This window comes from Zootoca vivipara, chromosome 1 (assembly GCF_963506605.1).
Source record: "Zootoca vivipara chromosome 1, rZooViv1.1, whole genome shotgun sequence".
NCBI lineage: Eukaryota > Metazoa > Chordata > Lepidosauria > Squamata > Lacertidae > Zootoca > Zootoca vivipara.
Window position 1 is genome coordinate 64,012,145 of NC_083276.1, and position 72,089 is coordinate 64,084,233.

At 43.1% G+C, this 72,089-nt stretch overlaps 1 protein-coding gene across 1 annotated transcript; it reads left to right on the plus strand.

Annotated features, from left to right (window-relative positions):
• The first annotated feature begins 5,576 nt into the window (after positions 1-5,576).
• Positions 5,577-20,925, plus strand: RCN1 (reticulocalbin 1). The gene is made up of 6 exons (XM_035118110.2): positions 5,577-6,123; positions 10,976-11,169; positions 12,039-12,217; positions 13,682-13,742; positions 17,271-17,470; positions 18,745-20,925. The coding sequence occupies exons 1-6, from the start codon at positions 5,882-5,884 to the stop codon at positions 18,850-18,852; spliced, it is 984 nt and encodes a 327-aa protein (XP_034974001.2). The 5' UTR covers positions 5,577-5,881; the 3' UTR covers positions 18,853-20,925.
• Positions 20,926-72,089: the final 51,164 nt, after the last annotated feature.

The window sequence follows — 72,089 nt, forward strand, 5'->3', positions numbered from 1 at the left end:
CACGGCACACTGATTGAAAGCCACTGTTTTATGTTTTGTTTTGCTGTTTTGGCACCCTGGGCAAAGGGTGGGATAGAAGCTCTATCAATTATCACCATCACTGTTGTCGTTATTTCTATCCCATAATTTCTCCAAGGATTCAATCTGAGAACCAAATACATGGCTGCCTCTGGGCCCGATCCAAGTTGCAACTGCGGCACACCCAGAAGTAAATACCGGGTTTGCCGCGATTCGCACACATGCAGAAGCACGCTGCCCCCGAATGCGCCTGCGCACAACGGCGCTTCTACCAGTGACCTGGATCAACTTACGGACAGACCTCTGGAACTGATTACGCCCGTAAGTAGAGGTTCCACTGTACAGATTTTCATAAAAATTCACTAATTATTCAATTCATTAACTGTATATCGCATCTTTACTCTAAGGAGCTGAAGGCACTGTCCATTCTTTCTTCCCCCACTTCTCATTTTATTCTCACAAGTGAGTTAAGTTAGATAGCGACTGTACCATTGTCACACACTCTTCATAGTTTATTTATTTTTTATGAGTTTTTATACTCTTCATTCCTCAGATGAGAGCAAAGGGTGGCTTACAACACAACATACATTATAAACAGTATGTAAATATATGTTGTATATATAATAAAACACAACTGCAACATTATGCCTCAGCTACAACCAGCATCAACAACAGTAGCTTTCAGTAGCTTGGACAAATAAATAGACTCTCACCTGTCACCTAAATATAGCCTTTGTGAAGGATTACACTATCTCAGTTGGGAGGAAGTTCCAGTAAAGCTAACCACTATAGCACCCTGGCTCTCAGGTTCCCGTGACATTTCCAGGTCCAAATATACCAAGCTTTGCAAGCCAATTTTCATACATCTTGCTATACCCTCAATGCATCGTTCTGCTGTTAACATGCAGCATTTTGGGGAGTCAGCTTGGATTCTCACAGGGAAGCAGCAGCAACCTGCCTCTGGCTGTGCTCTTGAGAGATGGAGTTAGTGAGGCAGCGATGGTAGAGATGCTGCTGCTGGCTCTGGGCCCAAAGTTGCTTCTGAGCAGTTCCTTTTGGACTGCCACGCTTAACTGTTACGGTAGAATCTGTGGACTAAGGAAAGGCAGGCGACTCCTGGCAGCATGTGAAAGTGCAGCAATAGTGACCTCTCATTGTCAACTGCTGGTTTGGCTAGAAGGGTTGAGATGTTCCTTCCAGTCCAGTCTCAAAATCGAACATAATTGTGAATGCTCAGCTTTTGTTAAAGAGAACACACAACATGTGCTTGCTCATGGCTCACACCTTTCCCAGTGGTGACTGGTGCCCATTGAGACATGTGGCGTGGAAGGCCCAAGTCTTCTTCTTCTTTCTTCTTTGGCGATCACTCGTAGCCGAGTAAGATTGTCTTCCATAAACACAATTTTAACAATGGGTCCGTAAGTGACTGTGGAGGCCAATTCTGGATCCACACGTCCTTCCACAGTGGGGACATTGGTTGCCAGGCGGGAGTTGATCACAGTGTGGATTTGCCAAGCATGCCTTCCTCTTAGCACATTTCTCCCTTGCATCCTGAGATCGAGTGTCTTCAAAGCCCATGACACCTTTGGTAAAGGCTGTTCTCCAACTGGAGTGCTCACAGGCCAGTGTTTCCCAGTTGTCAATGTTTATACTACATTTTTAAAGATTTGCCTTGAAAACCTTGCTTTGAACCTCTTTTGTTGATGACCAGTCCAACGAAATTGATGTTGAAGAATCATTGCTTCAACACTGGTGATCTTTGCTTCTTCCAGTACACTGATATTAGTTTGCCTGTCTTCCCAAGTGATGTGTAAAAATTTTTGGAGACACCGTTGATGGAATCTTTCGAGGAGTTGGAGATGGCATTTATAAGTGGTCCATGTTTCACAAGCATATAGTAAGGTTGGTAGTACAATAGCTTTGTAAACAAGCACTTTGGTTTCCCTGCACTTCAATCGGGAGAAAGCCGCACTTGCAGAGTTCAGGATTTCGGCATCAATGTTGGCGCTTGTGGAAAGGTAACTGCCATCCTCCTCCATGCTGCAGTTCTACAAGGGCAACACTGAGAATGAAGAGGAGGAGGAAGGGGACAGGCTGTGCTGCTCCCTGGACCAGCTGCAAGTGAGAAAGGAGGCAGGCGAGGGCTGACTGAGGGCAGAATGAGACGGCTGGGGCAGTGCTCCATTTGCTCTAATGGACCACCAGCACTGCATAGCCCGCTTCCTTTCTAACCAGTGGCCTTAATTAGGGAAAAGGGAGGAGGAAACAGAGAAGAATGTGGTTCCTGATACCATGGAAGTAGATCAGTTAGAGGTATTGTAATAGAAAGCAGGCTGCTTCTTCCATCATTGATTGCAACCTATGTGATCAGAAGATCTATTCTGCAGTTATGCAAATATGTTACTCGGTAAAGCAAGCCCCACCATTATGCAGAGTAATTCTGTTTTAGATTACTGATGCTTGCATGCATCTGCTTCTACGATCTTACGGAATCTGCTCCACCTGCACATTTTTGTAAGCAGATTTTTGAACTCTTGGTTATAATTTCCTGATCTCCATCCTCTAAGAAAACAGTTCTGGGTACAGAAAGCACAAAACGCTATTCAGCGTCAACCATAAAATGCCTTGTTCTGACTAAACCCATCAGTAAAGAAGAAGTGGGGATATTAAAAGTAAGGATGGGAAATAAATATACAGTGGTGCCTCGCTAGACGAATTTAATTTCTTCCACGAGTCTATTCTTATAACGAAAAATTTGTCTAGCGAATCCCATAGGAATGCATTGAATTTTTTTGAATTTATTTTTTTGCCCATAGGAACGCATTAATTGAATTTCAATGCATTCCTATGGGAAACCGTGATTCGCTAGACGAATTTTTCGTAAAATGAATTTGTCTAGCGAGGCAACCTCCGCTAGAAAAATCCTTCCTTTAAGCGAAAATTTTGTCTTACGGGGCGTTTGTTAAGCGATGCACCACTGTAGTTAGAAGCAGAAGGAGAAAAGTTGCAAAAAGTAAGCAATACTTTCTTATCAGCACTGTTTTCCACCCCATAAACTCTTAATATTCACCAGTTTCCCATTAAAAGTTTATATACTTCTCCATTTTCTAACGACTGCTTCAGCCTATCACCACAAAAATTGCAACCTATGTTGCAGACCAATTTTTTGAAATGTTTTACGCAACACTTGCGTGTGCATGCAACTCAGATGAGTCATTTAGCAGAACTGTAGATTAGGAAAAGGATTTTTCTTCACTGAACATGGGTGAACAATATTTACAATTTAACTGCTATGAATATCTTGCCGCCAACATTGTGCGTAAGCATATTCATTTAAGTATTTGAAAAGGCACCAATTACTATGGTTGCTTCAGCGCTAGATTGCCCTACCGAAACATTGCTCTTCTACAATTAGATGATGGAAGTGGAATTAAAATTCCACCTGGGAATGCTGGAGAGGACAGTGAAGAGGCAATGTGACAGCCATCTTCAAATATGTGAACCACTGTCACATAGATGATGGATCAAACTTGTTTTCTGTCGCTCCAGAGGGTAGGCCTTTTATATCCAATGATTGAGACCAAACATAAGGAAGACATTCCAGATGGTACAAACTACTTGACAGTGGAACAGACTGCTTAAGAAGTTTCAAGCCGGGTGTGATTAATATTTTGCCTTCCAGATGCTGCTGAACTCCAACTCCCATCAGCACTGACAAGCATGGCCAATGCCAGGGATGATGGGAGCTGTAGTTCAGCAACATCTGAAGGGCCAAGAGTTTCCCCATAACCAATTTAAGCTGTGGCTGCAGGAAGTCCGATCTACCAGGATACTGTAATTTTTTTGCATTGAAAGAGGGTTGGCCTGCAGGAACTTTCTGCATCTGGTTCGCATGCAACAGAGAAGCACATTTAAACCATCCTTAACTGCTGCAGATCTTTCTTTTTAGTTTTCAGTGTGAACCAAGTGAATATTCCACAATACAGTATATTAGGAGAAACTTCCTAACTCCTAAATAACAGGAAGAATGGGGAGAGCTGCCCAGCAGTGAAACACTCCCTGAGGAAGTGGCTGGCTCTCCTTGCCTTGCAAGTATTTAAGCACATAGCCATCTGCCACGAATTCTATAGTTGCAAGACACCAACTTGGGGGTGGGGTGGGGGTGAGGGTGGAGTAGATGACTTCTAAGGTAGCTCCCAACTCTGGCGCTGTGGGTTAAACCAGAGCCTAGGGCTTGCTGATCAGAAGGTCGGCGGTTCGAATCCCCGCGACAGGGTGAGCTCCTGTTGCTGGGTCCCTGCTCCTGCCAACCTAGCAGTTCGAAAGCACGTCAAACTGCAAGTAGATAAATAGGTACCGCTACAGCGGGAAGGTAAACGGCGTTTCCGTGTGCTCTGGTTCGCCAGAAGCGGATTTGTCATGCTGGCTACATGACCTGGAACCTGTCTGCGGACAAACGCCGGCTCCCTCGGCCAATAAAGCGAGATGAGCTCCACAACCCCAGAATCGGTCACAACTGGACCTAATGGTCAGGGGTCCCTTTACCTTTATACAGTACTAATACACACTGTACATTTCCTTTCTTCAGAGCCCAGATTTTGCCTGTGCTCTAGAAACCAGTGATTTATTGTTTCAAAGGAGAAAAGAACAAAAGGGGACTATCTACGGAACAATAACTGTGACTTAATTGCTGCCTAGGTGTCTGTGAAAACTCTTTTCTGTCATTGCTTAATTCGAGTCTAGCCAGTCTTTGAGTGCATGTAAACTCAGGCAAATTTTTGAACAAGGAAGTTTTTCTGCAATTTGCATTCTGTTTGCAACTGGCAAACCAGTGCTTATGGGTTGGGGGTGGATACTGAAAGACAGCAATCTTTTCCTCCAATTTTGTTAATTAACAGTAAAACGCCATTAAAGTCTACTCAGAAGAAAGTCCCATTAAGCTCCGTGGGGCTTATTCCATAGCAACTGGGAAGAGGATTGCAGCAACGCAGATTAGGCAGTGGAAGGCCATGGTCTTAACATGGCTTTATACCAGGTCAGGCAAATTGTCTTTCTAACCCAGCACTGTCAGTGGTTCTCTAGAACAGGTATGGGGGGCTCTGGCTCTCCAAATGTTGCTGAACTACCAATCCTGTACGTTTGCTGGTTAACCAGTCCTCTTGAACTCCTATGCAAACATACATAGGTCTAGGATATCCATTTCGCGCAAAGCCACCAGCAAACCCACACCACGTCGGAGTCGGGAACTCCCCCCGGGACCTTTTCCACGTTGCAGCCCGTCCCTTCCTGGCTCCCGCTCTCTTTCGCTGCTGGCTCCCCCCGGAGAAACCCGATCCGCCTTGCAAACGTGGCGGCCCAGCGGCCTCTTCTCGACACCGCCCACAGAGACGCTCCTGTCCAATGGCAAGAAGCGTAGTATCTTGGAAGGGCGCAGGAGATCAATCGTTTGCGACCGCACTTCTGACTGGCTGGGAAGGGGGGGATTCCATCGCCCGGCCCAAATTAGGTCACCCGTGTGCATTCCTAAAAGCAACACATTTCCAGCCGGCCTTTTGCAATTGTGGGGGTGGGGGTGGGATCGGGGGCAGGAGTGAGATCCCACGTTGAATCTTTCTTAAGTGCATGAGGAGAGGGGGAGAGAGAGAAGGCGAGGGGGCACATTTGCTGGTGCTGCTGGGTTGGGAACTCCGCTTAAGCACGTGGCAGGCTTTTGCAGAGAGGAGCCCGTAAAGAGTCGACTTGACCCTGCAGCGCCTGCTAGAAAGTTTAAGTTTCTGCTTCTTCGGTTCTTTGCAGTGCCCCGACGTTGCCGCGCTCCCCCCCCCCTCCTCCGGGACAGATCGCCCTTTACCCGTTGCACACAATGGACTCGAAAGCCCCTCTCCGCTACCTCGCGGCGGGGCTGCTGCTGACGCTTTGCACCCGGGGGTCCTTGGGCGTCCCCACTTTCAGGAAAGAGAGGGGAGTTCATCCGGAGCCCGAGCTCAGCGATCGGCAGCACGAAGACAACCAGAGCTTCCAGTATGACCACGAGGCCTTCCTGGGCAAAGAAGAAGCCAAAACTTTCGACCAGCTCACCCCAGAGGAGAGCAAAGAAAGGCTGGGGTAAGACCAACCTCTTCCTAGCCGCCGCCACCCCACCCCAAGTTACTTGACTTGGTGAAAGTTCCTTCGCTTTATTCCTCTCCCACCCATCTTCAGCTTCCCAGAGTGGAAAAAAATAAAATTAAAAAGGTGCACCTCTTGAGTTTAAAACCAAAAGCAAAACCACGCTCTACGGGGGAAAAAAGTTTTCTCTATGTCAGGTTGTAACTTTTAGCCCCAGGGCGTGTATTGTGAGTTCGACAGAGGGTGCTAGGCTGGGCAGAGACGGGAGAGCTCCCAGGATTTGCTGATAACGTGGCAGAGGGGAACCCGCCCCCGGTAGCTGCTTATAATGAAGGGAGCGCAGAAGGGAGGGGAGAGAGAGAGATGGTTTCATTCTGGGAAAGTGCACTTGTGCGGGAAAGGAAAGGCGCTTTCGGATTCTGATCGTTGCCCACTTTGTGCAGTCGATTAAAAGCCGGTGGCGGCTCTTTTGTGTGAGAGAGCACTTGGCCATAGCCCCTATGGGAAAAATGGTGATCAGGAACGGTGGCGCTTGTTGCAGAAAAACAAACAAACAAGTCAAAGGGCCCTTTGTCATCATAAGAGACCAAAGATGTTATTGCATGTTAAAAGACTAAGAATGTTATTAGGCTTTCGTGGACCAGAACCCACCTCATCCCATGCATGGAGTGTAAAGTTACAGACAGAAAGTGTGTGGGGGGTGGGATTATTACGATAAAGAATCGGATTCAAACAAGGTCTGGTGACAAGGATAAAAGAAACCCTAATCCAAGCAGGTGTGCCCCATTCCCAACTCAGTTGTAATGTACTGATAATGAATGGGCAGAATTTCATTTAAAAAACCCCAAACTATCTGTTAGAAATCAGTAGGGAAGCTTTGCAGTCCCTCTTGAAGTTTAGTAACTGGCTTGAAAGTTGTCATACTAAAGCCAAAAAGTTTTAAAGGAGGACTGATGAGTTGGAGTTTATAGGTGAGTTGGGCACTGTTGGACTTGGGTGAACAGAGTCTGAGAGTGCTTAGATCACTACATCTAAAAGGTTTTTAACCATTTTTAACCGTTTAACCATTTTAAAGGTTCATTTAATTGCTCTACTTTGCCAATCCAGTATCGGTTTGGTTGTGTGTCACACCCATATTGACTAGAACAATCCCCTCTGCAATCCTATTGATTTATTGTATTATTATACTCCTGCTTTTTCCTCCAACGAGCTCAAGCCTGCATCATTTTTATCTGCAAAACAATCCTTTGAGATAAGGTGACGCCCAAGATCATATAACATGGTTCGCAGCAAAGTGGAGATTTGAACCTTGGTCTTCCCAGGCCTAGTCAATCACTCTAACCATTACACCACACTAGCTCAGAGCTGGGATGGAAGGTAGAGGAGTATGGGTTTCCCCTCAATGATGAGTGAGTGCTCCAAGCGCAGAATGCAGTTGGCACACAGGTGCAAAGTGAGGCTCTGCTTCTGTCCACTGCTGAGTTGTTGGGGGGGGTAGGGTGGGGGGGTTCTTCTGTTTCCCCTTCCCAACTCCGGATTTAGGGGTAGAAAGAGGAACAGAGTTCCCTCCTGACCTAATGCTGCATTTGGGGAAATAAAGGGGAATGAGATCTGCAGTAAAGTGGTAAAAATTGGTGTGAACAGCAGAGGCACAATAAAACGCTATTCATTCTTCACTGCTATATCCCTTAAAACAGGGGCAGGGAAGCCCTTAGGGTGTCCCCAGTACAAACAACCAGGGCAAAATCTGGTCAACTGATGTCATTGTGATTGAGAGGTTGGTGGTGCTACCCACCTGTCAGGCTGGGGTTGCAGATCCAGTTCCTCACCTGTGCCTTTCTTAAAAAAAACCAAGTCCTTAATTTGTTCGGCACCAGTTTGCAAAATTGGAACACAGAGTAGGACAATGGAAGGAAGAGTTTGTTATGGTGTATAATTCTCCTGCATTATTCTTGTCATCTTGTATTTAGGCAATTTTATTGGCCTCATGGGGTAAATATTATAGTGCATAGGTTGGTCATTAGAGCTTCAACTTCCAGTCCCTCTGAAAAAGTTTGTGGGAAATTGTTGCAAGCACTTATCATTGTATTGGCTTGGGTAGCTTGTTTCTCACAACATGACTATTCATAAGCACCGCAAGTTGGAAATTAAGATTTCTTCAAAACAGTCCAGCAATCTTTCATTCCACATTCATATCATTTATTTGAAACCAGTGTCTCCAGCTTTTTGCTGAACGCTTGCTACTTCTGTTCTGATCTTTGCGGCCTAGTTCAGATGGTGATCCCATGTTGACTGTACCACTTCAGACTGCAAGTGGGAACTTACATAACTGAATGCTCTTCCATTAAAAAAAGAAATCCCTGCAAATAAACATCTAGATGTCAAGGAGAAAACTAAGCTAGAATGACCCTCCCTGACATCTAATTTTGTGCATGGAAGTTTGTTTGTTTTAGAGTTTTTACTAACATAATTTTAATAGTACAGAACAATCCTGCCCTCATCTCCTAGAGATCGGAAGGTCGGCGGTTCGAATCCCCGCGATGGGGTGAGCTGCCGTTGCTCGGCCCCAGCTCCTGTCAACCTAGCAGTTTGAAAACATGTCAAAGTGCAAGTAGATAAATAGTTACCGCTCCGGCGGGAAGGTAAATGGGGTTTCCGTGTACTGCTCTGGTTTTGCCAGAAGCGGCTTAGTCATACTGGCCACATGACCCGGAAAAACTGTCTGTGGACAAACATCGGCTCCCTCGACCAGTAAAGTGAGATGAGCGCCAGAACCCCAGAATCATTCATGACTGGACTTAAATGTCAGGGTTCCTTTACTTTTACCTTTAAGGTAAAATAAAAAAAACGAACTAGCAAACAATCTGTAAGTAAGCATCAGGAAGTATCAAAATAATAATAATAATAATTTATCCCGCCCATCTGGCTGGGTTCCCCCAGCCACTCTGGGCGCCTTCCAACAGAAAAATGAAATAAAATAATCTGTTAATCAGAAAAATGAAATAAAATAATCTATTAAACATTAAAAGTTTCCCTAAACAGGTCCACAGTGTTCATAGCCAGAAAGTTTTGTACGCTGCTGGGAGATGTATTTCATCTTTGCTTGCATAAACAATAAAACAGTGCTAGTCTGCCTCAAAAGAATCTTTATAGTTTGTTCCTCCAGCCAGATGTGGATTATTTGTTCATTTTCCACCAAAATGACTCTCCAAACTGCCTTCTACTAATTGTCTATTTGTATTTTTATGTTGTGACCCATCCTGTGATCTTTGGATGAAGGGCGGTATACAAATAAAACAAACAAATAGTAACATGGTGCCCTTTAGGTCCTTCCAATATTGAGCAACAACTAGCTGGGCAGCTGCAAGACAATAACCAATTAGAAGTTTGAAATGACAGTCCCTTTTCATGTTTTGAAAAACGTTCCAACAGGACCAATTCCAGAGATTTCAATAGTTGCTGTCCAGTCACTTTAGTAATTTCTACAAAGGCCACACTCTAAAACTGTGGCCCCTTTTCACAAGTCCCCCAAATAAGCTGGAATGATCCTGGTTCCTTACATCTTCTCCAACATAGCCTCAAGTTTGATATCTTCATTTGAAACAGTCTCATAGGCATCATATACATTGCATAATTTTTAATGTTTGTTCCCTTGTGTGATGATCCCAATTTAAATGGGAATTTTAACCATTAAGGATTTCCAGCAATTTATTCAAAATGTTCCAATTTGACTTGCACATTTGTCTCAGGCCCTTCAGAGTCCACATCAATGATAAGAAGTAAATTATCAATGCGGGATATCATGTGAACCCCTGACTACAGTCTGAAGTGGGACAGTCCACATACAAGTTTGCCTTCTATTCTAAGCCTTTTAGGAAAACTTAACTTTTGTATGCTAACTCTGACTTGCCAGCCCTTTTCTATCTCATTGGAACAGAGAAGAGATGAGAGAGATGTACCGGTATGAAGCGGGAAAAATCATAGCAGCACATAGGAAGTTGTCTTATTTAGCGTCTTAAGTTTAGACCCGTGGTCTTATCTAGTTCAATATTGTCTATGCTGACTGTCAGTGGTTCCCCAGGTCTTTGGATGAATTTTAGCCCTACTTGTAGTCCGCCGCTGAGCAACGGTAGGCTGGAGAAGATTTAAACATTGTGCTGACTGCAATTTGTAATACAGTAGTGTCATTTTGCTACAGTAAGCAGAGAAGGGGAGCTTGCATGCATATTGCATTTCTAAGCAGAACATTCTTCTCTAATGATAAATGTTTCTGTGGTTTTCTTTCTCCTACTGACTGTGGGGAAATGTCACATTTTCCAGCAAGTGTGGAAATGCAGTTCCACATGCTTGATCAACAATATTCCATTAGAAGAGTTTTTGACAGAGAATGACAAGAACAATCCAACTGTGACTCAGAATACGTTGTTGGCTACATGAAACTCCTTCTCTTCCCCAACACACTTTCTGAGAGATAGTAGAGAACAAATATTCCAAATGCCCACCTTGAAAGGTCCTGGGAGGGTGTTCTTGTAAGATAAAATCTGTGGAGAAATGTCTTCTGACTCCTACTGATTTGTCTTTAAATTCAAAACTTCTAGTCTGTGGCTGGCTCTGAGTGTTACTCAGTGTTGCTCTGAGTGTTACTCAGAATAAACCCACTGAAACTGATGAACATAACTAGGTCCATTAATTTCAATGCGTCTACTATGTTGCTATGTCATTTATTCAGAAATGAGTCATCATAGGTACCATTTGGAAGCCCTGTCTCTCGCAAACATAGTTGTTCAAGAGAACCCTGCAGAAATCTTTCAGTTTCTAATAATCCAGTTTACTTTTTCCATTACTGCAGGAAAATTGTTAATCGAATTGATGATAACAAAGATGGCTTCGTCACCACAGAGGAACTAAAAAACTGGATTAAGCGAGTGCAGAAACGCTACATCTTTGAAAACGTGGCAAAAGTCTGGAAGGATTATGACCTCAACAAAGACAACAAAATTTCTTGGGAAGAATACAAACAAGCCACATATGGCTATTACCTTGGTGAGTAAATTTGAGAGACAAAATTGAACCAGCATACTTGGGAATCACAGGGTGATAGCCAACATGTTTGCCCACCTGTTCTAGGAAGTCAGGAAGTCACAGTTCAATGGAAGAATCAGAAGCAAATTCATAGTTTGCTCCTGATTCTTCACTTCCAGCTGCAGATGTGAAAGGAGAATCTTGCACTGCTTTCCATGCCTAAAGCAAAGCTTATATATAGCGCTGAAAGTAAGCCCTGCTTGTGGCAGGATTCACCTGCAGTTAGGGACTCCTGAGTGGAACCAGTTCTGGCAGGACTTTTATTTTGGCAGAAGCTGGGGGAAAATGGTTTCTGAGGCACTTAACAAGGCCTGTGGGGCCAGATGTTCCTCACCTGTAATCTGAGTACTAGCTGTGGATGTCAGAGGCCCAAATTCACTTTGCTTAGAAAAAAAGAGAGACCACTTTACTTGTTTTGATATTACGTATTTCTGGAGTCATTATGACATAGCAAGTGTTCTCTCCCTATGTTTTTATTAGCTTTGAAAGGGGTTAGACAAATTCCTGGAGATTAAGGCTATCGGTGGCTACTAGCCACAATCACTATATAGTACCTCCAGATTCAAAGGGAAGATGCCTCTGGATACTAGTTGCTAGGGAGCGACAGCAGGAGCAGTGTATTGCACTCAGTACCTGATTTGGGGCTTCCCAGATGCATCTTCTTGGAAGCACAGTGCTGCATGAGATAGACCTTTGGTCTGATTTCTTACTTCTAGAAGCGTTCAGATCAGATTCAAGTTACATGTCATCTGTAGGCATCATTCAGGCCTTTGTTACATACTCGCCAGTCCTGTTTGTCTCCATTTTGTCTTATTATTCTGGTTTTCTAGAAAACCCAGCTGAGTTTGAAGATGCAACAGAGCAGCACAATTTCAAAAAAATGATGCCCAGGGATGAAAGAAGATTCAAAAGAGCTGACCTGGATGGTGATTCCGAAGTCACTCGTGAGGAGTTCACAGCTTTCCTTCACCCAGAGGAATTTGAGCATATGAAAGACATTGTTGTTCTAGTAAGCAGCAGAAAAGCCAGTCTCATTTCTTTCAGTTTCCATTTATTAAAGAGGTTTGAAAGCTGGCTTCCTCATCTTTTCAGGGCAAGGTTTCCCAGGCAATAGTCGCCAGCTATTTCAACAGGAAGGAAAGCTGTTTAAATAATCCTGCTTTGGTTATTTAAACGTGACCTGCTTGGTGACCTCCCTAATATGTTGATCAATATCACATGAATAGCTAGAAAGCTTGGAAGCAAAGTGGTAGGTTGGACCTGAACCAGTTTTGCCCGGAATGTTGTCATCTTTAAGTGTGCTACTGAGCACTTCTGTCAGACAAGCAACCTGATTTTATCATACTACATTGGCTGAAACAACAGTGTGTGGAATTTTTAAAAAAACTGATATTGTAGCTAATGCAGCATCCTGTGATAAGTCAATGCAGCCAGAACTGTGCATTTCTGTTGCACCTGCCTTTGGTAAACCCTTTCAGCCTCCTGGATTTTACAGGCACACCACTGCTTCAGCAAGGCAATGCAGGTCCATTGTAGTGGCCTATGAGATGAGGTTTACAGAGTCACCTCTGCCCCATCACCACCTTGCTCTTCCTCAGATGTCTCTTATTCAGGGACTTGCTAGGAACACAGAAAGTTTCTGGACCAGGTATGGGGAACCTGTGACCCTCCAGATGTTCTTGGACTCCCCCATAATATGGCTAATGGGCAGGGATAATGGAAGCAACATCTGGAGGACCAGAGGTTCCCCATCCCTGGGCTGCACTGACAGGAAGCAGCTCTCAAGGGTATCAAGACAAGAGTCTTTCCCAGCCCTGCATGGATGTAACATGGAGTTAACCCAAGACCTTAATGCATGTAGAGCATGTTCTCGGTTACTAAGCTACAGCCCTTCCTTAGTTGTAGGGACTGGGTACATCATTCCTGATTTAGATGACAGAATAGAATTCTTTTATTCTAGACCTTTGTTTTTTAATTTTATGTTGTGAACCACCCTGAGATCTATGGGCATAGGATGGTAAACAAAATAAATAAACAATAGATTAAATATTTTTTCATTAAGTTTAGAATAAGCTTATCTTTAATTTTGTAAGATATTAATTCATTTATAGTAGTCCCTATTGCTTATCAAGGTTTATTGTGAAGCTTTATATGTCTATATATCTAGGATATGTTCTATTTTAGTTGTTTGGTGGATTTTTAAATTAATACACTTAGGAGTTGGGGGGTTTACTTTTGGGGGATTTTTTTAAGCTTAGGGATAATATTTTCTCTTTGTCAATATTATATCATTATTGATATTTCCTTTTGTGTGTGTGTGTGTGTGTGTGTGTGTGTGTGTGTGTGTGTGCCCCCGCGCTAAAGACTTTGCCCTTGATGTAAAGTGACAGCTCAGAATGAAATGGTTTTATAATCAGTTTGGGCAACAAATACACACCTTTGCAATGACAGCTTTTTTCCCTTATTTTGACAGGAAACCCTGGAGGACATAGACAAAAATGAGGATGGATTTGTGGATCAAGATGAATACATTGGTAAGCCGCAGCAAGGGGATTTCCAATATTTATAATTTCATTTTTAAAGTTTTATTGTGGCTAGTTTGGACAGTCTTCTCCCCAAGTCAAGGGGAGAAAGACGCATGCGACATTTGTCATGTCTAGTTTGGACCTCAGATTACCAAAGTACATGGTACCCTCCGTGGTTCTCTCAGTGGAAGTGGGCGCCTTTGGAGTGCTGGTTGTGTCAACCCCATATATTACAAAAAGGAATGTTCTGGATGCATAACAATGAAGCAGGCCCCTGTTGATTCCCCTCATGTTCTTGCATTTTCAAAGCACCATTGGCATTTGCTACAGAGTGCTTAATGTTGTTCAGTACTAAGGAGTTAATATGAGAGAAGTAATTATTGGGGGCACCGAGGCTTCCCTCCCACCCCCCAAGTCTCTCTAAAAGCCATCCAGTTTCATGTAGATGATTTTTCCTTCCCCAAGTTTCCTTCTGCCTTTTATTCCCTTTCCCACTATTGCTCGTTTGATTCTGATGTTATTCACACAGACACTTGCTGGCAGAGACAAGATGCAATGTTGCTCTGGGTCCTTTTTCTTCCCCTACTTCTGAACCTAGCATAAAAGATTGTGATTGCATCGTAAGAGGGGATCTTGAAAGAGTTGTGACTTCTCCAGCCTTAGAAGAAACCTACTGAGTGAAAGGCATTAGGGCCAAAGTTCTTCTTTACATTTTATTTTTTAAAATATACGTTTCCATCAGGATGAAAAGGTGATAAAGCAACATGGAACCTTATCAAAATGCCACATAGATAGCATAACAAATACAACTCTAATACAGTGGAACCTCGGTTTATGAACACCTCGGTTTATGAATTTTCGGTTTACGAACGCCACGGACCCATCTGGAACGGATTAATTCACTTTCCATTAATTTCAATGGGAAAGTTCGTTTCAGTTTATGAACGCTTCAGTTTATGAACAGACTTCTGGAACCAATGACACCCATGCTTCGGGTTAAGTACGCTTCAGGTTGAGTACTCCGCAGACCCGTCTGGAACGGATTAATCCACTTTCCATTACTTTCAATGGGAAAGTTCGCTTCAGTTTATGAACGCTTCAGTTTAAGTACTCCGCGGACCGTCTGGAACAGATTAATCCACTTTCCATTACTTTCAATGGGAAAGTTCGCTTCAGTTTATGAATACTTCAGTTTATGAACAGACTTCTGGAACCAATTGTGTTCATAAACCGAGGTACCACTGTAGTAAAAACCAAAATAGAGATGCAGTTTTTTTGTCTTTGTAGAAAAAGAGGGTGGGGTGCTTTTGCTAAGGGTGCTTGTAACTATTTGAGCCACTGAAGGCAAGAACCTGGGTCGGTTGCTTGTGAGCATGAGAAACAAGGTGTGAGCGGACAATCCCTGGTGTGAGACAGAATGCAAAATGTTGCTGAGGCCATTTTGTTGTTTTAGTAATCTATATGTCCTTATTTGCTTTGCCCATGTATTTGACTAAACTGGAAATTCCAATTGTAGTTTAGCTTGTTTTATGATGGAGTCATTAGTCTGCTTAGTCTATTCATTGGACTGGTTTTGATGAATTCTCTTAATTTTTGTATATTGGGAGGAACATTGTGATCATTTGTCTGCACAAGCACTTCTGCTTGCTAAACAGAACAGTCTTTCTCGGGGTTCCAACCTCCCCAACAGCCCATAGGGTGTGGCCCACACAGGAAAAGAAGAGGGATGGAAAGCCTGTTGCAATAGCAGAATTCGTCGTGCTAGCTCACACTAGTGCAATTGCTTAGTTGAAACTGGTCCATTCTATATCATTTTTTCTCTGTAGAGCTGGTTATAAATAAATAAATAAATGGCATATGGAAGAGGTAAAGAGAGTATGTAGCAGGTAGGATCTTATTTTTTCCACCTGAGAAGTATAGTCAGACTCCATATAAGTTACGGATATAATATGGCTTGTTTCCAATACCTGTGTGAATGACAACAGTCATTCAGTGGACAAACAGGAATATGCCTTTTCCTGCACTGTGTGCAATGCAGTCTCCACAAATGGAAGCCCTCACTAATGGTTGCCCACTTCACATTTCTCCTTCCTCATGAGAAATTATGAGATTCCACCTTCCTTGCATACAGAACCACTGTCATTCTTTTACATGTGTGGAGGAGAGGAGAGGAGAAGATACTTCTCCTTTATGCAAAGACTCTTGCCACTTTGGCCAGCAGCAGGACTGGGCCTAGATACTGAGTGTGTGTTTTTGTATTAACTTTCAACAGCACTAAGGCTGTATAAGCTTGCCAATGGCCAGGGGGATAATCCCCATGTAGATCTCAAAGTCTGACAGATACCATCAGCCTCCACGTCGGTTTTCATTACCACCATCGTATGGCTTAATTGAGCATTACAAATACGTTGACAAAAGTTAAAAGCCCACATCACTTTTTACTAGACTGCCCACCGACAGAAATCCTGATGTAAATCATTTGTGGTATGTAAGCAGCATGAAACAAACTCTGCACATGTAGAAGATGTTTGTGCCTGCTTATCTGGAGGCAGTTCTCATTCTTTATAGGTGAGCGGTGATTTTAAAGGCCAAGTTAATTGTGCCCAAAGTAGATGGTATGATGGGAATGCAGCTTTTTTTTAGGTGTTCGACTGGAACATTGTTCTCCATCTTTTCTGGCAGGTCTTGACAAGGTAGTGCAGAAGTGAGCAAGCCCAGGCCTGGTACCTAATGTGGCCCTTTAGGCCCCTGGAACTTTCTTCAGCCCACACCCCTCACTGAGCCCTGCTTTTCACCCTGAATGTTGTTCCCTGGCTGGAATATGTCTTTGAACTTTACTAATGCCTCTTGCTTGTCTAGATGGAGGAGAGGGAGGCCTGGTGAGCTGGAAAAGCTTCCCCACCCTTGAGGTAGAAGAACAGTTATTGAATGGTATGGGTGTAGCAATAACAGTGAAGGTACTAGGCTGATAAGTCATAATTCAATAGGTAACTCATAGCAGTGTTCCACCTGTCTTCATGAGGGTAATTTGCATGGTGGATAGCTGGGAAATGACACCTCTTTCTAATACACCATATATAATGACTTGTATCTCTAAAGATGCACTCAAAATTACCTACTCAGTTGTACTTATTGGCTTTGCATCATCTTACATCATTTCCTGCTCTTCATGTAGCCTACTGCTTTTGTTGTGGAGAGGAAATTGCAGATCAAGAGTAGCAGATCTAACTTATAGGAAAGGGAACAACGTATATACGTTGTGTAAGATATTTAAGCTTGTGGGGGTTGCCTCCTTATGGTGGTGATTGGCATTATTACCATGACAGCAGCTGGCACAGCAAAATGCTGAATGAAGATAAAGACGAGGTGGGCCTACCACCAAGCAAACATAAAATAGGCATAGAGAGCAGGTCATCATTGTGAAAGTATTTAGAGTGAAGCCTCCCCTCCCCAGGATTTATAACCAGGAGAGGTTAAGAATGGAAGAAAGTGTAATAAATAACAATAAATAATAAACATGACACTGTTTCCTCTCAGCTGATATGTTTGCGCATGAAGATGGTGGTCCAGAACCTGACTGGGTAATAACTGAACGGGAGCAGTTTGCAGATTTTCGGGATCTCAACAAGGATGGGAAGATGGATAAAGAGGAGATACGACACTGGATTCTCCCACAAGACTATGATCATGCACAAGCCGAAGCCAGACACTTAGTATATGAGTCGGATGTTGACAAGGTACTTAGTTCTCTCACAGAGTTCATGAATGGTAGATTATTGGTTTACTTGCTGCCTTTTTGTACAATGTCAGCCTACCAAGCATCAAACCTTAAGGACTCTATAAGGAGATCACTAAAAAAAATGATATAAATGTGGTAATGTTAATGCCACCCATTGATTATTCAGGAAACACAAAAAAGGTAAACTACGGTGGAAGTGGGAGAGATCCAAATGTTAGACCCAAATGATAAGAGTTTACATTGTGTTCTAATTCCGAGATCGATGTGTGGTCATATTTGCACAATATTCTGTGTGTTTTTCCTATCAGTGGAAGTGTGCATATAAATTCCACAGAACTTTCAATGCCCACAAGTCATGATACCTATATGCTACCTCCATATATGCCTCTGGATTACCAGTTATTGGTGAGCGGCAGCAGAAAAATGTTGGTGAACTACATGGGCCTTTTATCTGATCCAGCAGGGCTCTTTCTATTATGTTTTAATCCTGCCATTGTAATGAGTGGGGGAACATTTGATGCTAGAGGAGCCCAGATATTCACGTCGAACTCCATAATACAGAAGGGGACTGGGCTTGATTGCTTCAGAGACACTCCCCACTCTGCAACTAGAAATATGAAAGATAGTGGTATAGGCTGGGTCTGGGTGTGTTATTTGATTGGTATTTTTATATCCCCTACCTTCTCCCACATCCATGCCTATCCAGCATATAAGAGAAACAAATTCTAGCAGTAAAATCTTTATAAACTTTATAAATTTACTTTATAAAGTTAAATCCTACAAATGCAAAACTAATATGTTTATAAAATCCAAGGGCAGCCTAAAATTGACATAAGATAGTCCAGGGTAATAGATCAGCCTCCACTACAAATTTCAAAAGAGTGCTCTTGTTTAGTGTTCCAGTCAGTCCGCCATGTCCCCCTCCAGGACACTCTATTCCATCTTCGTTTTTTTGGCCAACTGTCAGCATTCTGAGAACACATAGTATTCATTTATTTAATTTTGGCAGGTATTGGGTGGGGGGGGTCACTATATACTTTATACTTTGGTAAACCTCAGAGCTCTACTGACATTTGGTTAAACACAAAGAGTGCTTATGTTGCCCACTCTTCGAGTAAATACAGCTTATATATTGCCTCATGCCATGAAGGTCTTTTCTTAGTGAATCACAGAGCAGAATAAAGTTCTGTTGTTTTTAGACACAGCACTCAAACCCTTTAATAGAATCTCAGTTTAGATTATACTAAAGACTTTCATTTCCACCCCCTCCAGGACCACAAGTTAACCAAAGAAGAGATTCTGGACAACTGGAATATGTTTGTTGGAAGCCAAGCAACAAATTATGGAGAAGACCTCACAAAAAACCATGATGAGCTATGATGTTTTTTGAAAAGCAAATACACTAGAGACTTGTTTTCCTGTATATAACCAAAGCAATAGTGGCTATTTTAGCAGATTATATTTTTAATAAAGATATTTTTTAGCATTGTAGAATATATAATAGGTTTACCACTTTTTTAATTGCACATTTTTATTATACATTTCAGTATAATTTTGTGGATGCACTTTTCAGTTACAGCTTTTGATACACTTTCAACTCAGCCATAGATACTCAGACTTGGAATTCTCACTGACATTGGTGAGACTTAGCTTGTAAAATGTAGTATATAAGAGGAGTAGCCTCATAGAATACCCTTGTATGTTGTTGACCTATACTGTATCACACTGCAAGTGTGTGTGGTGGGTTGCAATTGGTTCAGTGCTTCCTTATAACACATTCAATAATGTCAGGCTGCAATTCTGTACACATCTAGCTGGGAGTAACTCCTGTTAAACTAAGTGGGACTTCTGAGTAGGCACATGAGGATTGCACAATAGGTAGGGGTCTTCCTGACATGCTGGTTTCCTTTAGTAGAGACTTTTTCAGAAGAAGAACTGTATTGAATCAGGCCATCTGTTCCAGCATCCTGTTCTTGCAGAGGCCAACCTATGGGAAACATTGAAGCAGGACCTAAACTCAACAGCACTTTCCTCCCTTGGGATTTCCATGGGTACAGAGTTTGGGCTTCCCATCTACTTCCATGGCAGTGATGGCTTTCACATTCCCTTGCAGGGGAGAAGCCCTGGGTGGAGGGAACTATATGAATGGTTGGAAGCTCCTGCCTTGGTTTAAATCCATTGTCCTAAATTAGAACCAATAAATCTCTCATTGGCATTTGAAAGACATGGTGCGATGTTTCTGTTCAAGCAGCAGAGCTGCTGCTTTCTACACTTTCCCTATGTTTGGTAGAGTGATCCACTTCATATTTATAAAGTGGGTTTTGCCGAATATTATGGGTGGATAGCAGTCATTTCACAGTGGAAATGAAGACACACCACATTTCCAAACTGGACCTCTTGTGAGCATTCAAGAGCCTTTGAACTTTGTTTTGAATCTCCAGAAAGGCTATACAGTGGTAGCTCGGTTTAAGTACACAATTGGTTCCGGAAGTCCCCGGAAGTCCGTACTTAACCTGAAGCGTACTTAACCTGAAGCGAACTTTCCCATTGAAAGTAATGGAAAGTGAATTAATCCGTTCCAGACAGGTCCGCGGAGTACTTAAACTGAAAGTACTCAAACCGAAGCATACTTAAACCGAGGTATGACTGTACAGCACAATATTCTGAATTTGGTGTGTGTGTGTATATATATATACATAGATATGCATTGCCACTTTAAGGAGGTTTTATGCTATCAGCTAATAAAAGCTTTTAATTTAGGGGCTTAGAGAGGAGCTGTATTTCAGAATGCATATGAGCTGTTGCATATGATACATTTTTGTCTGTATTGACTTGAAGATACGAACAATAAAAAAAATATTACATCTTCTGGATAATTTAAAGGTCTTAAAGTGGGAATGAAGAAGGGTTTCATACAAAATCTTAAAATGCTAGTTTGCTCATGTCCTGATGGAATTTTCCTGCCTGTGATATCAAGTGGGCAGGAAACATACAGCATAAGAATGTTAACATGCAATGTAATTTATATATCAAGGGGCAGAGTTTATCCCTTGCTCATCCCTGATAGCTGTTTACTGCTGCTGTATAAGAGTAATACTTTTTCCCATTTATTTCCCCCAACCCCCATCTGCAAACTCGATGAAGAGTGCCTCTTTCAAAATGGCACAAAGCTGCATTTTGTGACATGCATTGTTAGTGACATGAAGGTGAGAAGTGGAATCGCTGCAAACACCACTGCTCCTTTCCTGGGCAATGGGTACAATAAGGGGATGCACTCTGGAAGTCAGACAGCTGAAGATTACTAGCTATGCAAACCAATAAATGGTTACCAAGCCCAACTAGTTTGTGGAATCTTGCTGGGGATCCTCAATTGGCTGTAGCTCCCTGATGTAGGTCCCATATATATTTGGAGATGCGCAAAGCAACTGTATAGAAAGAGGGTTTTTAGAGAGGGCTCACTGACAGATTCTTGTTTGAGCCTTAAGTAAGGTGATGCTTACTTAATTTTAACAATAAAATAGCCTCGTGGATTTATTTACTAGAACTAGACCATTCTCTGCGCAATAGGTGTTAGGCATGCTGCAGCTTTTCACCGCCCTGGCCTACCAAATCCCCAGGTGTTCAGCCCCCCCCCTCAAATGTGTGTCCCCCTGAAGATTGGTGTAAGGAGCTTCCACCAGAAGATGCCGAAAAGGCAGAGAAAAATATATATCAAATTTTGGATTTTAATCACTTCAGTAACACATTGGAGCCTTGGTTATAGTGTAAGGGATTTTTTTAAAAATGGGGTAAATCACATTCCCTAATTGGACTAACCTTGAAATATTTCGATAATCCATACTTAGGCACAATCTGTTTCAACTGGAAACTAGCACTGGTGACCCACAAAGCAATAAACACGCACACAGCTGTTACTACTGCATGCTTCCTGCAACTTCAGTAACAGTGAATATGTGCAGTCTACTAAATTCTCCTTTCAAGCTCAATGCACCGAGCAAGAGTAACTCTAAAAGAGACTAGGGCTCCTGGGTTTAAATTTAACACTATTTAAGGAAAGCAAACCTTTGCTAGGGGACATAGCTGTTAACATTGTGATTTTTCAAGCATTAGGGTTCTAATGGGGTTTGACTGTTCCAGAGATAACATATTTTTTTCTAGGTAACATATATCAAGTCCGATTACGAGCAAAAGCTACCAAATTTTACTGTAATGTGAAATACTGTAATGTCAGATAGCATTATTTATCTGCTTAATATGACAAAAAGCATTAATTGCTGGGAGCCATGATTCAGTCCAGCAATATGGAAATCCATTTTGTGCCTATCTCATCAGTTGTTGCAGAGTTTTCCTAATGAATTGTGATGTGAGATTCTGCTGGGAAATGTGTTTGTCTCTTCCCCCTCCCCACCTGCAGGTTCAGTATGCTCACTGTTGTGACACAGATCCTCCATTAACTAAATGTTTTCATTAAGGTAGTGCCACAACACATCACGGGCGCATCCCTTTCCTCTTCGATATCTGGAATAGCCGTAATCATTACTCCACATGCAGTTTTAATTATTAGGCTTTACCAAACGGACTAAGTGGCTAATGTTCATTGTTTTAAAAGTCCCTCTTAACTATTCAATCGGATTAAATGTGTCATCCGTTTCCAATCAAGGTGGTATGCATATATCCCACAGGAAAGAGAAAATGCGGCACACTCTGATCTAATGACTTTTACATAAAGGTTGCCTTAATGCTTTACATTTTGCAACACAGAAGCTGATCTTAATTCCCACTGAAGTCAGTGGTAAGTTTCTCATAAAATTGAGGAGAGGGGTAGAAAACACACCTTCTTCCTGGTTAATAGTGATCATTGACTATAAGAAAAACTAGTTTTGCACAAACACACACACACACACACACATTTGACCTCAAGTGCACCACCCCAGTCCAGCAAGGGAGATCTGCCCATGGTAGTAAGCTTATGCATGCAGATGCATCTGGATACATATGATCACAATGCTCACGTAGACCCCATTAACTGGACGCATATTTTGATGTGGATGCCTGGAGGTGGTGATCCCGACCACTTTGGCCACACCTGCCACTGGCATATGGCTCCCAGTGGGTTGGTGAAAAGACAGTAGTGGCCAATGTGGTGGGTCAGAATTCCCCTTCATCCACACCAGTATTGCTGAAGCTTACCTGGTGATGTAGGAGCCAACTCCTAGAGGCCAAAGGAGCTTCATCCCTCCAATAAAATATTTGAGGAGGCTGTCCCCCCCCCAAGTTGATGGTCATTGCCATTCAAATGGTGTATGTGCACTACTGCTAAGAGGAACTTAAAAGGTTCCCTGCATTATACAACAGTGAGGTGATACTCTTTGTCTTATTGGTTTTCTTAAAAATGATTTCTGCTATCCAGAGCTTTCGATAGGCCCTATCCACCCCCTTTGCAAAGAATGTCAACCATGCGATAGAGGTGCCTTTCACCCATGTGGACAATGGTCATAATTATGCAACCATGTTAGAGGTTACCTTTAACACCCTTTGCGATTTGGCCGTATGAGTGGAATGGATTGTTACAGCCCAGAGAGTCACCAAATCTTGCACAGGAAGGATGAATGGTCTGATTACAAAGAGCATGAAGTGACTTTGTAGACAAACTGCAGAAGCTTGCCCTCCTAAGGGTCAAACTAGGTGTTATGTTAACACAGTGTTTTAAATTGTATATTTAGGATTCATCACATCTCTCTTGCAGGGGAAAAAAGCTATGTGGGCCTCTAATCTGGATCAGAAGTGAGGTTCCTTCCCACACTATTTTCCTGTTGAAAACTATCCCTGAAGCTGCCAGATTCCCCCAAAGCAGTATGGTTAAGAAAAGTATATTGTATTGTATTGCTTTTCCTTGTAGATAAATAGAATCTGTTGGTCTTTATCCACTCAATTGGAAGTGGAGAGGAGGGGAAATTAGCATCCCATCAGAAAGATTAGATTGTAGGACAGGTAAACTGAACCAAATTAGAATTACCAGATTCTTTCTGGCTACAGAAGTCAAGTGGATACAGAATATAGTGCAACAACTAAAGATGACCCTCAGACGCTAATTCTGAATGGCTGCATGCAGATTAAATGGATATTTTTAAAAACAGTATTTTTACATTTTGCAAGATAAGTCACATATCAATGTGGCTGAATAAACACAAATGCATCGGACATGTTAGGCAAGCATATGCAAACAGTATTTGACATTGTGCTATTTTGGGTGTTTGTTTCCCGGGAAAGAATTGGCAATATACTTCTCAGTTGCATTGTATTTTACATGCTCCCTTTTGCAAGATATATTAGCTACTCAAATCAGAATGGTACATTAACCACACATTTAAACCAAAATATTCATAATAGACCTTAAAAAAAGAGAGAGAGGCTAAATCACAACAGTGCAACAGATTAATCCGTATTTTGTCAACTACCATGATGTCCATATCTCATTCTGCAAGGAAGCTGTTAGGGAGAGCCAAAATTAGAATGTCCTTTTAGAATAAGAGAAGGAAATCAGAGATCTGTTTTTAGTATAGTGCTCGATCCTGGAATATGTGCAGAGGATAGGACCTTGGAACTATGAGCAGAAGACTATTCTATCCTAAATGAATTCCCTTTCTCACATGACGAAGCACAGGAACCATTATCCCAGGCATCCCCAAACTGCGGCCCTCCAGATGTTTTGGCCTACAACTCCCATGATCCCTAGCTAACAGGACCAGTGGTTGGGGAAGATGGGAATTGTAGTCCAAAACATCTGGAAGGCCGAAGTTTGGGGATGCCTGCAATTATCCTGTAGTGCTATCCTACAGTTCTAAGTAGTAGGTATATGAATGAATGAAGCCATATTATGTCATATTTTTGTATACCATATAGACATTTTTAAATGTTAAGCAGTGTAGATATGTGTTTCAATAAATAAATAAAGTTAACTACTGGACTCTGTGCTTCCCAAGTTTTATTATGCTGAGACACTGAAATGCTGTGTGTTTCACCAGAGCTATTGTAGTCTACATTTTACCCAAGCTTTCAGCTGTGATGGAAATTATTCTCGTTCCTAAACAATGCTTAGGCCTTGTGGTCCAACGCATTTCAGAGATGACAAATATGAATTAAAGATCACTTCACAGAAAGGTAAACTTCACTGAAAGTTCATGGCTCTTTCCCTGCTAGAATTATTGAAATGGCAATGTGAAATTTGAAAAGATTGGCAATTTTTGAGGGGGGAAATTGTAGAAGGCTATTATTGCTTATAATAATTTGTATATACTTTTAAGTCACTTGCATTCAAGCTTCTGACTTACGTCTTTGAAATGCTTGTGACAGTCTAGAATAGATTTGCTACTGAGCTGTAATTCAGTGCAGATTTCCTATTGCTGCAAAAGAGAAAATGGATTTCTCCAGCTCCTATTCAAGCGTAGCTTTCCTCTCTGTCCCTGTCATGGAAGAGAAAAGTAACAGCCTCACAGCAGCTGCTGCTCTCTTTGCACTGTGGCCCTCAATTCAGGTAACTGGTGCAGAGGCAAAAGAGGAGTGGGAGTTCCTCTCTTGTTCCCTGTGCAGGCAGTATAAATCATCCCATGGTGGAGTCCTAAGGAAGCTTGGAGACCAGATGTCATCTATGCAAGAGCACAAAAAGAAAGCGGGAATGGAAATGTAGAGAAGTCTTCATTGACATCCTACAAGTTCACATAGTTCAAGCAAGATCCCCACAGACAAGAAAGAGACAATTATATTGCCATTAGTTCAGAAACACTGTGGGAAACAGAAAGCATATGAGGAAGAAAAGATTTTTAAAGAAATAGTTTAGGAGACCAAGTTGCAGAGGTGGCGGGAAGAAGTCTTTAAGCAGGCACAGCAGATAAAATATTTAAACAGCCAGCACATTCTTAGGCATCCTGCTCCCATGCATGTTGCTTTTGAAATGATTAAAAGGGGCTAACTTCTGCCATTTAGTGTGCAGCCTTATAATATTACTTTTGGGATAGGTAAGTAGTAGTAGTAGTAGTAATAAAATAAAAATAAAAATAAAATAATAATAATTTATTATTTATACCCCGCCCATCTGGCTGGGTTTCCCCAGCCACTCTGGGCGGCTTCCAACAAAAGATTAAAAACACATTGAAACATCAGACTTTGGGCTTCCGGTCCAGCGCCAGTGCCGTCTGGTGGGGTTTGCCTCGAGCTCTGAGGCAACCCGACTTTGCGAGGGGGGGGAGAGAGGGGAGAGCGGTGAGAGCGGCGAAAGCGACGCTGCGCCCCAAAGAGCCCCAGATCAAGCGTTCTGGGGATGAAGATAGCTCGGTAGTGCCTGAATTTTGACTCCCCAACTCTCCGGTAGCCTCTAATTAGAGCTCCGGAGCGGGAAGGGTTGTAGTCGCAGGGGCCATCTTTGAGCGCCATCGTTACCCTCACAGAGGGAAGCTCCGTACCGGAGGCGGAGATCGCTGGATACTTTCAAAGAAGGATTTGGGAAAGTCAGAGACTGTGAGTAAAAAGATTCAAAATTCTATTGGAATTAAAATTGGAACAGGAGTGAGATTTAAAGAACGGAAGCTGATCTCCCCCCACTGATTGAAGGAGGAAGCAGTCAGAGGAAAAAATGTCCGGTGCTGGGGAAAGAAAGTTTATTATTTGAACATTTCCAAGGATCGATTAAATACTCTCCCTCAGAGGCAGGGTAAAGGGGGAGATTTGTTTTAAGACCAGAAAAAATCCCTGCAACTAGAGTTAATTGAAGTAGGAAGAGCCTTTTCCTATCCTGAAATTGGCAACCCGGACAGAACAGCCGATTGTGAAGTCAAAAAGGAATGGAAAGAATTAATTCTCAGAGACTTTTAGGTGATAATAGGAGGCTGAGCTGAGGGAAATCTGAAAAACTGGACAGTCTAAGTCAGAGTCTTGTTGCAGCCTGTTTGAAACAATTACAAAATCAAAGTAACAGCATTTGGAATGGATATATTGCAACCAGTTTGGAGCATTTGGAGCAGTTGCAACTTGTAACCACTTCCTGTTTTTCAAGTTCTGCTCTGTCCTTGGAAAATCGGGAAAATGTCAACAAAAGACTATGCACCTGGTTTTCAGGGGAAAGTTATGAGACTCTTGTGGGAAATTAAAATTGGAATGTATAAGACTCAGCAACAAATGGAAGAAATAAATCAAGATCTGCAGAAAGAGGACATATGCAAAGAAACGGTGGAAGAAGACGATAAGACATATGATTTGAACTATAATACAATTGAAGAATATGAGGATGGTGTACAGGAAGTGCAAGAGGACAAAGATCAACTTTGGATTCGGAATACCCCTCTTTTTTTGGGGGGGGAGAAGCAAGAGCCGCGGAAGGGACAGAAGACCCACAAGAAGAACAGTGTGCAAGAAAGAATGGAGTATTGGGGGGGGGGACAGAGACATTTGGGTTGCAAAACATACTAGGAAGGGGGTGGGATGAAGGAGGAATGAATTCAATTGGAGGAAGGATTCAATTGGAAAAAGAATCATCTCCTTTCTCCCTTTTCTCCTCTAGGGACTCTTCGTGGCAGGGGGAGCCCTGGAGGATGGGGGGTGGAGGGGGCGAGAAATGATAATAAAAGAGAAATTAATAAAAATATGGATAGTATATCAATATAAGATTGGAAGTTTGGAAATACAATGGGGAAAATGATAAGAAAACTGTTAAGGATATTTTAAAATGGAAATCAGAAAAGGGGGAGGTAGGGGAAGCCTATAAAAACAATGTGTATGAAAAAGGAATAGCTATAAATTTTTTATTCTTTTTTCCTGTTTTTCTGTTTTTCTTTTTTGTGTGTTAGTTTGTAGTGTCTATTATTTTGTGTATTAATAATGTAGGTTTGGACAGATAGTTGGGTGGACACTCGCCTGTATTCCTCCTTGTCATCCTAGAGCCTCTTGGTGGCAGGGGGAGGTTCTGGGGGGAGGGAGGGAGAGGTGGGGACAAACCCAATTACAAAATGAACCGTCTTCGACTGCCCACTTTTCATGGGATTCTCTCGTGGCAGGAGGGGGCTCGTGGAGGGGGGGTAGAAGAAGGGGGACAATATGTTATATATGTGTATGTTTTTCTCTATTATGCAAAATCAATAAAAATTTATTATTAAAAAAAAGAAACATCAGACATTAAAAACTTCTGGCCTTCTGAATGCCAGATAGTTGTTTATATCTTTGACAGCTTGTGGGAGGGTGTTCCACAGGGCAGGCGGAAAGTGAGAAGACCTGGTCTAGAAAGATATTCTGAAGTTCTAAACTGCAGTGCCCACATGTCATTGTCAGCATTGAAATTCTATTTTATATTTCCCTCCTCATATTAATCCAGATTTCTGCTTTCCATGGAAAAACACACACACACACACACACACACACACACACACACACACACACACACACTGTCGTCGATGGCATGCTTGTAATATCTGTTTGCAACATCAAGTTCTTGTCTGCAATCTTACCCACCTGCTCGTTATGCTGTTCTGGGTGTGTGTGTGTGTGTGTGTGTGTGTGTGAACTGAGTATTGGTATCTCTCTGCTCACTTCTTCAGCCAGCTTCCCACCTGAGTGATGCTCTTCTGCCTGCTGAAAAGAGCGGATGGAATGCCCACCAGTGGTAGCTCCACTAGAGAAAACCGGTGGGAAATCCTGGAATGGGACTTCCCAAGGGCAAGGCAGAACCAGGCCTGAATTCGCCTTCAATCCACTGGATCCAAGCCACTGTTAATGGCCAGAACTGTCCAGCATCAGGCCTGATCTGCACGAAGCTAGATACTAGACAAAAAAGAGTCCCAAATGGAGCTGGGAATATGGTACACTGTGAGAAGGGTCTACTTCCGCCCTCCCTTGCTATTCTTAAGGAATATCAGCTCTCTCCCCCAGAAGCTATTATTATTAGCCTTGGGAGGGTGGGTAAATCAAGAACTGCAAGGGGCCAGTCTCTTCTCTGCAAGCCCATTGCATAGCTTTTGAAGAAAAGGAAAATGCCACACCCTTGAGGAGAATTTAGCATTTTTACTCTCTCTCTCTCTCTCTCTCTCTCTCTCTCTCTCTCTCTCTCTCTCTCACACACACACACACCCTCAATACTTTCTGCAAACTCTTCCTGTTGGCCCCGAAGACTCAACTCCAAGGTATTACCAAAATGGCCCTACAGATTCCAATGGGAATTGAATAAAGCTATTCCAGTGCAATTTACTTCGCCCCCACTTCAGATCTCACAACAAGTCATTTAGGATAACCTTAGTTGCTGGTTATTCCCACCACTACCACTTAGTGCAACGTAAGCACCTCTGAGATGTGCCATACAGAAAAGGCCTCCAAATAGTGAAATCTCCACGGGGAGCGACTGAAGTTAATATAGAAAATTCTGTATGAAGTTAACAAAATATGCATTACTTTGTTGCCTGTGATGAGGGCTCTTAACGCAACTCAGGGGACTCAGTCCTAGGCTGATGGAAATCGACATGCCTCCATTAGCTTCAATTCTTAATTGGCTTAATTGAATTCCGTTGGAATTTGATGGGTTTTTCGAAGCTGCTAATATCGTATGTTACAGGAACTGGGGCTGGTATAGAAAGCATCATCCCAATCTCTCCAGCAAAGGAACTAACCTGATTTCTGCTGTAGAAATGGCAGAGGCCCAAAAGCTTGTTGACTTACCGGTCCAACTGTATTCTTAGCACATGTCCTCAAGAGTCACAAGAGAGCTCTGCTTCCCACCTTCCTCTTGTTGTGTCCACAGGGACAGGGGAAAGCAGCATGCTAAACTGGTCAAGAGAATATCTCCCATACCCCTCTTCCTGCCCTTTCCTCCCCCTTCTGTTCAGTCAAGTTACTTGAGCTCCAGAGTTCATATAATTTGCCTGAATGGAGAATGCTGGAGGCTAGATATGGGGATAGAGCACATAGACTTTCAACAGCCCATCATTCTTATTGTGAACATGGGAAATGGGTGCAAAAGGAAACCCAACAGGGATTCCTCCAGATAAGGGATGCTGTGGCAGTGGATTTCCTTTGTCGGCCCGGGTGGATGCAGGACTAGGTGAGCTTTGGGAACCCTTCCAACACTATGATTCTTTGAGTCCTATGCAAAGTCTGCAGCTGTGCTGGGAAGGATCATGCCCTAACTATTAGTTTAGAAAGGTAATCTTCTAATGGCATTTAAAAATCAGTGAATACCTCTTCAAAAATTGCAGCTACTATTCAAGAAACATTTACTGACATTAACTATAGAAGACGTATAGCTTTCTGTAATTAGTGTGCACCCTTTAGATGTGGCTAATTACCTCTTATCAATTAATTTTTTTCTCATTAGAAAAAAAAATGAGACTGTAGTCATGAGAGGTCCAGACCCATACGGCAGCAGAAAATTCAGCTAGATAATGTCTCCGATTTGGTTAATTCCAGGTGACTATCGGGTTATTCAACCTAGGAGAATTTAATGATTCTGGACAGTTCATGCAATGAATGTCCCTGTAAATCATTCATAATTACAAACATAAAAATTAAAAATCAGTCTGAGGAGAAAGATAACATAATATTAATGATGGAGGGCAATAAGCTAGAAATGGGAAACCTGTAAACCTTATAGGATTGTATTGGAAATACAGAACTATATAATTTAATCAAATCAAGTCATTAACTAAAGGTAGATCCCATATTTTTCTCGACAAATAAGTGGGCTTTTCCTGCTGTCAAGGAGAGGTCTAATCTATTTGAATAGTTTAGTTTTACTTCTGTACTTCTTGAAAACTGGGATCATTGAGTTGAGAGGAGCTATATACCCTTTAAAAGGACCTAGGGTCAAATGAAACTCTATGGAACAATCCAGGGTAAAATTTCTTAACTTATGCCTTCAGCTCATAGGTTATTCTGTTAGTCTGTATGGCTGATAGCAAACTTTGTCCAGAAATCTACATCACAAATTCTGTGTCCTTGAGCTGAAGCTGCACCAGCCAACCAAGTAGGCTCTTGTCTGAATGCAGAGGAGAAAGAGAATCTCAGCGGCTTTGATACCATTGACCATAACATCCTTCTAGACCATCTTGAGTAGCTGGGAGATGGGGCACTGTCATACAGTGGTTCCACTCCTTTCTCCTGGGTCGTGTCCATAAAGTGGTGGTGGGGGATGAGTGTTCAGACCCCTGGGCTCTCACTTGTGGGGTGCCTCAGGGTTCCGTCCTCTCCCCCATGCTTTTTAACATCTACATGAAGCAGCTGGGAGAGATCATCAGGGGGTTTGGACTGGATGTCCATCAATATGCGGATGATACCCAGCTCTAGGTAAAGGTAAAGGGGCCCCTGACCATCAGGTCCAGTCGTGTCCGACTCTGGGGTTGTGGCGCTTATCTCGCTCTATAGGCCGAGGGAGCCGGCGTTTGTCCACAGACAGCTTCCGGGTCATGTGGCCAGCATGACAAAGCTGCTTCTGGCGAACCAGAGCAGCACACGGAAACACCGTTTACCTTCCTGCTGGAGCGGTCCCTATTTATTTACTTGCACTTTGATGTGCTTTCGAACTGCTAGGTGAACCAGTGAACCAGAACCAGTGAAAGCGGTGAAGGCCCTGTGTGAGTGTCTGGAGGTGGTTGGAGGATAGATGGCGGCTAACGGATTGAGATTGAATCCTGACAAGACAGAAGTAATGTTCTTGGGGGACAGGGGGTGGGCTGGTATGGAGGACTCCCTGATCCTGAATGGGGTAACTGTGCCCCTGAAGGACCAGGTGCACAGCCTGGGAGGCATTTTGGACTCACAGCTGTCCATGAAGGCGCAGGTTAATTCTGTGTCCAGGGCAGCTGTCTATCAGTTCCATCTGGTACGCAGGCTGAGACCCTACCTGCCCGCAGACTGTCTTGCCAAAGTGGTGCATGCTCTAGTTATCTCCCGCTTGGACTACTGCAATGCACTCTACGTGGGGCTACCTTTGAAGGTGACTCAGAAACTGCAATTAATCCAGAATGCAGCAGCTAGACTGGTGACTGGGAGTGGCTGCCAAGACCATATAACACTGGTCCTGAAAGATCTTCATTGGCTCCCAGTACGTTTCCGAGCACAATTCAAAGTGTTGGTGCTGACCTTTAAAGCCCTAAACAGTCTCAGTCCTGTATACCTGAAGGAGCGTCTCCACCCCCATCGTCCAGCCCTGACACTGAGGTCCAGTGCCGAGGGCCTTCTGGCGGTTCCCTCGCTGCGAGAAGTGAGGTTACAGGGAACCAGGCAGAGGGCCTTCTCGGTAGTGGCGCCTGCCCTGTGGAATGCCCTCCCACAGATGTCAAGGCAATAAGCAACTATTTTACTTTTAAAAGACAACTGAAGGCGGCCCTGTTTAGGGAAGTTTTTAACGTTTGATGCTGTATTGTTTTTAATATTCAGTTGGAAGCCGCCCAGAGTGGCTGGGGAAACCCAGCCAGATGGGCGGGGTATAAATAATAAATTATTATTATTATTATTATTATTATTATTATTATTATTATTATTTTGATGCCATTCTCAGTGACCAAACGGTGTCTCCTCCTTGTCAATTGAAACATGTCTCCTTCCATCTGAAACATAAAACTATTTTTCTGTTGTAGCATATTTGTAGGATATCGGTCTTTGTTTTACCCTGTAAAATAGTCAAGTGTAGTCACATTAGCACATTTCATTGTAAGTTAGTAAAAATGAAAGTTAATATGACCTGATCATAATCATCCATGACAGAAAGTTCCTAATACGATAAAACTTTCATATCATATTAGAAGGGGGAAAAGTCTGTTCCTGTCTGTTCCAGGTCACTTTCAGTGTTGCCCTTGAACATCAAATAATTGCAAACATTCTCTGCATAAAGAGAAGTCCCTCATAGAATTAAATGGAAAACTGAAGATATTATACTGCACATCACCTTTTGCATTCTCAGAATAATTAGCCCTATACTAAATTATCAACAATTCATTAATTAGGTTTAATTTCCCTGGGATTTGAATTCATAACAGACATATCAGCTTCAAATAAATGTTGGGATCCGTGTTTCCCACTTGCACAAACATCAACAGGAAGCAAGGGTCTCTGCTGATTTTACTTATCTCCTCAGAAAGACTTCAGGGAGCTCCTCCCTTCGTGGCTCAGGGTCCAGTTGTATGGGATGGAATACTGGGGCAGACAAGTCACAACAGTTCCTAGAGTGTCCACTAAGAGGAACTCACCTGGAGGAACACCTGACTAAGTTCAGTTTCCTGTTCCTCCAGACAGATGAGATGGATTAGCTGGCAGATAAAAGCCCCTAGCCAGCAGCCATTCTCTCTCTTAGCCATCTCTTCTTCAATGGGAACACATCTCCAGAGAATCTCCAGTTAGGATGGTTCTCCCTCTCGGCCTGCTGCCAAGAGAGAGACCAGATGAAGCCTTACTCTACTAAGTAGACTCCAGTTGTACATATTTGTAACTTTCCTACGTAAGCTGCCTTTCTGAGATTACGCTGTTAACTCAGGATGTCATGTGAGTAAACTCTATCTTATTTTAATACTATTGTGTCGTGCATTTCTTTTAAGAGGGAAAAGGGGATTTGCCAGGAAGTATAATGTTGAAGAGGTTTTAACAAACCTAAACGCACACTTTTGCTGCGCACAAAAGGGGAATGTCACTCTGCTGATATTGGAAGCTTGATAACACAAGCTTGGATAGGATCTATCTAATAATATATCCTAATCCACATCCCTAACATTCCCACAAGTTGATCATGAGAGCCCCTGAGAAGATTATCCTGGCTTGAGGTCATTATCAGTGTTTTGTATTTTGTATCATTAACTGTTTTGTATTTAATACTGATCAAAATTTCACTGAATAAACATTTTTATAAAATACATTTTTAAATATCCACTTTTCATATTTGAGCTGTTCAGATTAAAACAAAAGAGAGAAAAGAGGAGGAGGGAGTGTGAAAAGAAATGACCAGGTTACCAAAAAAAGAGAAAGAAAGCAGAAGTGCCGATTTCAACGGTATCGTTGCCTGTGAAATATTACGAATGCAAAATGTAATTACCTTAATGCTATTTTTGATATCATATCAGCAAATTGCACCGAGTCCCCACTGTGACACTTATATTAGGGTAAGAATTATCCTGTTGTGAGTGTCGATCCCAGGGGAAAATGAGGCAGCACAAATGACTGTGATGCTTCAGCAATTAGCTACCTCAAGACAGCAACCACTTTCTTTTCCTTTTTTTTTTTTTAAAAAAAAGATACTTATGGAATGTTTAACCTGTAAACATCTAGAGCGTCCCTTTCCAGTTTGTTTTGATATTTTAAAGCAATTAATTCTCTAGAGTTTTCATGTTACATGTATATCTTCTTTAGCTTTCTTACTCTTCTTCCTTCCCCATTTGTCTCTGTCTCTCTCTCTCTCCCCCGCCACATTTTAATAAGAATAAAAATCCCTCACTGCTCTTGAAATATGCACTGTGGAAATGTGGATGCTTGCAACAAGCATGCCTTATCATTAACACTAATGCCATAATGCCATAAGACAACAATGTAATGTGCTGGAGGATTATATAACTTCATGTTGAGCAAACAAAAATTAGACCTGCAACCCTTTTGATGTTCTTTTTTTAAAAGCTCTCGAGGATTAGGATGCAGAGACGAAAGAGATGCTTATAGCATTACCTTTCCTAGCAAATGCTTTATACTTTGTCGTGGTCTGTGGGAGATGCCAGCATGGACATCAGAATAAGGTTTAAGTCCCAAAAGCTACAGTACTGTCTACTGATTTATAACCATGCAGGGCCTGAGGAAAGCATTGCATTGAAGATGCCATTCAGAATTCAGCAGTATCTTGTACAGTCCATTATTAACACAGCATGCGGGTCTCATATTTTATCTCATTGTCAGTCTCTTAAACAGCCTGACTATTCTTTAAGGCTGCCACCTGCCTGTTATTTTATGGGATACCCCTCGACTCAAAAACATTGCAGCCCGTAGAAAGTAACCGATGTCCCCTTTTTGTGTTTCACATAGTGTAGAGCCTGTACATTGCTGATGCTAGGGACAAACAAAGGCTATGTTCTATGGTGTCCTGTGTTGTCCAATGCATGGGATCTAGCATTGCAATTCTCAGGTTCTTCCACAAAATGTCCCATATTTTTGCACTTCCATATGATACCATACAGTACATGCCCACCATACCACCATCCCCAAATAGCCCATTTCCCCCTGAAATTCTTTTCTAGAATTCTTTTTAGCCTCTTTTTTGCACATTTGCCTCTGTCTCAGTCCCAATGAACACAAAGGGACTTATTTGTGAGAAAACATGCATAATAATAATAATAATAATAATAATAATAATAATAATTTTTTATTTGTATCCCGCCCATCTGGCTGAGTCTCCCCAGCCACTCTGGGCGGCTTCCAGTCGAATATCAAAACAATACAGCAATAGCACAATTACAAAAGTCACAAACAATACATAAACCACATCAAAAAATACACAACCGAATAGAAAACAATTTCGACATAAAACAAAATCTAAAACTAAGAATACATCCTTAATACAGTTTAAAATAACATAGGTAAAAAATAACAGGAATTTAAACAAAAAAACCAAAAACAAAAATGGAGCCCTCTCTGCCCAGCAGCAGCGGCGGGAACAGTCCTTTATAAAGCCCATCAATGGGCCCCGCCCTGGGCCAGGTGGTGAGTGGCAGGACTGGGGCCTTCAGGCGCTGAGCAGGGGAGTCCTCCTGGCTGGCAGCAGCAGCAGCAGCAGCAGTTCTTATAGGCCTCAGGCCCCGCCCAGGCCAGGTGGTGAGTGGCAGGACTGGGGCCTTCATGTTTGTATGTTTGTAACTGATTAAAATAAATATTGCAGCCCCTCAATATAGGGTATTTTTGGAAGATATTTGGTGGTGGTTGCTATTTCTGACATCTAAATAACATAACACTGTGTGATCATTTGTTGTTGGATAAAAAATCACAAAAGCTTGGCTGAAACAGCTGCTAAGACAGAACTTTGCTGCAATGTCAGTGAAACCCATTAACAGTTTTTAGGGACTTCTTGTGTTAGAACTGGATTTCACATCATGCTCAGCCAAAATTTTGAAAAGACCGTCTTTACACCAACAAATCTGGGTGCAACATTTGTACCGGTTGCCAACTTTCAGCACAGATTCACATTAGCAGAAAGCAAAGACTTGCGTATCATTCCTTTCAAAATGCATACAAAGTTAGGTTGATACAAAAAGGATATTTTAAGGAAGGTGTGAGGAAACCTTTTCATCCCAAGGGCAGCATCCCTTTATGAGCCACCTTCCACGGGGCACTTGCCAGTGGTGGGCAGAGCAACAAATGCCTGTTTTATGTTTGTATAGTTGGTTAGTTTCTACATACATTCCTCTCTGTCCTTCTCCCAGGCAGATAAAAAGCATTGTCAGAGATCAAGGACACATTTCAGTCGGGCAAAACCACTTGAGGGTGTGAAGCAGGACCAGCAAGGGGCATTGCTTGGGGAGAGGATGTGTGGCATGGGGAGACTCCTGAGAGCCAGATAGAGAGACTGGAGGGCCACATTTGACCCCTGGGCCAGAGGCTCCCGATCTCCATTTTAAGAACATTTATGAGTTCTAGTTAACAAACAGTATCTCAGGATCAGCCATGCCTCTCCTGAATAAGGAAATTTAAGCGGAGTACTAAAAACATTGTGATAACCTTACAACGGAGAGATTTTGGAATTGAAACATAATCGGAAATGTTAACAAGAGCAATAGATTTCCACATCAAAAATTGTAATTATATATGCCCTTCTTATGGACTAAGGACATCTTAGAAAGACAAATGCTCGAAGTTTTCAGCCATTGGACCATCTAGGCTGAGGTACTGCTTCCCCTTTCAGTACATCTAACTCATTATCTGTGGTTAGGACAGCAAGAGACCAAGTGGTGTGGAATAATCCTACCGCTTCTCAGAGGAAAAATAACAAACAAGAACATTTCACCCTTCCAATAATATTCACTGACTGTAAAAGTGGATAAATGATTCACAGTCTGATCCTATGGATGGGCCTTTGCTGTCATGATGCAAGCAATATAGTTTGCCTGGCTACAATAAATATAATATCTGGAAAGTGGTGCATAGGCTAGCTTAGCCTTCTTTGTCTCAGGAGAGACAAATTAACAGTCTGTTGAGGGTTGTGGGGCACAGTACCCAGTTTTGTCCTGTGAAATTGGATCCTAAAGACCTTGGTTCTAATCCCATTATATTAACTATCGTCTCAGAGGCTTGCACCACACTAGGATATAAGGAGAGATGTTGACCCTTCTTTGCTTGCTTGCTTCTTCAAGTCTGTACCAGCAGCGTTGTCATATCTTGACGCTTGGATCTTCATGCCAGGCCCTGGAATGCCAGACTCGAACCAGTGGTTCATTGGAGCTGTCCAAAAGTTGCAAAAAGAAACTATATCCAAAGTAACAACTGGCCTTTATTTGGTAAAACTGTACAATGCCTGCTCTGGGAGTAGAACAACATACTTCCTGTGTCTTCAGAAAAAGAAGCTTTTGTTTCTTGTCTTGCTCTTCAGCTGATCAGAACACATCTAGCAGAAAAATGGAATATATCATTCTCCATCCATGCATTAGTGATCTGTTGATCCTAAGAGCCTCTCTCTTGTTCCTCTCCTCTGTAGAAACACACTGTACATGATAGCTCTCTCCTATAATCTATACTTGAGGCTATTAATGTCAATCTAATGCTAAGTCTATGCCAGTCTAATCTCCACCAAAGACAATGAGTATAATTATTAATGTTATATGCTCTGCCTATGTGTGTGAATAAAGAAGCAGGGCAATAAATAGAAGTGAAATAGCCTGTTATGTGCATAGCTGTAGAAAGGATTCTTACTTAAAAGATTTACCCCTCCATAAGAGTGTGCATATGTCACATACTCCTTCAATGCACATCTAAGCTTATTTCTCCCCCTATATATGGTCTTCCCTCAACCCTCATAATGGGTTAGGATGTAGATGGAGTTTTAATGAGGTTCTCCACTTCTCACTCTGTGGAAAGTGTGCTGCAGTGCTACAGATAGAGTGCACCATTTTCTTAAAAAATGATGATCAGGATGAGGAAAGGGGTCCGTGCAACAGTGAAAGCACTGCTGCCAAACAGAGTGGGCAGCTTTGGAAGCAGCAAGCAGCTTGCCACCTTTGCACAACCGCAGGTGACCCCTATTGATTGGAGTGAATCTTATATACCCAGGAGCTCACCCAAAGCTGCAACTCCACAGTAATGGTCAAGTCAACGTGATTCATCCAGAAGAAGTGAGTGATGGGTTGTGGCCTTAGAATGGCAGGAAAGGAATTCTGATTGGACATTTTGATTGCATAAAACAACTCATATGCACTTTAAAAATGTTCATAAATACATCCACACATCTGCAAAGAGGCATTTTGTAGCATAAGCGGGATTGGTTACTCAGTGGTAGAGTACATCCTTTGTGCACAGAAGGTCCTAGGCTTATCTACAACGTCTCTAAGTTACAAGTACCAGGTGACAGCTGATGGGAAATACTTCTTGCCTGAGACCTGGCAGAACTGCTGCCAGTCAGAATAGACTAGATACGAGAAGAGATGTGTGCCCTTTTATATTCCGAATGAAGATTCAACTCCAACTTTTCTTGTGATACACGGTTAGCATATTTTACATACATATTTTAGCAAATATTACAACTCAACCAATACTCTTGCAAGTTCACATTCTTTTTAAATATAGACTTATGATATAGCAATGTTTAACACCTCCTTTTCATATTAGTCCAACATACCATAAGTTAGCCTTCTGTGCAATTTTACATTGCTATAATTTACTATGTGGGCAGGCAAATGTATGATGCTAAGTACATGAATACATCACACTTGGTATAACTTTTGTGCTGAACATAATCTACATCTCAGTTAATGATCCTTCCTCTGGGGGAAGAAAACTACTGAATTAAAGAAACTGACATGCTTAGGATACAATATTCTGATGAATTATAGCAAATTTGAATAGTTCAATGAATTTCAGTATTACTGCTTTTTAATCATATGTGATAACCAAACGAATATGAATTCTTCCATGCGTTTTTGACCATTTACCTGTCAATCAGGATGACTCTGATGTTTCTTTTTTGGTACTTGAATGCTTTGGCAGCAAAAACTAATGAGATAAGCCAAATATAACTACAGTGACAGGGTTTGCCTTGCCCTGCTGTGAATGTTCACATCAGGGTAAATGTTACTGTAACTTCTGGCAATGGACACTGAGATTTATAACATGAGTGGCAAGAGTGTTATAAAGGGATTGAAACTACTTCTGTTATTTATCCTGAATGTCTCCATGCTTGTCTCCATCCTTCAAACCAAAGGGCAGTTTGGGGTTGGAGGAAACCTGAACATAACTATCTAAGCCTGCATATTCCTATACCCGTGATTGAGCCCTATTATACTCAGGGGGGCTTATTTCTGTAGCTCTTTGAATCACAAATATCTCCATGGCTGTGTACTAAGCACTACTTGCCTCACCTTTATCCCTTCATCTCCCTCCATCTTTCTATTTTTATGTCAGTTAAGTGTTGTTCAAGAGGAGAGGAGGCAGGTATGGCTGAGAGTCTGTTTTGCACTGTGGCGTACACAAAAAACGTTGTGTTCAACTTTACTTTGCAAATGCATGTGCTTGAGTTCATCCTCCCGCACTTCCCCTTGGTAAATGCTTGCCTTTTGGTTTGTCCCTATCTTATTTCTTACAAGTGACATGACAAGAACAAGAACCGATATGAATGCTCCAGATCTGCTGCACCCATTGAGCTCCCTTCACTTTCCACGACATCAAGAGCAATCATTTTGACCTGTATATTTGGGTAAGCGCTTGCTGAACACAATTCTCTCTGGCAACATCCTTTGCCTCTGAATACCCAGGAGTTATGGGAAATCCCTGCAGCAAATCTCTGCTGGAAGCTTTTCCTCATTGTGCCCCAAGGACGCAGGCAGACTAACCTTGCTGTGTGTGATAGCTGATGGAGCTTGTGGCTGTTTTGCCAATAACTTTTCAACTTTTAAAGGCAGCAGTATCCAAAGAAATTCCCCACTGAATGCTAGCCAAAGTAGACTGCCAACCTGAGACATGAAAGTGCTTGATTATGGCCATACATTGAACTGAAGACACAATGGACAGATCTTTGCTCTGATCCCTTCCATCTAGATTCCAAACTGATGCCCGCACTTTACCAAAGTAACTTTTCTGTCCTCAGTCACACACACAAACACACACACACACACACACACACACACACACACACACACAGTTACAGGTAGGTAGCTGTGTTGGTCTGACATTGTCGAAACAAAAAATAAAAAAAAATCCTTCCAGTAGCACCTTAAAGGTAAAGGTAAAGGGACCCCTGACCATTAGGTCCAGTCGTGACCGACTCTGGGGTTGCGCGCTCATCTCGCATTATTGGCCGAGGGAGCCGGCGTACAGCTTCCAGGTCATGTGGCCAGCATGACAAAGCCGCTTCTGGCAAACCAGAGCAGCACATGGAAACGCCGTTTACCTTCCCGCTGTAGCGGTTCCTATTTATCTACTTGCATTTTGACGTGCTTTCGAAATGCTAGGTTGGCAGGAGCTGGGACCAAGCAACGGGAGCTCACCCGTCACAGGGTTTCGAACCGCCGACCTTCTGATCAGCAAGCCCTAGGCTCAGTGGTTTAACCACAGTGCCACCTGGGTCCCTAGTAGCACCTTAGAGACCAACTAAGTTTGTCATAGGTATGAGCTTTCGTGTGCATGCACACTTATTCAGATGTATGAATGTCTTTTTAATTGCAGTCAGAGTTCATGTCCCCTGAAATAAATGAGGTCATAGGACGCATAAGAATTCAGAACCATTTTGGTGCCATTTTAGCACCATTAAAATAAAATTTAAAAAATCCAGCAAATGCTCTATGCATTTGGAAAACACACACAAACCCTCAATGGTGAAGAAGAAAAAAAGATGTAGACAAATCTCACGGAGCGAAGCATGTTAAATAATGTTTGAGATCAGATCATCTAAATGTGGTTCATTTGGGCTTCTTAAAGAGGTTTTGAAAAATATTCAGCTAAAATTAATGAATGCAACCACAGCTTAGTGACAACTGAGTCTCATTAAAAAGAATGGCGTAGGAAGTTCCCGTAATTTCAATGGAATGTAGTCATGAGTAACTGTTGCTAGATTATTCCCCAGTGACTACAATTCAACAAAGAATTAGGCATGCTTCCACTCTCTGAAATCAATGGCCTTAGATACACTGGGCAGAATCATAAACAAGCACCCCAACCCAAGAACAGGAATCATGCCCAGGGCCAGATGATGCATGCATGTTCCCCCACATTCACAAGTTAAATCTCTCACTTGATCCTTGTATATAAATATCCTGCTAAAAAGAAATAAATGCCCTCTCAGACAATTTCCTCATCTCTAATGGCATATTCTGTTGATTCTTTTTATTTGGAATTGCTAGGAAGACCCCTTGTGTTACACTTAGCTCGTTATTTGTCACATGGGGTTCTGTGTTCCTAATGAACTGTTAAAAAGCCGTTAATTAGTTATGTAAATTAGAGAAAGAGAGCACTGTAGAATTAATGGAATTATTCAGCTCAGCTTTCCGCCTAGTCCAAGTTACTGCTTGACACGGCAGAATTGCTAAAAGCTCCTAAGAACAAGATCACTATAACCCAGATTTTAAGAACCAACTACTCTCTCTATATTTTTTAAAAAAGAACTAGGGTTGGGGTAGACTCCATTGGGAAATTATCCTGCACAAGCTGTACTGAAATGAAGACATATCTGGTGCAGTCTGCCCTTAATATAGAGCAAGGATGGTAAGTCCTACATTCTTGTACTCTCAGGGGTGGGGGATCACTGTATATCTAGGTCAGGGTAGCCAACATGGTGCCCTTCAGATGTTGGTGGACTACAACTCCCATCATCCTTGGCCATTGGCCAGGCTGACTGGGGCTGATGGTCCATCTAACCATGTTGACTACCTTCACTCTGGGTTACGAACTGGGAGCAAAAGTGCATTTGTGCAAAATATTGAAAATATGGGTTGTTGTAAACATGTGCTCACAAACTAGAGCATCAAGGACAAGTGAATTAGAGGGGGAGCAGAAACTGCTGTTCCTTCTTTTGCAGCTTTGCCAGCTATGTAAGTATAACTACTGTTTCCTGGCCGAAGAGTCAGTGTAGTTAGAATGCTGGACTAGGGTGGAATCTACGCTCATATAAAAAAACGCTGTGAAAATGCTTTTTTATTTAAAAAAGTTTTAAAATAGATATATATTGAATTTGCCATTAGCTCACCATTACCATCTAGTGTCACATTTGTATAATGCACTTAAAGTTTTATATTAGCAGCTGTATGGCTGAGTCCCAAGTTCTCTGGCTGACCTGGGACCAGTCACTTTTCTCAGCCTAAACTACTTTACAAGGTTGTTGTGAGGATAAAATGGACAGAGGGGCAAGAATCGTGTGCCTTGCCTTGAAATCGTTGGAGGAAATACAATGGGACACGTACTTTCTATGTTATCGTGGCATGATTGATCCACCACTGTCCAGGTCATGAGGAACTGTCCAGGAGAAATGCTGTGATTGGCTGGGGAACTCTTCAGTTCCTTCGGCTTCTACCAGAGCAGTTGTTGCAACCATGTTGTTATTCACAGTGGTGTGAATGGCAATAGGATGCAGACTCTCTTACAGTAGTGGACCCAGGGACTGCTATCTTATCAGGACTGTAGAAATTGACTAGCAGAGAGGACTGAGGAATATACATGTACACATAAGCAACATGTGCATACAAGCAACTGTTTAAGGATGGTCCAATCAATGACTTCACTCCAGTGCTCAATTTATTGGGAGGTGGGAGTAAGGAACAAAGGGTCCAGTTACTGAAAACCAAAAGTCCCATCACTTGACTCTTCCAAATGGTAGCCAAAGCAAGGCTCCCCTGGAGCCTTTTAAACAGGGACAACACAAAATGGGACTAGGGCCCTTTCCTAGCATATAATTCAAGCACTGTTTTATACTTCACTATGGAAGCATATAGGATACTCATACAACATAGAATTCATCAGCTGCTGTACTTAGTCAAAGCACCTTTTGCTCAATGGGAACTTTAGTAACAATTCTTTTAAGCAAATCAGTCTAACCCTTATGTATGCCACTTTTGCAGGGACACTCAAGATTCCTCATTTTCAAGGGTAAATTACAACATACAGGATGAAGGAAGCACGAGTTGTGTCACATAAGTGTTAATATAATGCTCACATCATCAGCACTGTGGCTTTTTAATTTAAAGTGTGTATTCCCTGTGAGAATAACTATTCTCTCTCTCTCTCTTTTGCACTCTACCTATTTCATTATACCATTCTTTTCATGGATCTTAACTGTCATGGCATCTGAAAAGAAGCTTTCTCTACCCCCAGCCAGAAGCCCTTTAAAAGGACCCACAGGGGAAAGTCAGCACATGAATTACTGTAGCTTTCAGTGCACCTTTTTAATAAACGAAGCTTTAAGCGTTATTTTCTATATTTTCCCCATGCACATTGTCAGTTATTTAACAGTAAATATACACTGGAGACTGCAGACGTTTTCTTTACAGAAGTTATAACTAAGTTAAAAACATAAGAGCCTGCTGGATCAGGCCAATGGCCCATCTAGTCTAGAATCCTGCTCTCACAGCGGGACCTGAGCACATGAGCATTCCCTAGCCTGCGGTTTCATCTATATCTCAATATCTGCACCCCTATTGCAAATTCAGATTTGAGCTTGCCACACTTTTTTTCTCCCTGTTTTTCTGAAAATGCATGCCCGTTCATTTCTGTGGCACTTGTGTGGAAGCCAGGCTGTGGAAGAGGCTGCTCTAAACTGCTGCTGCTCTTCCCTTCCGCAGCATCAGCTAAGGGCAGTGGAGTTCATAGCTATTCACCATCTACTTGCCCTAAAAGCCCTGGCAGGAGTGGAGGGTAACAAGGGGAGGATCTTCTGGGGAGCCAGCACCCTTTTAGATTCTGTGCGTGAGCCCACCATATGAAACTCTACTAGTCAAAAAGTTCCTTCTTGTTATTCAATTACTAACTTCTTTTTAAAACAAAAACAAAAACCATTCAAACTTTATTACATGAAAAGTGGGGGAAGGGTATCAGAGCCACCAACCGCAACAGACTTGGGGGGCCTCAAGTCCTGGGTCCGCATCCCACCCTCAGCAAGGGGCCCCATTTTCATCTTTCATTGTGTGTTAGCAGCACACCCTGAAAAGTTTTTGTAACAAGATGATTCTCAAATCATCATGATCAGGCACGCATGAGCTGTGCATGCAAGCACTGTTGCGGGGGGGGGGGGGGAAGCAAAAGTAAATGATGAAAGATCCCTCTTCCTCATTCTCCTCCTTGCATAGTGGGACGAGTGCCCTTCCTCCTCTGCTCACTTGTTATGCTGCCATTTTTGGGGTAAGTGCTGGCCTGTTGTCAGTGCCACCAGGAAAAGCAGCCAGCACACACAGCAGCAGCAACCAGGTCCCGATTGCTACTAGACTTTAAACAGTCATGGCTTCCCCCAAAGAACTCTGGGAGTTATAGTTTGTTAGGAGACTCCCCTATTCCCCTGACAAAACTACAGTTTCCAGAGTTCCCTAGGAAGAAGGATTGGATACTGTCACACTACTCTGAAAACTGTAGCTCTGTCAGGAGAATCTGAGTCTCTTAACAACTCTCAGCACCCTTAACAGACTTACCAGGACTCTTTGGAGAAAGCCACAACTGTTCAAAGAGGTATGGTGCCGCTTTAAATGTACTGTGCCCCTCCCTTTTCTCCTTCCAGGTAAGCAACAGCAACCCACCTGCCAGGAAGCTAGCACAGTGCCGATGCCACACCCGGCGAACTGCTTCTGCCAAGTAGCCACAAAGCTTTATAGGACCACCTCAGTACATAAACAGAAAGAGTTGAGTACAGAATGGGAACAGGGTTGGGCAGCCTTCTTCAGCACAACAGTGGTGAGTGGAACCATGAAGGGACATTTAACTTTTGCACAGTTGGCCAATTTCTACCCATACTCATGCTACCCCTCTCTGTCTCCCATCCAGGCAAGCAAGTGTTATCAGGGTCCAAGGGTACATTCCAGCAGGGCAAAAACACTCAAGGAAGGAGTCAAGCAGGACCAGTGTGGGGTGTGGCCTGGAAACAGTTTCAAGGGCCAATGGAGGGGTCTGGTGGACCACATTTCGCTTCCAGGCCTAAGGTCCCCCAACCCTGAATTAGACAAACAGTGGAGGCAGCAAACAATATTTCAAAGTGGCAACTACTATTGTGAGTTCTCTAGCATAGGAATGACCAGTATTGTCAGACAGACGGACCTCTTCCCAAAAATTATGCCGAAACGTTACAGCCAAAGTCAAATATGCAAATGTAAACAAAAGTGTTGAAAACTGCTCGCACCCTACATTTAACCATAAAGTTAAATTGCAAGATCAATCAAGATTGAACCACAATGCTTGATTAAAGCTTGATAGGTACACCGGGGGGGGGGGGGCAGATAAATTTTGTACATGGATGGGGTCCAGTCCACAAAGCTATCAGTAGGCTATTTGCCCTCTAACATACAGTACCACCATATGTGAGGAGGTTGCCCCTTATCGCCTCCTGGCTCACCCTAATTTGAAATTAATCTGGAAAGACAGTGAACCACAGTGCATGAATGAGTCCCCACACCCAGCCACCATGACACCCTCTGCCAAAGCACCCCTAATTTCAGTATCTCAATAGTTCATCTGAATTATTTAACAAAGGGTATTTTTCAATTGGAGATTCTTTTGAGAAAAGGGAAAGATGAACCTCAGCTCCTGATCTAACAAATCAAGCCTATATTTGGTCACAATACAGTAATCCTCCTTAAAGCTCTCGCTCTCTCAACACCCTCCCCCTCTCAAAGCCACCACAATAGGGTTTTTAATATATTATTTGTGGCTACCTTATGCCCTCTAGTGGGCAACAGAGGCATGTTGCTTTCCTTCTCTGACAGCGGGCTTCACAAATGCTATTGTCAGCCCCCCAACAAATCCTCCTTATAACATCATGAATTTTGATAAGCCCATTAGCCAGCCAAGCAACCAGGAGGAGAATGCCTTTCTCACTTGATGAGTACACAATGAGGAGTAATATATTTTAATTTAAACACCATAAACCTATTGAGTGCTTAATTAACTTTAACCGTCTTTAGGGGAATGAAGCCAATTTGAGGGGGTCAAAAGGAGTTGTTTCAATATCAAACAGTTTTACATAGTCAATCCATTCATTCGGCCTACAGCTACTGATTAACACACAAAATTAACATGTTAGTAAAAATTCATATTCCAGCCTCTGGGGAAATTAAGATGCACATGCACAGAGCATGATTAGCACAACTATTGTTTTCCCCCAACAATATAATTTAATGGGGTTTTAGAATTACAGAAAGGGAGCCTCAGTGCTGGTTTGAGTTGATTATTCACCACAGAGCTTTGAAATATAGAAAAGATAGAAAACATTGCGAGCCAAGAGGGGCTGGCAAGGAAGCAAGGCGAGAACAGCGATCCCACATTTTGAAGGGATGTGGTTTCGGCGACAGAACAAATAGCAAGACGCGCCTCCGCTGTGCATCAGAGTCTCACAAGGCATGTAACAGGCCTCTCCTAGGAGCAGCCGGTCTTTCTTCTGGGTTTTGGCTGCTTTCTCCCCTCCCCCCTCCCCTCCCCCCTCAATATAGCACCAGAGAATAATTCCTCATTGTCTTACTCATCCTAAGGGGGCAACTCACATCTCGTTGAAATACATGGCACAACTCCCATGGATTAGAGCGTTTTAGGATTGCAACCTCTGAGAGAAGGAACACTTTTCAGCCTTCGTAATGCTGGGGGGGACGGGGGACGGACGACACGCTACCCAAATGGGGCTCTATAAACAGCAACAGTGAGCAGATGGGGAAATGAAGCAAGCAGAGAAAGAGGAGGGAAAATGAAGAAGGGAATTAAAGTCATTTGAGCTTATTGCTAGGTTCTGCAGCCTGAGCTGCAATCCAGTTAGGTAGATGAAGAAGATGGGTGGAAGTACATCGGAATCCCATCAGAGTTGGAGGAAAGAAATTGGCTTAAATCCAAGTACATTGTGTTCTGCTGGATTATGGACTGAGCTGTTTGCTACTCAGGGGGTTGCTTAAGACTGTGCTTCAGTTGTTGGATGGGGGCATGCACATGTTGCTGAACAGCATCTGAAGATTCCTAAGGCATTGCTCTTCTTGGAGAGGTGTATTTTAGCGCCATTCTCCAGCCTGAGATTTTGTCCTCTGCGTTTTTTGGTGGAGAAACATAGGAGAACTAATGGATTTTGGGTGGTTGTACAGACTGCTAGTCCCATGTTCTATGTCTCTTAACTTGTTCTTCTCCCCACTCTACACACACACACACCAATGGAAGTACAAGGATAGCCCTCTTCTTGCTCTGACTACTTCCGGAGAATTAGCATGCTGCGAACCAATTCAGGCTCAAAGCTGTCATTGACTAAACAGAGTGGAAATGAGTCACAACAGTCCCATAAAGAAGTATAGTAGTAATGCCTTTCTAGGGGTAGTTCTGGGGCTAGCAGTCGGCCAAACTGGGCACTGGCCAATAGTCCCAGTGCTTCGAATAGTTTCTCACTGGGCCAGCTGTGCTGCATCCACTGCCCTTCCCGCCGGCCTCTCCGGTGCTTTTCGGCAACAGGCAGTGGTCTCACCTCACATCCACAATAGCCATTTGCTGTTTTAAGCTACCCAAAACGCAATGCCCTAACCCAGGCATCCCCAAACTTCGGCCCTCCAGATGTTTTGGACTACAATTCCCATCATCCCTGACCACTGGTCCTCTTAGCTAGGGATCATGGGAGTTGTAGGCCAAAAGATCTGGAGGGACCCAGGTTGGGGATGCCTGCCCTAACCCATAGATCTATGAAATACATTGATTTCATAGATCTATAAATTAGATAAGGCTGGGTTCAGCCCTGGGCACCATTAGCTTAGAAAGTACTTCTTCAAAGAGTGTACATAGTTAAACTTTGAAACTTGCTCCCATAGGCGGCAGTGGTGGCCACCAACTTGGATGGTTTTAAAATAGGATTAGGTAAAAATTCATGCAGGAGAGGGCTGTTGATTGCTACTAGCCACAGTGGTTATGCTCTGCCACCACAGCAGTAATGTTTCTGAATACCAGTTGCTGGAAACCACAAGAAGGGATAGAGCTCTTGTGCTCAGGTCCTGCTTGCTGGTTTTCCACAGGCATCAGGTTGGCCACTGTGAGAACAGGATGCTGGACTAGATGGGCCATTGTCCCAGTATAGCAGGCTCTTCTTATGTTTTTTAAAACTTAGAAAAATTAGGGCAGGGAAATGTCCCGCTTCCCCCCCCCCCCGGCAAAAAACCTGGGATGTAAGAAGGCAGTGATTTCCACCCTATCATGGGTTCATCACAACCAGTGCTGTTTCTGTTCCGCTGCAGTTCGGCTACCACTAAAACCTCACAATCCACTATGGCTAAAACCATATATAATCAGCTAATTATGTAATTCATTCCAGTGCATTTCAATGGAAAGAAATAACATAATTATGTAACATTTGCAGACTAAAAAACACAATGATGGCAAATAGTGTGCATATTTGCTTGTGTGAACATGCAAATTGCAGGAATTTTCACTCCCATTTCCATCAAATTCTCCAACATCCCTAAGTCCAATAGGCTTTAAAAGAGGTCTCAGACAGTTCCTTAGCAAGATAAGCCATTCAAGGAATTGTTGGAAGTCGTTCACATAGAAGCAAATGGAAATAGCTTATGTGCTAGATGGGAATCTCATAGATCTTCTGTAAAAACTTTGGATCTTTTATCCACAAATGGTTACAGCTGTATGTCCATAATTCTAGCCTTTAAGGAGGACCACTATGTATCTTGGACAAGGATCATGGAGCTTTTTTTACATTGGAAGGCGGGATGGCAGGATATGGTATTCTAAAAAATAAAAATCAAGATTACAGTGTTAAAGAAGTGCATCAGGAAGGATGTGCAGGAAGGAGGTGAAAGGAATATAACCAAATCGAAAGAAACAAGCCAGCTCCCTTTTAGTATGTAGAAGGCAGCCCATGGGAGAGCGAGTGTGACAGTTAAAGCAGCAGGGTGTAAACAGGACAATCGATGAGGATAAAGAGATTGCAGAGAAAGAAAATGATTTCTTCCCATTGGTATTCACTACAGGAGGAGAACCACCTTAATGCTAATCTCTGTGGCTACTGAAGAAGAGACACCACAAAAAAAGAAAAGGAGCTCAGAACACAGAGACAAAGGGGGAATCCTGCTGGATCAGGCCAAAGGCCCATCTAGTCCAGCATTCTGTGCTCACAGTGGCCAATCAGATGCCTGCAGGAACCCCACAAACAGGACCTGAACACAAAAAGACCTGAGCACAAAACAGCACTCTCCTGTGTTTCACAGCATATACTTTCTGGTAATGGACGACCAGCAGTCATTGAGAGCCCTATGAATTTGTCTAATTCCCTTTCAAAGCTGTCCAAGTGGGCAGCTCTCAAGTTCCTATTTAATATAAGGCAGGGTTTCTCACTTTTTAAAGGCCTTGAACAGGAGGATATTTACTGATTTACAAGTTAACACACAACTGCAAAGGAAAATAAAAGCACAAGGACTAGCTTAAATAGGGGTGGGGAACTTGCTGCCTATTTGAAGTGAGCTTCCTCACTAAAGTGCATTGCAGGGGGTTGGACTAGATGACCCCTAGGGTCCCTTCCAACTCTACAATTATATGGTTCGAAATTTGTGGCACTGAATTGACTTAAAATGTGTCTCTTGTGGCTTACTCACAAATAAATGTGTTTAGTATTTCAGGCATAGGCTTTTAAAAGACCCATTTTGAACATGACATTGTTGCTTAGCTGCCAATACATTTGAAGTACAGAGCAGGCTTAAAGTTACATAGGCTAAGGCAAATTTCAGTGTAGTGCTAAGAAGATTTTCCAACAGTGCAAGCATTTTTGCTTGCCTGACAGAATGATCTCTCCTCCCCCCGCCCGGTGCCAACTTGCATAAAACATTGTGGGAGCCCAGGTCAGTTCCGCCCCACATAATCGATCACATGACACAGTGCACACACACTATTTGAATAGAAATGCCCATCAACTTTATGGGGGCCCAGCCTAGGAGTTGGCCCCTATGCCCCCCATGGTGTACTGGGGGTTCTCCTGATTCTCCAGAGCAGATTTGGGGTAGGCTTGGGGAGAAAGCATGGGGGAAGAGCCCCATTGTGCTAGCAGGAGTCCTTGCAGTGACTTCCGCTAGCAAAACAAGGTAGCTGAATCCGCCCCTTAAAGCTTACATTGATGTTTTGTTCTGAATCTAAATGTGTCAGTCCCAAATTTCACTAAGTTCAGCAGGATTCATTTGTAAGTAAGTGCACTTAGGATTGTAGCCTCCAACACACTACTTGAGAAAATCCTTTTTGAAATCCATGGGACGTTTCCAGAAATTTGGCTGTGTAATGTGCTATCAAAATGCTAATTACAAGACTTTTCCTACTTTTCATTTCAGTCAGGTGGGTGACCTGAATCAACGTCTGGATATGGTAAAGACTGGAGGACAGCCTACTAAATGATGCTCAATCCTGACAATACATAGACTATTAGTAGGTGGTTGCACTGTCCAGATGCATGGTGTCCAACCTGTTCTGTATAGGATCAAGTTTGTAACTCGGAGGAATCCAGTACTGTCACTGGAGGCATAAATGCCCTTGGTAAGGAGTGCATTTGACCAGCTTAGGCTGGCAGTCCAGTGATGTCCCTATCTGGGTGTGGATAACCTGGCTTCCTTGGTCTATGCTCTTGTAATATCCCATCTGAATTAATCTAATGTACCTAGGGGTGTCTGTGAAGACAGACTGGTATTTCAGACAGTGCAGAATCTGGAGGCTAGATTGCCAATGGAGAGTAGGCATTTAAAATTTATTACACCGGTCCCTACCCATCTACACTTTCTTCCAATTCATTTCCAGGTCTAATTCTATAGAGCCTTGCACAGCTAAGGACCCAGGGTCTAATGGTATCCCTCTTCTCATTCTCCACAAAGGCTCTCCTCTAAAGTCCTTGTCCTAAATTACGGACAGTGGCAACAAGTTAGAGTCTTTTTGGTGGCCCCTCTCCATTTGTGGAAAGAGGCTCACATAGTCTCTACTCTAGTCATTTCAGTGCCAGGCAACGTTTCTCTCTCCCCATTTCTCAGAAATTATTAATTTACATACTTTAACATTTTAATGTTTTGAATAATATTTATTGTAGTCCCTGTGTAATTCTGGCAGCAATTGCTTATTGCTTGTATTGGTGTGATTAGGTTTGTTGTTGTTGTTGTTGTTTAGTTGTTTAGTCATGTTTGACTCTTCTTGACCCCATGGACCAGAGCACGCCAGGCACTCCTGTCTTCCACTGCCTCCCGCAGTTTGGTCAAACTCATGTTCGTAGCTTCAAGAACACTGTCCAAGCATCTCGTCCTCTGCTGTCTCCTTCTCCTAGTGCCCTCAATCTTACCCAACATCAGGGTCTTTTCCAGGGAGTCTTCTCTTCTCATGAGGTGGCCAAAGTATTGGAGCCTCAGCTTCACGACCTGTCCTCAGGGCTGATTTCCTTAAGAATTGATTGGTTTGGTCTTCTACAATTGTGTCAGGGTTGAAGTTGTTTTCTAATTGTGGTTTGACTTGTTTTATTCATTAATAGTTACGTACTGAAAGTTTGTGTTGATTATGCTCTGATATTTTAAATCTGTTTTATTATAGATAGCCTAGAGGCTTCTCATGAGGCAACAGACAAATACAGTAGATAAAGAAATAGGCAGGCAGGCAGAGACCAGGGTGAAAGTGTGCCTAGCACATTTGGAATGAAATCTGCTGTGACAGATTAACAGACGTGCGCTCTCTCTCTCTCTGACTCCAGTCTGCAAAGAATACACGAAATGCCTTTTGGAAGCAAAGTGAACAGCAAAACCATCTTTGGTTATGAAATGTTTAAAGAGTGAGTAGAGGCATAAGGCAGGATTTCATCACTTCTAAAATGCTAGACATGGATGCTATAAAAACATTTAATGGGTCAGAAAACCAGGGGGCACAGACATAATCTCAGCAAATACATGGCCACAATCTTGCATATGTCATGGTAACAAGATTGTGCGAGCAGGGAGTCATTTGCAAGAGATGATAGGTAGGTGGAAAGGAGGTTGCTTAGCCCCTACCCTGTTCACCTAGTCACCCCTGAAAATGATCCTCAAGGATGCTTTCCTGTGTTTTCCACCAGTTTACATAGTCCCCTGGGGGAAACAAATTCAAAACCGCTGCAGAGGATTTGCAGAGGATTATTGGTAGGATAGATCAAGCATTCCTCTTATATTGACTTTAAAAGGAAAGAAGAAGGCTAGAGACGATCTATTTTCATGCTCCTGAGTCAGGGAGCATCCAGACATAAAATTATGCAATGAGGAAGCATAGTGCATGATCTGTCTTTTTTTTTTCTTCTTCTTCTCCATTTGCACACTTGATCTGAACATTTCCCATGCCATCCAGCTTCCTAGCCCCTCCTTCATGATCAGAATAATATCATTTTAAAAAAAAACCCAAAGTTTTGTCTGGCTGCTCCCCTCCCACAAATTGTGGCGGTGTTCTGTTGCATGTCCATTTATGGATGCCATTTACGGTATTTCTAGTTCCTGTTTGAAACTTTTCAGTTAATCAAGAGAAAAGAACAACATAAAACATGGATTGTCAACAGACATACTCCTTCTGGATGGAGGAGTGGGGGAGAGGCTAATTTATAAGGACCAGGGGAAATTTAACTGCTGTGTATTTTAGCATGATTCATTGGAATTTGCTACTTCAGTGAGTCATATTATGTAAGAAACATGCCTTACAGCAAGCTTTGTCATTGATAGTGTTACTGAGGGATGTTCATGTCGAAAGGTGGAATTTTAATCCAATGAATAATCAACCCTGTAAAAATAATCTCTGTCTTTGGACATAAGAGGATGGTGATAAAGGGGACATATATAACGACACTTCCCTGTGTCCACCCCCCACCCATTAGAGAAGTCTAGAGTTAAAATCCAGATGGGCATCCACTTATGTAAATTATGAATTTGATTCATCATTTGTAATTACTCCACCAGAGTGCATAATATGCGATGAAATCTACAGAGTATATAACATGTGCTGCTCTCTAGCCCGTATCATACAACCTTGTTTGAGTTCTATTTTAATTTAAACAAGGATTGAAAGGTTTGCCACACTAATTTCACCCACTGACCAGTGTCACACAAGACACTGGATTCTCTCATCTAATATAGGGACACTAGATGTTTCCTAATTACAATTTATCATTATTTGTGCCAGGATTTGTTGGTTCATTTTAGCAGCTGTTTCCAGATATGATTTCACAACTCCTTCCTTGAATATATTCCTTAATTCATTCAATCAATTCATTCTCTCCCCCCCCCCATACACACACACACACTTTCAGATTATCTAAGGTTTTTATTTCCCATTCTTTCATTATTTTGGGTAGAATTCAACTACGTGGTCTTCCAGTAGGTCCATCGGTGCAAGGATTGCATCTTGCCAGATAAAATGATCCCTCTTTGACTGTCCCTGGCCAGAGCTTATTTAGGGAGGTGGGGGGCACACTGGGGGAGGAGAGGGAGGAATCCCTTTTGCACAAGTGGAAGTCATGTGCAGGGTTTCCACTGACAGGGCTAGTAAAATGAATCCCGCCCTACATACAGCTGTGACTATGCCCTCCTAATCCCCCCCCTAGCATCTGAAAATGCAACAACAAGGGGAAAGGAACAGGTTCCTGGCTCCTTCCACCACCACCACCCTTCATTGAAAAACTGCTGAGGAAAAGTCTGCCTCTCATTTGAAATAGGACCTTCTGCCTTGAACTTTCAAAAGCAGACAGGCATTTGGACATAATAACATGAAAAGGGAGTTCCGTTTGCAATAGTAAACACTTGAGCATTAAACATGGCACAGACATAAAATATCCTTCATCATTTATGGTCCTTACAATGGGTGAAATGCAACACTAGTCATACTCAAGAGTATAAAGCCCCTTCCGCCGTAGAAGGAGGGGGAGTTGTGGGTGCCACAAGGCCCTCACGTGCTAGGGGGATGGTTGCCATCCCCACCAGCTGGCTCCCGGACAGGCACTCCCTTGGTGCGTCCAATCCGGACGTTCCATGGGGGCGTGGCTCACTGATTTAAGTGAGTGTGGCTGGGAGTCTGCCTCTCTTTCCTAGACCCCCCAGCCGCTTCGTTTTCCCACCCACCCTCCCTTTAGGCAAGGCTCTCCTTTTGACATTGCTATGGACCTCGGTTGGTCGCCATTGAGGGGCCTGGTAGGAATTTTCCCACTTGGCAAATTGGCTCTGGCCTGGTGGTTTTCGCCTACCTCATAGCAACTCGTCACAACTTTGGTTTTTAGCGGTAGGCATTAGATTATCTCTGAAAGGTTACAGGTTGGGGGGGGAGGTTGCTGCCATCACCTCCCCCAAAATGCTGAAGGGTACTCCCTTAAGGAGTCCGGGGGCGTGGCCATGTCCGAAGCCGTGGTAGGTGAGGGCCTAAGCACGCCCCCTAGCGGTGGCCCCAGGGTGAGTTCCTAGTTGATCGGCATCGCAGGGCTCACCCAACGGTGGTTAACCCTTCACAGACTGCCAGCAGAGCGGGCTGGAGTCTGATATAGACGGTTAGATCCAATGCCTAAGCCAATACCTCTCTACACCCGTAATCAATAAAGTTGTGGCCTTTTATGCCCATTAACCTTATGCAATGTGTCCTGTGTCTTTATTTATTCCGGGAGGGCTTGGGGTATCACCACACATCTTGCCCATTGATTTCAATGAGTCTCCTCTGAGTATGACTAATGTTAGATACCACCCCTGTCAAACAGCAGCCTTATTCAGATGGATGTTGTTGTTGTTTAGATGCATTACAAAATCATAGTGCAAACAAGGAACAAGGAACCTGACTATTTCTGTGCTCTGCAATGTAGGGCAGCTGGAAGCGATGGAGTAAAAGTACAAAACATCTGAAGGGCACTGAGTTTAGGAAGGCTGGTGTAGGAAGTCAACAATATATCCAGACAGCTCATACAAGTAGACAATGTCCTATTCTGAAAAAGAAACAGAGGCACACATGCTGCCTAGCCAATAAGACATGGGTGGAAGTGACTTTGTTGATTCCAGATACTGCAGAAAGTATGGACAAGTGGTATTCCATATGATGCCTTTCCTAAAGGAAGCTCGGGCACTGTGCATCTTCTGGAAGTCAAGCACTTTAAAGTCCCATGATTTCAATAGAAGATTCCCACTGACATCTCTTTCACCCTCTGCTTTAAGGTCACACAAGTGGAATCAATTTATACATCCTGCTTATGAGGCTCATGAGTGCTTTTTTACAGACCGCACCACATCTGTGGCTGCTGGAATCCCCTTCCTGCCAGCCTGCAGGTCGCACCCGTTGGGAGTGGTGGTGCAAGGTGCATTTCTGAGATCCTGAAGTGTTGCTATTATTATAAGTAACTGCTCTGGTGCTTCTATGGAGGGGGGGCATCTTCACCACCCCACCTCTATGCTCATTGCACCAGCGGGTATGATTTATGCCATGCTTGGAGTCATAGGAGCGCAAAATGTCAAGATAAATTGACTCTTGTCTGGGGACCCTGGGATGCACTAACTCTTAGGCAGAGTTGATGTGCTTTTTTTCGTGTGTTCTATGTAAAAAAAAAAATGAACATGAAAGAGGTTCCCTGGGAGAACTTCCATGCCAAGTTCTAGGAGTACTAGGGATTTATAATGGATTTTTAAAAGTAGCAACTGTAATCACTGGAGCTATAATTTTAAGCAAAGTGACAATGCTGAACAAATAGTTTCTCCTCAAAGGTATTCCTCACCTGTGAACGCACCACTGACAGGTCTCAAAAGCTGGCCATTGAAATGGTTTTCTAGCTTTAGATTTAAGCACCTAGTTCACAGCCTAGCTAAGCAGAAGTGTGGGGAATTGCTAAAGGAGGGCCCATCGAAATAGTCACCATGGCCTCCTCTCATTGAACTGTATCACCCCAGTTCTTCACACAGGGAGCCGCTTGTCTGAAGCTATCCTGACATGAAAATCACAGCTCTTGTCAAAAAGGAGCACTGGAATATTAAGATTCTCCTTCCAGCGGTAGGTTTTGATGCAAGCAGTTTTTCACAGGATGCAATCACAGAGCTGTTTTATTTCATTCCTGTTAATTTTTGCATTATATTTGAGCTTTCATGTGCTGTAAAAGGCACTTCCGGGAAACTAATGGAATATAGTGCATGTCAAAGGCGAATTTAGGGGAGAGAGCTTCTGGGACATTGCAGCAGGTGCCACAACTATGACATCTGCCACTGAGATTTGAGATGCCAAGGTCCTCCACTGTGCGTGTTCAGTGCTCATTTCCATGTTATTTGATTCCAGAAAATGCCCATTTGCAGCCAACTTAACCTATAAATTGCAGGAATAAAGTGATGAAATTTGGGGTGGTATAGCAGCATATAGTTCTTTCCTGATGTTTCCATGTGTGGAAAGGGTAGAGGATTAACAATATAGTCCAATGATGTTCATTGCTATATCACACCACACCCACTGGTGTGAACAAAATTTAGCACGACATGCTGGTATTTGGGTGAAAAGGCTACAGTTCCAAAGTAAAACAGGCACTGCAATGTGAAAGGAACGTTAGAAAACAGGGCAGAAACTCTAGCATTATAATCAGGAAATTTTCTACATCTGAATGCACCCTCGAATGCTAATGAATTTTCATGAGAACTTCTTTAAAAAAAAAATCAAACTGATGTGGAAGCATGGTGAATGGAACTTAAAACTGCAAAAAATAGAAACTGGAAGAAACCAAAATAGACATATTTTCCCCTCCCTAGTGCCCCCATAGCCAATGGCACAGTTGCAGCTTACCCTCAGTGCCACTAACTACTATGGAGTAGAAATATACTGGAAAGCTGAAAATGAGTGAAGTCCAGGTATTTTCTCATAGTCTAGATATAAATAGGGGTGAACAGGGCATTGCTTCATTCAATAAATTTCACAGCCAAGTTGTTGTTTTAAATAGCTATTGAAAGTTCATCTTGATTAGCATAAGGTTACCAGATTTTTTTCAATGAATCCGGGGACACTTTCCAACTTCCTACTAAATAGATGAATTTTGTCAGGGGACTGATTTGTAAATCCGGGGACTGTCCTTGGGAAACGGGGATGTCTGGTATCCTTAGATTAGCGTCCCAAAACTTGATGTTTTCATGTCAATGTGATATAGGCTGTTTTACATATAACACTAATAGACCCTCCAAGTGTCCCTATTTTCTAGGGACAGTCCCAGATTTACAGAAGCTGTCTCAGTTTCTGATTTGATCCCAGAATGTCCCACTTTTCCTCAGGATATCCCTATTTTCATTGGAGAAATGTTGGAAGGTATGGAGTTATCTGACCCCCAAGCCATCTAAAGGCAGTCCTGTATAGGAAAGACGTTTAATGTTTTATTGTTATTATTATTTATATGTTGGAAGCTGCCCAGAGTGGCTGGGGTAACCCAGTCATATGGGTGGGGTATAAATAGTAAAATTATTATGGAACAGGACACCCCTATTTCCATCTGGAAAATGTTGGAGGGTATGCACTAATCACTTCTACACATTGCTAAAGCATTTTGACCACACCTTTTCTATGAAGTTTGAAGGCGTGGCATTGATTAGCTCAAATTCCCAATCCCTTGCTTCTTCTGTGCTTGCAAGCATGTTTTCAAGGGTGTCCTCTTCAAGAAAGGTGTGGTGTACATAGGCATTCAAGGTCGCTGCCTGACAAATCCCAGGAAAAGCCTACCAAGGCCCCAGATCTTCTGGAAGCACTGAGGGTCTTCCATGCAAACTGGTTTTCAGAACCCCTGGTTTAAGCAGTCTTAGAATGGTTTTCTTGCTTTGAATGGAATATATATTTTGTCAGCAGCTCATTTTCCCTAAGCTCATTTTCCCTTTGAGGAAAGGTTCCAGGATGCTTCAAACTCCACCCTGAATGAGTCCTTTTGTTTATCAACTGATTTCACCTCCAGAAAAGGGCCACAGTTCAGTGGTACAGCACCTGCTTTGCCTGGAGATGGTTTCAGGTTCAATCCCTGCCATATCCAGGTAGGGCCTAGAGAAAGGCCTCTGTCAAACTCTGGAGAGCTGCTGCCAAGACAATACTGAGCTACATAAACCACTGGCCTGCTTCAGTGTAAGGCAGCTTCCTATGTTCCTATAGGTTGGATGACCAGGTTACGAGGACTGTGCAAGGCAACTCTGATTCTCTTTAGAGCCCCATTCAGCAATCCAGATCCAGGCCCTGAATTGACCCAGGGTCTTCATACAGACCCTAATGTTTAATTAGGGTTTAAAACCTTAATTAAACATAAGGTCAGCAGCAAGTGGTGACGTGGAAAGAAGAGAAAATGCAGGCAGACAACTCACCTGCAATGCCATCTTCTGCCCTCCCTCCAAAACACATTTTAACCAGGCCTGCTTCATATCCTCTGCCCCCTCTCCTCACGTCCTAACACTGCCCATTCTCTGACACCTCCAGATTGCTTGTGTACCTGACCCAGGGAAGTCCAGGACCACCTGAACCCGCTCTGGACAAATCCTGGATTGGCCTGGGATTTGGAATTTGTCCAAACCAGATTCACAACCCTGTTCTTAGTGTCACCCGACATGCAGAGATTTTCTACAAAGTAGGGGGGAAAGCCAAAAGTAAAGTTATTTACTTTAACATAGAGAGTGGGAAGATGGGGTGAACTGCTACCGACCCAACAAAAAATTGCATCAGCACTAAGATGGGACCTTTCAACCCACCTGCTGGCAAAGGGTTAACCTTACACATTTAATATCCTACCTCATACAGGTATAATTGTGGTAAGGATCAAGGTTTGATAGTAACCTTAGTATGTGGGTGCTCCTCCTTCAGAACACAACAGTATAAAAGCCATGCAAATGGAGATGAATGGAGCATAAGCCACTGAGGTAATTAAAAATGTATTTTCCATCTCCTAGTAATTGAATTGTGTACAAGCTGCAAGTTAATGAGGTCATCTACCCTCGAGCACTGACAGGAAAGCAGGAATAATTATCTTTCAATTTTTTCTTATGTAGCAATTAATTTTAACCATTCGCCTACACCCCACACTCCCACTTCTCTCATCCCAGTCAGTCAAAGTCATAGCTAAGCGGAATTGACAAGCAATTGATATGGTGGAGGCATGGAGCCGCCGAGGCGGGCAAGGTAATCAAGGGGCTGCAGCTGTTGAGGGCTAAGCGCTTCCAGGTGAACGTCGCCTGAGATTCTGCATCCTGCCACTCGGAGGACTTGGGACATACAGTGGTGGCTGACAACACATCTGGTGCCAGGTGGGCTGGGAGGGGATACTGCAAATCCAGGAAGGCAACAGAAGGATGGACAAGAATTGATAAATGGACAAGACTCCGAAACAAAACACCTTTTCGAAGGCTCGCATCCCACTACCAACTACCCCGGGATCAAACAAGTTTAACTGCATGGAACAATGATGTGTCCTTTGCTTGGATTCCAGATGTGAGAATGCCCACTTAAATATAAAGCCACCATCAGGAGGCTCCCTGTTCACTTGGGAAGTTCAGCACACAGATGGGCTCCCAGTTCACTGTCATCTCAGGGAGAGCTTCGTGCTTCCCAGGTGTAGGGGTGGAGGAGAAATTGGATTCAGGTTGCATTTAAAGGTGAACCTACCTAAGTCACACTTCCTGATGCAGTATGTAAACCAATGCCTAACCTTTCTTCAAAATGCACACCTGTCTGGAGAACTGCAGTGTGAAATTTGGACAAGTGATGTGTACAAAAATGCACATGCTAGGGTAAAGAGTGCACGTACTAAGGGAAAACACACACAGTGTGTACAGTAGGCAAATTATATGCAAAATGTGTCTAGTAGGAGAAATGCTGATTAGTTTACATGTGGACATTTTAAAAAAAATCACAAACTGATATGTGGAAAGGTGGGAAACTGAACTAAAGATTGGGAAAAAAATAGAAGCTGAGAGACACCAAAAGGGACATATGTATTTGCCCATGCCTAGATAGCAATTTCATTCTTGGAGGATCTGCAATATGCCAAAATTGACAGATTTGCCCCTCCCTACCCATGTGGACCACAATGAAACACTGGACATCAATGCAATCCTATCAGAGGTTTGCACTTCTATAATTAAGGTGGCATCTTAAGCCTATAATCTTCAGGGAATTGTATTGGGATCAAGGCTCCCAGCTGTGGTGCAGGGGAACCCCTGCTTTGATCTTGAGAGCCGCTCCAGAATGGTACAATGCTTAAGCACTAACTAGAAATTCCTAGTTAGTCTATCTATGAATGCTTGACATGATTTTGGGTGTCCATTCTTAGCTCTTTGCATGCCTCCTTAAGGTCCACATCTACTATCAGTATAATATTACCCTTGCTTAATGGTGTAGCTACAGCATGAAGCTTTCCTTTTCCCTTTTTGTTGTCTTCGACACACAGTGTTTCAAAAGACAAATGAGTTTTAAAAGTACAAATGTTTTAATGAGCAGAACCGAAAGGTCATATTGCCTGCTTCTATACAATCCCCAGCATTTATTTCAGTACATTTAATGAGCATCCACATCTGGGACAAGAAAATAATATTAACAACACTCCCTCTGATGCTTTGCGAGTACTTTCTGAATGATTTGCAGAGCTTGCACGTCACCACAAGCTATTATATCTTACTAAATTCATTATCTCAATAACAGTAGATCCACAATTCTTATTTGCTTTTGAAGACAGGTGGGACGGGATTCTCCAGCTGTGCCCTGCAAACCCTCTTCAGAATGCCCTTAGTTCCTTAATGTAGTGGATACTTATAATAAATAAATTAAAACTTTTTATTATTTATACCCCGCCCATCTGGCTGGGTTTCCCCAGCCACTCTGGGCAGCTCCCAACAGAATATTAAACAGAATAAAACATCAAACATTAAAAACTTCCCTAAACTTACTTGCTGTGCAGGAACCTGTGGCAGTTCCTGAAGCGTGAGAATCTGCTTCATCATAACAGCTCTAGGACAAGATGCCATTAGCCATGGCCAAATTTCTCATGGCTTGATTTGGACCTGGGCTTGCCAAAACCAAGCTGTTTCCCAAAAGATAAATAAGTGACTAAAAAACGTGCATTTTTCCTGAGTCAACTAGACGCCAATTTTCAAAGAACAGCTTCTTGTTTAATATCAAAACTTAATATTCTTAAATAAGGAGTCATTCCTTGAAGTAAGGATCAAGTAAGCTCCCAGTTATACCATCAGTACAGGAGCAGAGTCTTCTACATGCATCACCTCACCCAAACCCTTAAGACCCTATCTCTTCCCACTTATCTAGTTGTCAGGGCCGTCTTAAGGTCATCGGGCGCCCTGGTGCAGGGATCCCTCGGGCGCCCCCCCACTCTAAAAAAAGAGGAAAACTCTTACCTGGCGTGCCGGGCGGCAGGAGAATCACGGCGGCCCCCGCACCTCACAGCAGGGCCGCGCTGTGCCGGAGGCTGCCTGCCTGTCCGGTGCCGCCGGATTGAGTGGGGGAGGGGGCGCCGCTGCTCCGCGCGGCCTTCCTCCCTTCTCCCAGCGGAGTGGGGTGCCTGGGCAGGCCGGGCCATGCCGGGTTCCTTCCCGCCAACAGGCCGCTGTGTTTCATTGGTAGAGGTGCTGCCATGTGGCATCACCTCTACCAATGAAACACAGTGCCGGGGTGAGGGATGACCCTGGCGCTGCAGAGCGGAACGGGGTCCTAGTGCCCCTGTTCCGCTCGCTTCCCTCCCTGCTCTCGCGGCGTGGCTGGTGGAGGGAAAAGGGAGGCCGCCGCGAAGCTCCCCCACTTGCTGGGGCGGCCCTCAGCGCCCCCTGATCGCCCAGGCGCCGTGGTGCATTGCGCCACTAGAGTCAATGGGAGAGCCGGGCCTGCTAGTTGCAGAAAATGGGAGGCATTCATGTGAGGAATCCTTCCCTCTCAGGCATCAGGGGAAACCAACAGCAAGGAGATTGTGCTAGAGACAGGAAAGGATTTGTAGGCCTAATCCTCAATAGTGCTAGATGGCTGTTCCTGAACATACTGAGGAGGACTACTTGCAGTAAATGGGAGTTACCATTTCCTGCATGACCTCTATAGTGTCTAGTGAGACATTCTTGCTGTCGATTCCACCTCCCCATTCACAAAGATAAAAATTAGTTTGGCAATAGGGTGGGATGACCGTCGGTGTTGGAAGAGAATCATATCTGAGCCAGGCTCAACTCCAGAGGAATCTGAGATCATGTTGAAATGCAACATGGATTCTGAATTTGAGGAGTTCATATTCCCCACTCCATTTTTCAGTTCTCCATCACACGATGTAATGGGAGTTCCAGCATAGCAACTGCCCACGTACTTCTCCTTTACTGCTAAACCACTAGGCAAGAGAATATCACCGGCCAATAGTTAACTGACCGAGTCACTGGGAAAGAGAGGAGGGGCAGTGTGGTTAGCACTGTGAAATGCACCAACAGAAGCTTCAGATTGGCACAGTGGAAACACACTGGTGAAGCCATCCTCCCCATCCCCGTCCCAGTACACAGCAGTGCCTTGGCCAGAAAGAGTTCGGCTGACTAGTGTCGTTCCAATGTCCACTACTGATACCAGCATGCGGTTCCAAAGAAAGAGTCCCCCATCCAACTCAGTCCCAAATGAAAACATGCTTGTGTATAACCGTCCAGGGGTCCTTTACCTTTTTTTCTCAGGCCTTATTTAAAAGCTCCATCCCCTCATTTCCCACCTGTTCTAACCTGTTCAATGGGGGGCCATTTAAAATACTCATCTTTCTCTCCTAGCTTTGCACAAGGCTTTAGCTCAGAAGCCAGAGACTACAAGACCCTGTGAATGGATGTGGGAGAGGGTATTCTTCAGGGGCAGGTTCTTTCAGGAACTGTTTTCCTCCTCCTTGGTCACTTTCTACTCCAAATTATTTGCTGGAGAGCACTTGCCTCAGCCCAGGTGCCACAAAGCACAAGGCTCGATGCTCCCTTACAACAGGACGATAACCAGGGACATTTATTTAACAGGAGAGTGGTCCTGACAAGCACCAGTGGCAAGATCTCAAAGATACTTTAACACAGATAATCACATCCATTAAAGTATTGTTCATCACTACTAATTAACTGCTTTTAACATACCATGTATTCAAGCGCATGGTAGAAAGACATATGTTGTACTACAAAGACAAAAATCACTCAACGAGTAAGGGAACTGCTGTCAGTCAATCCTACACATAGTTTAGCAAGCTCACCCCCTGTAATGGCAGATTAAACCTGGCAGATTTGATGAGGCATGATCAGCTCTATATATTTCCATTTTCAACAGCAGGAGCCCCCCCCCAATGCTATGCCATGTTCTCCTTCCTATCTAGCTCAGAAACCACACGCACACCCTCTGCCAGTTCACTCTGCTCTTAGCAGAAGAGTAAGAATATCTGAGGAAATTGAGTTGTATATTCCATTTCAAATTACCCAACTTAATGATGAATAACGGAGGGGGCAGGAGCAGAAAAACACTCAGGTCTGAATGGATTTTGTATAAGAGCTGTTCAACAGTGGAACAGACTAGCTCAGAAGGTGGTGGACTCTCCTTCATTGGAGGTTGTTAAACAAAGGTTGAATGGCCGTCTGTCAGATTTTTTTTATTATTATTTTTGCTGTGGTTTCTGCTTTGCAAGAGGTTGGACTAGATCAGGCATCCCCAAACTTGGCCCTCCAGACATTTTGGGACTACAATTCCCATCATCCCTGACCACTGCTCCTGTTAGCTAGGGATCATGGGAGTTGTAGTCCCAAAACATCTGGAAGGCAGTTTGGGGATGCCTGGATGAGATGATTCTTTGGAGCCCTTTCAACTCTACAATTCTATGATTAATGCCACATCTCAATTTGACTTTAGTTCATAAATAGGTTGCTGGCTTTACCAAACCTTTATTTTATTTATTGATTCAAGTATTGACATGTTACCCTTTTGCATAATAAAATATCAAGGTGGCGAACAGCAAAATATCATAAAGCAATACAAAATAATCGCTTAAAAGACTGGCTCATCTAAAAAGAAAATATACTGTACAGGCATGTTGGCATAAAAATCATTAGCAAATACTAAAATTAGATGCATTCCTTGGCTAGGAATTTTCATTTCTGTCTTTATTAAGAGTTGTGACTTCTTGCAACAGAATTGTAACTTCATCCCTAAAACGATTGCCCATTACGGCCCAATATCTCATGAGCAGCAAAGTAAAAGACTCAACAGGGAATGGCTATGAGGTAGGGATCTTACCCCTACTAAATCCCAGGATGAAAAATAAACATTGGTAGTGAGCTTGCTTCCAAAATGTGCACTATAGTACATTATAAAACAACTTGTTATATGTGTTCATGAAATATTCCAGATGCTCATTTACGCAGCTGTTTGTCAGTCATCCATTTAATTTTGCGTTGCCACATCCTAATATGCCTTTAGCACTCTGCAACAAAGTTGCGCAGGTGTGCCGTGCCCTGTTATTGTACAAAAGTACGGGATAATGAATAACATGTTCTGCAACAATTCAGAAGGTTAGGAGATAATTTGATCATTTCTGTAACATGTAGATCTCTCCCCCCCCCAACACAGTGTACACATTTAAAGAAACATAAAAGTAGTAATTCTATACACATGGTATATCCCTTTGTTCAATGAACAGAAGTGCTTTTGCTCCCGTAGATGCCCCCACCAATGAAAGAGGGTGGCAATTGCATGGATTCACCTCTGCATCCTCTTTCATCCACCAGATATTTGCGTTGGAGGAATCCTCCAGACCTGTGAATAAGGTGGTGCATGAAACTGCATTAGGGAGGGGTAGCCAATGCCAATGAAGACAGAATTAGGATTCAAGATGACCTTAACAGATTGGAGAACTGGGACAAAGCTAACAAAATGAATTTCAATAGGAACAAATGTAAGGTTCTACATTTAGGCAGAAATAACCAGCTGCACAAATAGTGTAGGAACGATTTTAGGATCGTGTTGGCAAATCACACAAAAGCATAATAAATAGTATTGCACTGGCAGGCCATGCAATACATTAATATAAAAGTACAGGTTTTTGGAAAGAGGTTGAAGGGACATAGCAGGGCAGGAGGTCATGACAGATCCAGGGATAGCTAAGTGGGACCTGTCAGATCTGGAAGAAATGGGTTTGAGCAAGAGAAGCAGGACAGAACCAGAGGGGTTATGCCCAAGTCAGAGGGAGAACAATGGAAAGGTGGCAAGGTTCTGGAAAAACACCCAGAGTCACAAGATGGAGAGGAGGGGGATGTTTAAGGAGTAGGCATGTGACAAGGAGAGGTCTGAGGAGTATGTGAGGACCAGGCACTTCCTCTATGGCGGAGTTTTAGGGTTTTGGCAGGATGTGACATACCCAGGAACACCACCTCTCTTGGAGTTGTCCAGCTGTCATTAGATGAAGGTCGCGCTGCCCATTAATCATTAACTTTGTGACAAATTCTTAATAAAAGGGAGCTCCCGCCCCATTTTGGGGTCGCCTTCCACAATTTCATCTTGTCATCATGGTTGCGTCATTATTGCTAGTGTAGCACCCGCTGCTACAAACTAGAAGATGGGGAATGACAAGCTTAACATGAATCAACAGTGTGATGCAGCAGCAAAGAAATCTCATGTTATTCTAGGCTGCATCAATAGAAGTCTCGGGTCCCAATAAAGGAAAGTAATAGTCCCACTCAATTCTGCCTTGGTCAGACCACAAGTACTGTGGAGTACTGTGGAGTACTGTGTCCAATTCTGGGCACCACAATTTAGGAAGGATATTGACAAGCTGGAATGTGTGCAGAGGAGGGCAACCAAGATGGTCAAGGGTCGGGAAACTAAGCCTTTTCAGGAATGGTTGAGAGAGTTGGTTATGTTTAGCCTGGGGAAGAGGAGACAAAGGAGACATCATAGCCATTTTGAAATATCTAAAGGGATGTCACATGGAGCCAGCTTGTTTTCTCCTGCTCTGGAAGCTAGGACCAAACAAATGCATTCAAGTTACAAGAGAGGAGAGTCCACCTAAACATCAGGAATAACTTTCTGGCAGTAAGAGCTGTTTGACAGTGGAAGGTGTTAGACCAGGCTTCCTCAACCTCAGCCCTCCAGGTGTTTTTGGCCTACAACTCCCATGATCCCTAGCTAGCAGGACCGGTGGTCAGGGATGCTAGGAATTGTAGTCTCAAAACATCTGGAGGGCAGAGGTTGAGGAAACCTGTGTTAGGCTATCCTTCCTTGGAAGTTTTTAAGCAGAGGTTGGGTGGCCATCTGTCTTTTATGATCTAACAGATTCCTGCACTGCAGGCAGTTGTACCAGATGACCCTTGGGGTCCCTTCCAACTCTACAATTCTATTATTCTATCTGTCCATTAGTGGAGGCCTCTACTAAATCAAATATTAGTAAAAAGGACTATTTCTGTTTATAGCAGGCACCCCCAAACTGCGGCCCTCCAGATGTTTTGGCTTACAACTTCCATGATCCCTAGCTAACAGGACCAGTGGTCAGGGAAGATGGGAATTGTAGTCCAAAACATCTGGAGGGCTGAAGTTTGGGGATGCCTGGTTTATAGAATGATGCAGTTGGACACAACCCTGACCTAGCAGTAAATCTCATTGTATTAACTTGGATGTACTTCTGAGAAGACATGGATGGGCACTGAAAGTGTCTGCAAGCTTTAGTTCATATACCAATTTGGTGCTTTGGAAATTGACTCAATTTGGATCAGATTGCTTTGGAAGCAGGGTTCTAGAGAAGAACCCTAATCTTGAAAACCCAAAGCATTTTGCCTTCCCATTAACTATCATGGATAAATAAAGGGCTATAACTTCCCTGCCGCATTTTGGACAAAATCTGCAGGTATAATAGCCCATTCTGAATGGACTGAGCCTTTCAAATTATAGACAGATGGATAAAGTTTGTGCTGGACACCTTTGGTGCCACCCCACCCCACCCCATGCAGTATGTCTGACTTCCGCATTATTCACTATCTGGAATAATTTTAATAAGAATAATAATTTTATTTTTTATACCCCCACCATCTGACTGGGTTTCCCTAGCCACTCCTGTTAAGGAGAATTCACCTGTGTTCACACACACTTACACACCACGCACAATTTGTATGGAAATGTCACAGAAGTGCTTCCAGGTAAGAAGCCTGCCAAATTTCAGAAAAATAGATACCGCAGGGTTAAACATTGATTTCTGCAGAATGAAAAAGGGTATCATTTTGTCCCATGGTAGTTTTCTGAGCATATGTCCAATCTCCAGAAATGTGTTATGTGAATCCCAATCACTAAACAAGCAACGGTCACTGGCATAAGGTTACGCTAGCTTTTTCCGTGGCATAAGGTTTATTTGTACATATATACAGGCAGAGCATAAAATTAAAGGTTCACAGTATGAACACTCTCACAGCCCCTGCTCCCCCATTAGTTTTCTGGCATTGCCATAGCACTGGAACCAGCAAAGAGAGAATCAGGACTCTTTGAAGCTTTTCAGCTCCAGTCCCGAGACTGACTGTCTTATGTTTTTTTCCCTAGACACACCCCTCAATGACACCACCTCCAGACAGAAGAGGGGGACAAAGACATGCCTGCTTCAGTTCATCTTCCCAAATTGTCTCCATCTATTTCCTGGTAATTTCTGTACAACACTTTGGCCCAAGTTTACCTAACAAAACATCTATTTAACAGACCTTAGCAAAGAAACTGATTTGATCATCTCAGCAGTCCTCTTTCCCTGCAGATTCAAATATTGCAGCTAAAAAGCCACAGGACCGAAGGGGACCCCAAAAATACATTTATTCTAACCCCAGACTTATTACAGTGTTAATGACTCAAAAGGCAATTGCATTGACCAGTTTATGTCTCAGTCAGTTGTAGGACACCACCATTGGCCCCCTGCCACCACCAGCCTCCTGACCCGTTTTCCTCAGGACAAACATGCAGGATTTTAAATTGCTTACTTTCAATAAAAATGCAAAAGGGGAAATTAGAACAAATCTTTCCTGGATGTTTTCTACCCTCCCTCCTACACTTTTTTTATGTGGCAGAGACCAACCAGCAATAATCAACCAGGGCCGTTTAGTTATAGTCTCGTCTTGCTGTGACTAATAGGATGATTGGTTGTATAGCTTCTTTATGGTTGTTCATTATATCACCCTTACATAAAGTAATTTAATTTCAGTGGGATAATTAGGGCATTTCTAATCTAACTGATAGTCTGAATGAAATTAGATTCTCAGAGGGAGATTTGTGTATCGGGAGACTGGTGACCTTTGGCCCCAATTTTCACACAATGTATTAAACTGACAGCCCGACTCCAAAGCTCTGCTCTACTGTATCTTTGCAACTTGTGCTGATCCTGGTGCTACTGGAAGGAACCTTAAACAAGCTCTTGGATCCCAGTAGATTCCAATTGAATAGAAGGTTGATGGTGTAAAGGAAACATGCACATTTCAGATTAATTAATTGGACATTCCAGCAAAGGCATAATCTGAGCTAGTGTTTGCAAAGGGATACCCTCCAGAACCTATTCCTGCCCCATGGCTCTGCTCTGGAATATCTGAAGTAATAGCAAAGAAAGAAAAAGTCCTTGAGCATGCGCAGAATACCCCATCCTCCACAGGCACTTAGTGTGTGAGGAGGGATATACATCGTGCCTGCTGTCCACATCCCCAAACCCATATATGTTCAGCAGAGCAGGTGAACATGTGATATGTGTCCCTACACAGATCAGAAAATATTGAGTCACTTGCCTTTGCTGACTATGCTAGGCTTTCGTTGGTGTTCAGCCAAAGGATCTATAAATGCTCAGCGTGGTCTCCTTGGAGCCACCAAGACTATGGGTGCTGATCTGGAAACGTGGCTAGAATTCCTCAAGTATTACAGGGTTTTCTTCTGGGGTGATGAGCTTCTGGTTGAGGTTGACCTTCAGGTACATACTGAAGCTGCCGGGGTTTTTGCCTTTGAGGTCTTCTATAGAGAAGAATAGGTCAACACACTCAAGTTTGGTCACCTAAATGAAAGTTTAGGTAGGTTCAAAAGCTTCTGAGATATCCATATATGTATACTGAGCAGACAATTAATTGACTGCTCTGACTATGAGAAAGGTGAACAAGGACTTTGGTGTCTGACGTATCTTCTTCCTTTATCAGACATTTGCTGCTACTCAGGCACAGGTTAATGTGATTAGAGAGGGGAAGAACATTTTTCATGGAAGATACCTATGCAAATTTTACCTGCCCAACTTTTTCTAGGCAGCTGGAGGGAAATGTAGTAAGGGAAACTAGTGCCTTCCTGTGGCAGGGTCAAAGGAGGGTGAGCATCCCAAGGCATCACTCAAAGTGAACAGTTTCACCCTAACCTGCCTCTATGGGCTAGTAGACTGGGGCAGTGTTCCAGGGTCTTGAATACCCTTGGAATATTTATGTTCCACCCCCACCCCACCCCCATGACTTCATCTCAGAGCAGATATCCTACAGCCTCTCTTTAATGCAAGGGCTGTGTTGAGAAGGGAGTGGAACTGTCAACTGCTCTAGGGCTCTAAGCCAGGGTTGAGTTTGTCCAGATAAGAGACAGAGGATGATTGAGACAGAGTCTGCACCATCTCGCCCATGAGATACATACAGTGGCTGGAGCCATAATTTCATCTCATTGCACCTTATTGAAAATTGTTGTCCTTTTGGACATGACAGGATTGTTGTTGTTGTTTAGTCGTTTCCGACTGTTCGTGACCCCATGGACCATAGCACGCCAGGCACTCCTGTCTTCCACTGCCTCCCAGATTTGGTCAGACTCATGTTCGTAGCTTCGAGAACACTGCCCAACCATCTCATCCTCTGTCGTCCCCTTCTCCTTGTGCCCTCCATGTTTCCCAACATCAGGGTCTTTTCCAGGGAGTCTTCTCTTCTCATGAGGTGGCCAAAGTATTGGAGTCTCAGCTCCAATTACAGGATTAATGAGGCACAAAAGACTGTTTCCAGTTGGTCCAGTCTGCTGGCCGGGTCTGGTTATATCTTCCTTCTGCCGCTGCCAGATTGCTCTCAGGAACCAGGAAATAGTAGGGTGGTTCCAAAGGGAATAAGGGTGCATACCTGCCCGGCCATGTAATTTCAGTCAGTAAAATCTTATTGTTTATTACCAATTGTCATATTTAATTATTATATATACAACTGAATTTTCATTTTTTACTAAAGGTTAACAGCCTTTCCTTGTTAATTAACAAAATGGATTGTAGGACTTCCCCTCCCCAAAAAGGTAAATACCACTGTATATTTGTAGATCCTTTTTTCTTTTCCCAGTCCAAAACAAAGTAAACTGGAATGGTCCCCCTGACCTCCAAAAAAGGGGGTTCAGGGGTGTTTAGTATCACAGATATAAGTAGGCTTTCTATATTAAATTTACTCCTGCATCATCAAATTTAAGTGAGATGTTAAATTTTGATAATGGTGCATCAACACAGCCCAGAGAGAAGGAGATAAAAAAATGAAGACCAACTTATTTCTGTAGTGTAGTCTCCTAGTTGCTGAGGATGGTATTTAACTAAATAGTTGCACTAATGCAAGGATTAGCACTGGTGTAATTGGATTTCCCTCCTCTCCTCCTGTACATGCTCCATATTGGCTGCAAATCTCTGAAAAGTTGGGGGAGCAGATTTAGGGGGTGTGCAAGGAGAGAAGGGGGAAGAACGTTCCGTTGCACAAGTTGAAGCCCTTACTCTGGCAGGACATTTTGCTTAGTTTTATGTTGAATATAATGTATTCCAAGACCAAGGTGGAAACTCTCCCTTCTCACAGTGAGGCCCTAAGTTATGTGAAAGTTTTCATTTCACTGATGGAAAGAACCACTGACAACTCTGGAAAAGCTAAATATTCAAATCCAGTTGAAGATGCCCTAGATTAGACTGCAGCAAACTTATATAAGGAGCCAGCCGAGGAAGGTTTGTTGGAGTCCTCTGGGTCTCTTCCCTGCACGGAACAGAGAATGATCCTTGGCACATTAAATGCTCTGCAACAAAAATTATTAGATAAAAGCAATCTTCTTTAAACCTGGCAACAACCACCAAAAAAGCTCTCTCAGAGAACTCTGCAGAGAATGCCTTTTTGTCAGTGCCATTTATGAGGCAAGTAAACCAAACGATGGCTGAGGCAGAGACAACAACAAAAAAGCTGAGTTTTGAGCTTGGTAAACTAACAGTATCTAGGGGAGCCGCTCTCTGGAGAAATGTGAGAGCAGTGGAGTTGCTTATTTCAATCATTTAAACATCCTCCCTACACCTATACTCAGCCTGTATATTTGCAAATTAACTCAAACACTACAAAACACTGCAAGTCCCCCCCCCCAATGATCTCTTTCCAAACCAAACCCAGGTAAGTGGTGGACCCCTTAAATGGAACGCACCTAACAGTTGTTTTCCTGAACCCTTGGCCTACCTGGCAGCAAGTCAGTGTGCCACGTCCAAAGCTCAAAATCCAAGGGTCGAGCCACACAAGAAAAATCCAAAGTTCAGGAAACGAGGTTCAGGGTTAATCCAAGTAACCAAGCCTGAAGTCCAGCAGTCAGAGTACAGTCTAAATTCAAACCCAAAGCACAGTCCTGTGAAGATCCAGGAGCGCCCATGTCAAGGTCCCCCAATAATTGGCAGTTGAGCAGACACATCACCTCAGCTCTGTTGCTCTTTTATATTTTGCATCTTGATTGCAGCATCTGGGCTTGATGGGACATGTGACCCTCACCTGTTCTGAGTCTACTCCAGATGAGGAATCACACATCTCCTCCCAGAGCTAGTGAGCCCCACCTGGCCAGCAAGGGACCTGGGCTGTGGGCTCTTGCCTGCCTCAGCCTCCTGGAGCGCCACTCCCGCTGCTCCCTAAGCCTCAAAGCCCACCATGTTTGTGGAGACAGGGTCCTCTCTGGCTCTGGTGATGGGCCCTGCTGCTTTGGTACCTGTGCCCTGACCTCCATCCCCTTGTCATCCTCCATCACCCTGTGAGTACCTTCCCCATCCCCGGCTTGCTCCAGCGTGTCCCAGTCCTGACTACACTCCTCACTGCTATCCTCTTCCTCCTCCCTATTGTCCTACCAGTGCATGGCAGTTGATAATTAAATAATTTTTGTCTTGTCTCTTCATAGTCTTTCTCAGTTTCCACGAAAGGGAGCTTCAAACTAAAATGGACAGTTTTATTGGCCAGTGAGGTGTAGTGGCTAAAGTGTTGGTGTCTCACCCAGGTTCAAATTGTCACAACTTCACACTAAAAAAGCTTCCTGGGGAACCTTGAGTCAGTCATATCACAACCTAAGCTACCTCA

What these genes read in the sequence shown, in the direction of transcription:
- RCN1 (XM_035118110.2), top strand. Translation starts at nt 5,882, where the DNA reads ATGGACTCGAAAGCCCCTCTCCGCTACCTCGCGGCGGGGCTGCTGCTG. An exon ending in GAGAGCAAAGAAAGGCTGGG is followed by an intron (nt 6,124 to 10,975) that starts GTAAGACCAACC and finishes CCATTACTGCAG; the next exon opens with GAAAATTGTTAATCGAATTG. An exon ending in CACATATGGCTATTACCTTG is followed by an intron (nt 11,170 to 12,038) that starts GTGAGTAAATTT and finishes CTGGTTTTCTAG; the next exon opens with AAAACCCAGCTGAGTTTGAA.